General features: G+C 39.9%; 1 protein-coding gene and 2 long non-coding RNA genes across 4 annotated transcripts; all 3 read left to right on the top strand.

The window, feature by feature from the left end:
* The first annotated feature begins 2,220 nt into the window (after positions 1 to 2,220).
* Positions 2,221 to 3,244, top strand: LOC116376463 (uncharacterized). The gene is made up of 4 exons (XR_004211819.1): positions 2,221 to 2,280; positions 2,364 to 2,432; positions 2,634 to 2,678; positions 2,931 to 3,244. It is a non-coding gene; the product is annotated as an uncharacterized LOC116376463 (long non-coding RNA).
* Positions 3,245 to 13,274: 10,030 nt separating this feature from the next.
* Positions 13,275 to 15,073, top strand: LOC116376461 (skin secretory protein xP2-like). Of its 2 annotated transcripts, XM_031836657.1 has the most exons (5): positions 13,277 to 13,338; positions 13,463 to 13,536; positions 13,708 to 13,776; positions 13,947 to 14,271; positions 14,522 to 14,681. In XM_031836657.1, exons 2-4 carry the CDS (start codon positions 13,477 to 13,479, stop codon positions 14,265 to 14,267), a joined length of 450 nt encoding a protein of 149 aa, XP_031692517.1. In that variant the 5' UTR covers positions 13,277 to 13,338; positions 13,463 to 13,476; the 3' UTR covers positions 14,268 to 14,271; positions 14,522 to 14,681. The 2 variants fall into 2 exon arrangements, with proteins under 2 accessions (XP_031692518.1, XP_031692517.1); XM_031836658.1 differs by having other exon boundaries at positions 13,275 to 13,338; positions 13,947 to 15,073.
* Positions 15,074 to 46,857: 31,784 nt separating this feature from the next.
* On the top strand, positions 46,858 to 48,255 carry LOC116376460 (uncharacterized). The gene is made up of 4 exons (XR_004211818.1): positions 46,858 to 47,154; positions 47,479 to 47,550; positions 47,732 to 47,776; positions 47,913 to 48,255. It is a non-coding gene; the product is annotated as an uncharacterized LOC116376460 (long non-coding RNA).
* The last annotated feature ends 23,834 nt before the right edge of the window (positions 48,256 to 72,089 follow it).

Genomic DNA, 72,089 nt, shown 5'->3' with positions numbered 1-72,089 from the left:
ATCATTGTTTGTGTGTTATTAGTTTAACAGACTGTGTTTGTCTATTGTTGCGACCTAGATGAAGATCAGATCACATTTTAAAATATTTTTTTTCTGATCCTTCTTATGTCTCTCAGTTATTGGATAGACTCTTCAGAACAAACTTCCTTTTGACTTTTATGGGGGGACTATCTGTCGTTCCATGTAGTATAACTGGTATTCATTGAGTTTTTATTGGCTTATAGCAATAAGACCATGTACATTTTTTTATTAATTTTTTTTAGTTTTTTTTCTTGATACTTCAATGGGCCTTAAAAATCAATATAAAATAGCAAAATGATCCTTCTTAAAACATTCCCAAATTCATAGGTAGCACCTCCGTCACTCGGTCTCGTCATGCCACTGTTATGAACGTTCTCAAGCCGCCCTCTATCGGCAGCGCCATAGTGGTGCCCTAAGTTCTGATAAAACCAGTCATTCTGGACAGAGGCTAACTAATGTTAAGTCTACATTTCAATTAGGTGCCTGAATATTTGATGACATTGCCAAAGTAGCTAGCTACTACCCTCAATCTTAGCTAGCTAGCTAACATTTTACCGCATTTAAAGTCAAACTGGTGACATTAAAAATGTCCTACTAAATATTTGCCTCCTTTTGAATGTCATTGTATTTCCATACCACCGTAATGCACTTTTGATGAAATCTTCATCAGCGCTCATAGTTGATACATTTAGTAGAATGCTCAGTCCAAAACAAATGTTCAAAAGACAATATTGTGACGAAACATGCCACACATGAATAGCTTAGAAGAGCCCTCCCGCCCCACACCACACTCCCAGCTTAGACAGGGCTTAGACTGTACTGGGTTAATTGACCTTGAGTTCCGTAATGCCAGTTTGTCAACAGAAAGAGCCCTACAATGGCAGTTTGACAGGAGTTCGGATGAGTGTACTAAAGATGGGAAATATATATTGTATAATGAATATTAGTTTCCTTCTCTAAAGTAACTGATGTCTTAAAAAATGTCTGAACTTAATAAAAAGGATCTGAAAAAAACATTTTTGCTTGGGGCAACATATACATTCAATAAGTTACAAAAGTTGGACATTTGTCGTGGCAAGGTGGGGATTGAGTTGCATATTATACTGTTTAAGCTGGTGACTCAGTTTAACTTGTAATCATAAGCCTACTTAATTCTACAATCAAGTACTTCCCATGATGATTTGGCAACGTTCATAGGTGGGGAGTGAAGTGGGTGTTTGTTTGCAAAACAATGGTACTGCATGTGTTTTCAGAACAAGGTGGACTCACAAAACACAAATGCTTAGTTTATAAAGATGTCTGAGTGTTGGAGTGTGCCCAAGGCTATCCGTAAAAAAAGAAAAAAAAGAAAGTGGTGCCGTCTGGTCTGCTTAATATAAGGAATTTGAAATGATTTATACTTTTCCTTTTGATACTTAAGTATATTTTAGCAATTACAATTATTTTAATACTTAAGTATTTTTAAAGCCAAATACTTTTAGACTTTTACTCAAGCAGTATTTTACTGAGTGACTTTCACTTAAAATTGAGCCATTTTCTATTCAAGTATCTTTACTTTTACTCAAGTACGACAATTGGGCACTTTTCCCAACACTGGATTCCCCAAACATCATAAGTACAATGTATATCCTATAAATTCATTAATTTGCTTTTCTGTCTATCAGGTATTTCATGGAACTCCCAGATATTGACTATGAAGTGTGATTCCTTTATGCATTTCTGCTTAAAAAAAACATTTATATTTCAAGCTGAATTGTATGTCTATCCAGTCCTCTGATGAATGCTCATTAAGTTTATGGAAATTGTGAGAAATCTATACAAAGTGTGGTATATTACATTGCATGATAGGAGAAATCAAAATAAAGTCTGGTACTTGAGCTATGCTGTATAAGTTGAGAAATTAAAAATGTACATTACAATTAAATGTGATCATTTATCCTCCGCAATGCCCAAAAAACAAGGGTATAAATCATCAACAGTTTCAAAACCTGTCAACTTAGCATAAGTTTCCTAATACTGATGAGCCATTGTTCTTTGAGGGCACTATGGATATACAGATTTGTAGAATGACACACCAAATGTCTAATTTCATCACATTTCACATCTCCAGGACACACCATTGATCATGGGACTGAAAGCTCATTGGTTGACAGTGGAATGAAATGGTCTATAAAAAGCATATGTTTGCTGTTAAGTTACAATACAGCATTAGTCTCAAGTTGAATACTTTTAAAGCATTTTACATCTTCAATTGAACAGGTAAGAGTTTCAAAGAATACTGTTGTGGAGTTTAGTCATGCGTGTCTAGCTTTGAATTCACTGCATGTCTTTTTCATTTCAAGAACTCCGTGGTGACCATGAAACTACTAGTCCTAGTGATGTGCCTGATTGGACTTTGTTCTTCCATTCCTGTAAGAATTCTTGAAATACAACATCAAGCCTTCAATTTACACATCAATACACCAAGAGATTGCTGTTTCCACAGATTGCATTGCATTGGAATATGACAATATCTGAATTATTACAATATGATGGACTTAAGTTCACACTTTGAGTGTTGATTACTTTATACCATAATATCATTCATCCTGGGATTTTGTTTGTGTGTGCAGGTGTCTGAGGAACATGATCGAGAGGAGCGCTCAGCTAGCAATGAGGTGCATTAATATTTAGTACTATCTATTAGGTATTCTGTCTATTAGAGTACTATAGTACGGTCTACTATTTGAATATGATTACTAGTTTGTTTGAGCTCAGAACAATTTATCCAGCTCTCTCTCTCTCTCTCTCTCTCTCTCTCTCTCTCTCTCTCTCTCTCTCTCGCTCTCTCTCTCTCTCTCTCTCTCTCTCTCTCTCTCTCTCTCTCTCTCTCTCTCTCTCTCTCTCTCTCTCTCTCTCTCTCTCTACAGAGGTACAGGGGTTATGGCCGTGGTTTGGGAGGGTTTTACCCCTATCAGCAGCCTCAGTACCCATCCTACTTCCCTTATGCGCAGCCTTCTCAAGGTCACTCTGCCTTGATGGCCCTCCTGCCCTTCCTATTGGCCAGCCTTGCCTCTGCTCCTGCCGCAGCTCCAGCTCCAGCTCCAGCTCCAGCAGCGGGTGGAAAATGAGACGGACGTCGATAGGGGAAGGAGAAAAAACTTGTTTAAATCAAATATGTTGACATTATCTCCTGTTCAGAGCTGATTATTCCATCATTAATAAATGAAATAAGTTAAGATCCGTCATTGTGTATGTCTTTGTCTGTTGTGTTCTGTTTGTTTGACAAACTATTTGAGATCCTTTCAAAACAAGTGTGAAACCTCTCTGATATAAGGTGGAAGGCTCTACAAGTCCTAAAACAATTGTAAACAAGTATGAAATCAACAAAACTTCTGAATTCATAATAAGTTCCAGAGAATTTCTTGTTTCCAAAAAGGGGTCAAGACCCACTATCAGTTCTTCTTGGGTTGCAGATAACCAAATACACTCTTTTCCCAAAATACACCTGCTCATCGAACATCTCATTCCAATATCATGGGCATTAATATGGATTGGTCCCCCCTTTGCCGTTATAATAGCCCCCATCTTTCCTCTAGATGTTGGAACATTGCTGCGGGGACTGGCTTCCATTCAGTCACAAGATCATTATTGAGGTTGGGCACTGACTTTGCGCGATTAGGCCTGGCTCGCAGTTGGTGTGGAAAACAGCAAAGACCATTTTTCCTCAACCACCAAACTTTACAGTTGGCATTATGCATTGGGGCAGGTAGTGTTCTTCTGGCATCTGCCAAATCCATATTAATCCATCGGACTGCCAGATGATGAAGCGTGATTCATCACTGTAGAGAACGTGTTTCCTCTTCTCCAGAGTCCAATAGCCGTGATCTTTACACCACTCAAGCCCCCACTTGGCAATGCTCAAGGCGATCTTAGAATTGTGTGCGGCTGTTTGGCCATGGAACCCCATTTAATTTACCTCCTGACTAACAGTTCTTGTGCTGACATTGCTACCAGAGGCAGTTTGGAATTAGTTTGTGAGTGTTGCAACCGAGGAGAGACGATTTTTACACGCTACGCACTTCAGAAATCTTACCGTCCCATTCTGTGAGCTTCCCTGGCCTACCACTTCGGGGCTGAGCCGGTGTTGCTCCTAGATGTTTCCACATCACAAAAACAGCACTTACAGTTGCCCATGGCAGCTCTAGCAGGGCATACATTTGACTAACTGACTCGTTGAAAAGGTAGCACCTTACGTTGGTGCCACTTTGAAAGTCACTGAGCTCTTCAGTACAGGCCAATGTTTGTCTTTGTAGATTGCATGGCTGTGTGCTCAATTGTATACACTTGTCTGCAACTTGTGTGGCTTAAATTGCCAAATTCACTTATTTGAAGTGGTGTCCACATAGTGCATGTTTTTTTATTGGTGGCTAAAAACTTGACCATTTTGAAAGACACTTTGAAAATGGGTTGCAACATTAAACATTTCTGAACTTCAACTCTTTAACTTCAGTTGGAACTCAGGCACTCTATATATATTTCCATAGCTCCGAGTCAGTATCAAGACTTAATAGTATACAATTATCCAGCTTAATTGTTCTACCAATTTATCAAACTTGTTTGCATACTTTCAGACAGTTGCATTACACATTTGGACCACATTTTGAGGGAGACACTTATTTGCTGGTCAGTCTGTCTCTACCCAGTCAGAGGTAAAATGGAAACTCACACAGAGAATCACACAGAGAATGTTCTCTCCATAAATAAATATTCTTCTGGAATTAACAGCAGATGGGAAACAATGATACAGTAGGCCTATACTGACATTTTCAGTTAGCACATTTGATTAATAGCAGTGGCAAGAGGCTAATTTGTTTGCCTGTTTTGCAATGCCCAACATGGATGCATGGAACACCCAGACATCATACAACATCCTTCATTGCAACACATTTAGGCTTCATTAGGGCTTTGTGATTGGCTGAGAAACACTATATATTGTTTGTGTATTGATATGTGCTTTCCTTGAGCATGATATGCCGGCATAGAGGTGGAGGTGCAAGACCATGCAGAATCTTAAAGACAAGGCTTGCATCTACTTACTGCTTAAAGCTATCCAGACTAAATTAACTGTGTTTGTAAATTATGTGACAATGGTGGTAACTGTTTGGTTTATTATCAAAAATCTTAAGTGTTTGTTTGTAGAGTGATTCAATTGGTTTCAATTGAGTGTGACCAGCATGTGAGATAATATCTCAGATGTGAAGAAGATGTTTCAGCTTTAATTTCTTTCCTCACATTCCCAGTGGGTCAGAAGTTTACATACACTCAATTAGTATTTGGTAGCGTTGCCTTTAAATTGTTTCACTTGGGTCAAACGTTTTGGGTAGCCTTCCACAAGCTTCCCACAATAAGCGGGTGAATTTCCTCTGGACAGAGCTGGTGTAACTGAGTCAGGTTTGTGGTCCTCGTTGCTCACACTCGCTTTTTAAGTTCTGCGCACAAATGTTCTATGGGATTGAGGTCAGGGCATTGTGATGGCCACTCCAATACCTTGACTTTGTTGTCCTTAAGCCATTTTGCCACAACTTTGGAAGTATGCTTGAGGTCATTTTCCATTTGGAAGACCCATTTGAAACCAAGCTTTAACTTCCTGACTGATGTCTTGAGATGGAGATGTTGCTTCAATATATCCACATAAAGTTCCCCCTTCATGATGCCATCTATTTTGTGAAGTGCACCGGTCCCTCCCTCAGCAAAGCACCCCCACAACATGATGCTGCCACCCCCATGCTCCTCGGTTGGGATGGTATTCTTCGGCTTGCAAGTCTCCCCCTTTTTCCTCCAAATATAAAGATGGTCATTATGGCCAAACAGTTCTATTTTTGTTTCATCAGACCAGAAGACATTTCTCCAATAAGTACGATCTTTGTCCCCATGTGCAGTTGCAAACCTTAGTCTGGCTATTTTTTGCGGTTACGGAGCAGTAGCATCTTCCCTGCTGAGCGATGTCGTGGAAATTTCCTCTATTTACCAAATCATGGGAGCAAACCACACACACAAGTCAGAGTTAGTTATCAAAGTCCATCTTTAATTATATAAGCTCTATAGCATTTTGACTTTCAACAGTTCAGTATCTCTAATGAAAAGTTGAGAGTCCCACCACAACGGCAAAATGGGATCCTTTATAGCAAAGATACACAGGATAAAACAGCATCGGCATAAGGAGCTTTGTCTCCTCTCTGAAACTCAGAACCATAAACCAATCCTCCATATCAACAGGCATATATCAAATTGTCATTTAGATACAACCAATTCTAAATACAATCAATCCTGGACAAACTCATGGAGACACACTGAACTGGCACACAGACATTGTGGAGTCAAGAGATATGTTTACACATGATGATACTTTGACCTCTCCCCTCTCTGCGGCCCCTGCAACTTAGTCTTGACATAGAACAGATAACTGCAACCTCGCCACAGTATTATACAAAAATACCATTCTGATGAGAAGTAACTTACACACATTTGATGAATATAAAACATCTTACATATGTTACCAACAAATTCTGAATCTTCCACGACAGCGACCTTTCATCGATATAGGACTCGTTTGACTGTGGATATAGATACTTTGTACCTGTTTCCCTCCAGCATCTTCACAAGGTCCGTTGCTGTTGTTCTGGGATTGATTTGCACTTTTTGCAACAAAGTATGTTAATCTCTAGGAGACAGAACGTGTCTCCTTCTTGAGCGGTATGACGGGTGCATGGTCCCATGGTGTTTATACTTGGATACTATTGTTTGTGCAGATGAACGTGGTACCTTCAGGTGTTTGGAAATTTCTCCCAAAGATGAAGCAGACTTGTGGAGGTCTTGGCTGATTTCTTTTTATTTTTCCATTATGTCAAGCAAAGAGGCACTGAGTTTGAAGGTTGGCCTTGAAATACATCCACAGGTACACCTCCAATTGACTCAAATGAAGTCAATTAGCCTATCAGAAGCTTCTAAAGCCATAACTTAATTTTCTGCAATTTTCCAAGCTGTTTAAAGGCACAGTCAACTTAGTGTATGTAAACTGTAATCTGAGACACTGGAATTGTGATACAGTGAATTATAAGTTAAATAATCTGTTTGTAAACAATTGTTGTAAAGATTACTTATGTCATGCACAAAGTAGCTGTCCTAACCGACTTGCCAAAACTATAGTTTGTTAACAAGAAATTTGTGGAGTGGTTGAAAATGAGTTATAATTACTCCAACCTGGGTGTATGTAAACTTTGGACTTCAACTATATGTTCAGTTTAGATTTAATTCACTCCAGAAAATAGCAATTGGCTGTTTCAGTAAAACGGTTAGTTCTGAATCCAATTGCATTTTATGTTTGGAGAATGAGGTGATCAGTCAGATGATCAGACACCCATCATTCAGCTAATTTTGATAGCACTGCAAGAATGCTAAAAGGTCGGTAATTTTTCACCAGTGTTGGGCCACCAGATTTTAAGATAGGTATTCCTGCAGCAGACTTCCCACCATTGGGAGAGAACCCATACTTGATGGACAGATTAACTAGGTTAACTTGTGTCTCTTCAGAAATACAACGTCTAGACAAAATACATATTTTGTTCTAGAGCTCCTGAAGAAGCTAATAATACTCTCCACTGCTGACACTGAGATTTCAGGAATTCTGAATATTGGTTTATTATTATCTATGGGAGTGAGAACTGTGGCCTTGGTTGAACATCTCTGAGCCAGTTCCCTGACAGAGTCAACAAATAAATTGTTAAAGGATATGAAATTGAAGTCTTGAATTAGAGTCCCATTAACCTTGAATTCAGGATGTTTTTTGTACTTTTCAGCTCCTCTCCCTGTTAGTTTGTTGAGCTTTTCCCAAATCACATTGCCATTTAAATTTGCATCATTGATCACTCTAAGAAAGATCTCTGCTTTTGCTTTTTTATATTCCTAACCACCTTACTTCTCAGTGATGCAAATATACGTCTGTCATCATTCTTCCTAGACCTCAGTGCTTTTTTCAAGGAAAAATCCTGTTCTCTCGTCTGCCTCCAGACATCCTCGTTGAGGATTGGTAGAGAGGTTTACCGTCTTGGCTTACGTTGAAATGTCCTAGTAAAAGAGGTATCCACTTTAATAGCTGACAGAAATGTGCTGTATCCAGACTCTGGGTCTTCATTGCTTAACAGATCAGACCAGTCAAATTGACTTATAGCTGCATCGTAGTTACTCTGCTCACTTTTCTGCATTTTGTTATCGGACTGTTGAACATTAATATGGTTCTTAAATCTCTTTCTAGTGAGCTTTCTAACCACCGATGTAACATTGTGGTCACATATGCCAGTAGGTAAGTTACTGGACATAATTATTTGATCAGGTCTGTTAGTAAACACCAGATCAATTTGAGTCTGAGATGACTGTGTTACTCTGGTTGGATCTTGTATTATTTGAGTCAGGTTGAAATAATCTGTGATCTCTGAGATTTTTCCTGCAAGTTTTGTTTTCCCAGTTTATATTGAAATCACCCACATAATCTCCTTCTTCTGATCACATTCTTTAAGCATGGCATTTAGATGGTAATAAAGCGAGATATCCGATGTTGGTGGTCGATATAATCCAATAACAATGAAAGACATATGAGGGGAGAGTAAGACATTCAGCCCCATAGTTTCAATGTCATTGGCATGTTTCCATATGATTTGATATGATATGACAATTACATTTAAAGTATTTCATGGACATACGCAATCCACCCCCTCTGCCCTCTCCCCTGTCCCTCCTGAATATGGAATATCCAGGGACAATAAAAGATTTCTTCAGGCATGTCTCAGAGAAACAGAAAAAAATCAATAGATGTGCTACCTGTTCACTCTTATAAATAATACTATGAATATTCAGATGACCTCCCAATATTCTTCTAGGCTTGGAATGAGGGTCCCAGAGTATTTTAGCCTGATTGACAGATTGAAAAAGTTTCATGGTACAATGTTTTCTAATACCTGGGTTAAGGAAACTGAGTTTCTGTCTCGAAAGCGGGTTTTGTTTGGGACACGTATCAAGAGTTGGCATTGAAATGTAATTATTAGCAGATTGCTCATTCTCTTGAAAAGTCATGTTAGCTCCAGAGGTTATGCTCACATACACAGAATGTCCTTCTCTGAACCAGATAGTATAGGTTACTCAAATATACATGATTTCAATCCTTCATTAATGATTTCAGTCTGGATGGCTAATAAGGGGGACTCCACTCTCCATTTCTCCCAGAATTACATCCTACATATCAGCCTTTTTTCTGCAGGTGACCTAACTCCAGACTCTGATGGGGAGCTTGGTAACCTGGGACGCTTGGATGTATGTTGATTCCGGATTGTTTGAATGAAGGCCAGCATTGATGTCTGTCTGCCTTCTTTTGTATTCCCCAGAGTTGCACCGCCTTCGGGTTCTCTTATGAACCTCAAGGTTTTCTATTGGGTTATGATTGTCACTAGTCTCAGTAACCACTTGCCCAGCTTCATTTGAGTATTTTTCTTCTTATTCTTCTTCTTTTTCTTGGAATGAGAAGTCACTGTTGCAGACTCCGACTCACCAGGTACCAACTCCAATGTTTCATTCACTCCGTCTTTGTCCTTGGGAGGCAAGGAATTATCCTCTTCAACCTCAGTCTCACGTTCAGTCATTTCATCTGAGATATGTGATACGTCCGCCTTACTCAGGGGGACAGGATCGTTGTCCTGCACATAGTGTGAAAAAGTTTCCTCTATGCACCTTATGTTATCCAGTGTAGTAGGACTGTACTCTACCATCTCCTGACCCCCTCTAGTGTGGGATTGTGTCAGCTAGTCCTGACTACGCTCAGGACCATGTCCATCATACAATACTTTGATCCAGTGAGGGCCCATCTTTACAGACCGTGTTATAGGAATGAAGGGTGCTTCAATTTGTAAGTTGACCCTTGTATCTTATCATGCGCCTCATCACTCATCTCACCACCATACATCCAGCTTTAGCCAGAAACTCAGCCACAACACTATCATCTGCTTATTCAGGTCTTTCTTTAATTGTAACTTGAATGGAGTTCTGGTCAGCCATGCTAGTCTTCAAACTGAACAGATTATTCTCTTTGATTACAACATGTTTTCCTCTGATCAGAAGCTTTGCTCTTTGTTCCTCACTGAGAATATATATATGCCAGAGCGCACATACTCTCTGTACTGACCTCAAGTGATTTGGATGAATTTCTGGTATAAGACTGTGGTAGAGCTCCTACTCCTTAATCGGATTGGTTATGGCCTCCTCCTCTGTTAGGATTTCTCTTTCCATGATAAAAAAGGTAAAACATTCTCAATTTCAACCCACAACCTTGCTCCAGGTCTCATTTTCCTTGACATCAGTTTTTGCATCGCTGGAAATAGCCACAACTACAGCAGACATTTTAATTGTAGTGTTAATGATTAAAGTAATTTGTTTAACATTGAAATAAAGCAACAATAATATTCAGCATTCTACAGTGAGGATACTTCTTACTTCAGAATTGATGGATGGTTGATCCTCAAATAGATACAGTGGCAAGAAAAAGTATGTGAACCTTTTGGAATTACCTCAATTCCTGCATAAATTGGTCATACAATTGGATCTGATCTTCATCTTAGTCACAACAATATACAAACACAGTGTACTTATACTAATAACACACAAATTGGTGGATTTTTCTTGTCTATATTGAATACATCATTTAAACATTCACAATGCAGGTTGAAAAAAGTATGTGAATCCCTAGGCTAAGTCAGGAGTCAGCTAACCTGGAGTCCAATCACTGAGACGAGATTGGAGATGTTGGTTAGAACTGCCCTGCCCTATAAAAACACTCAGACAATTTGAGTTTGCTATTCACAAGAACCATTGCCTGATGTGAACCATGCCTTGAACAATAGAGGCTCAGAAGACCTAAGATTAAGAATTGTTGACTTGCAAAAAGCTGGAAAGGGTTACAAAAGTATCTCTAAATGCCTTGATGTTCATCAGTCCATGGTAAGACAAATTGTCTATAAATGGAGAAAGTTCAGAACTGTTGCTACTCTCCCTAGGAGTGGCCGTCCTGCAAAGATGACTGCAAGAGCACAGAGAAGAATGCTCAATGTGGTTAAGAAGAATCCTAGAGTGTCAGCTAAAGACTTACAGAAATCTCTGGAACATGCCAAAATCTCTGTTGACGAGTCTACGATACGTATAACACTAAACAAGAATAGTGTTCATGGGAGGACACCATGGAAGAAGCCACTGTTGTCCAAAACAAACATTGAGGGACGTCTGAAGTTTGCAAAAGAGAACCTGGATGTTCCACAGCGCATCTGGCAAAATATTCTGTGGACAGATGGACAGACATCCTAAGAATATTGCTGAGCTGTAACAGTTTTGTAAAGAGGAATGGTCCAAAATTCATCCTGACCGTTGTGCAGGTCTGGTTCACAACTACAGAAAAAGTTTGGTTGAGTTTATTGCTACCAAAGGAGGGTCAACCAGTTATTAAATCCAAGGGATCACATTCTTTTTCCACCCTGCACTGGGAATGTTTACACAGTGTGTTCAATAAAGACACAAAAAAGTTTAATTGTTGGTGTGATATTAGTTTAAGCAGACTGTGTCTATTGTTGTGACTTAGATGAAGATCTGATTGAATTTTATGGCCACATTATGCAGAAATCCAGGTAATTCTAAAGGGTTCACAAACTTTTTCTTGCCACTGTATTTGCTGGACTCAATCAAAGCTTCCCAGCCGAGTGTCAAAACACAACAAAACAAAATATTGATATATCCTTCCAGACCAGGTCGATATCCCAAAACTAATCAAACAAACAAGCAAACAAGCCATCTGGTGAGTAGCGCACTACCACAAACTGATGCTGGCACTAAGACCAGACAGCATCAGATAGATGGCCTACAGAGAGAACTGTAGAACATTAAGATGGGCAATGTTTCGCTCGTTCGGATGCGTTCTCCTGTCAAAACTTTGAAGAAGCATATTTTGTTTAACACTTTAATTTGTTACTACAAATTATGGAAGTACTGTTTATTGCTAAAAAATAATGGTTTAAACACATGTAAAAAAATTAATTAAAAAAAAGCGGTTCCTTTAGGACAGGCACTTTAGAACACACTTCTTTTAGATTTTTGGGGGAGGACTGTCTGTAGTGAATCTGGACATTTGTCATGGCAAGGTGGGGATTGAATTGCATATTATACTGTTTAAGCTGGTGACTCAGTTTATCTAGTAATCACAAGTCTACTTAATTCTACAATCAAGTCCTTCCCATGACGATTTGGCAACGTTCAAAGGTGGGGAGCGAAATGGGTGTTTGTTTGCAAAACACTGGTACTGCATGTGTTAAACATTTTTTTTAGATCCATTTATATCACACAATCCCCAAAGAATTCTGCTATTAGCTGGATGTAGTTGATATTTTGTCTTTATAGTAACGTTTATGATGAAGCTATTACAAATTCTAATAAATATTCTGAAATGCTTAAAAAGCTTTTATATATTATAATAAAGATTTTAAAGGATTATACATTGTATGCTTATAATACTGTTGTAAATAACTAATAATAAACACTCTTTATAAAAAGTTAATTAATACAAATTATTGTGAAGAGTTACCAGTTTTTTTAATGCATACAGTACCAGTCAAAAGTTTGGAGCCACCTACTCATTCAAGATTATTTTTACATTTTTACTATTTTCTACATTGTAGAATAATAGTGAAGACATCAAAACTATGAAGTAACACGTATGGAATCATATAGTATTTTTTTTTAAGTGTTCAGATTCTTCAATGTAACCACCTTTTGCCTTGATGACAGCTTCACACACACTTGGCAATCTCTTTGACAAATCTCAAATGTAAAATATATTTTGATTTGATTAACACTTTTTTGGTTACTAGATGATTCTATATGTGTTATTTCATAGTTCTGATGTCTTCACTATTATTATACAGTGTAGAAAATAAAACATGTTTTAAAAAACTTGAATGAGTAGGTGTGTCTTAACCTTTGACTGGGACTGTATATCATACATTTCATGTGTGACTCATCTGTACTGTTATAATGCTAATCCCTTAGTATTACCCACACCTATCCTTCAACAGAGAGATTAAATATTTCAGAATAGTAAACATCATGATTATTTTCACAATATTACCACTTAGTAATAGGGGTTGTGACATCAGTGCTCTTCACTCTATTTAAAGAGAACCCACTGGGTATAACTCATTGTCTTCGCATCATTACACCTGATCAACTGCTGAAATTAACTGTGACTCAAAGGTAAGGGAATTGGTCGTAAAGCAGGGCTTTTGAATAGTGATAAATGTTCACATTCTACTTCAACATAAACATCGGAACATAAAAAGGTCATCTAAACTGTTTTAGTTTCTTTTTATGTTTTTAGAACTGACCACCAAGATGATGATGAAGACTGTAATCTTTTTGGGCTGCCTCCTGGGTCTGTCATTGGCTCTTCCTGTGAGTTGAACAAAAACATACAATAATACATACAACAATATAACATACAACATATATGCCCCAAATAATGTAATATTCTTCTTTACACCACATTTGATTTATATTTATTTTAGTATATATATATAAATATATATATGCATATTTAAATATTTTAAATTTATTCTTTTTCAGGCTGATGTGGATCACTTGAGAGTTGCACGTTCCAGCTCTGACTCCAACTCTAACTCAAACTCCAGGGAGGTAAGTTCCATAGCTCCACAGATTATGATCAGAAATGATTTAACATATAGTAGTGAAGATCAATGTGTATGAAACATATGTGAATATTCTGAGATATGATTATATGTGTGGTGTGTATATCAAAATGACATTGAATGAGAAAAAAACAGCTGTTTTCTTTTCCTATTTAGGCTGGTTCCTTTCTGCCCTCCCTGCCACAGTTGAATTCAAATCAGCTACTTCAACTTCTACTTAAACTGTTTGCTGCCTCTGTCCCAGCACCAGCCCCTGCCCCAGCTCCTGCACCTTCCCCAGCCCCTGCCCCTTCACCTGCCCCTGCCCCAGCCCCTACTCCTGCTCCTGCCCCTGCCCCAGCACCTTCCCCAGCCCCTGCTCCTGCTCCAGCTCCAGCCCCATCCCCTGCTCCTGCCCCAGCCCCTGCTCCTGCCCCAGCCCCTGCTCCAGCCCCAGCCCCTGGTCCTACCCCAGCCCCTGCCCCAGGTGGACGTTAAACAGGTGAAGTCATGTTACAGTAACCCAGCCATTAATCATTTCATATCTCAACATGTATATTAGTTTCCCCCAGTGGTGTAAAGTACTTAAGTAAAAAATACTTTAAAGTACTACTTAAATAGTTTTCTGTACTTTACTTTACTATATATATTTCGGACAACTTTTACTTCACAAAATTCCTAAAGAAAAAAATGCACATTTTACCCCATACATATTCCTTGACCTCCAAAAATACTTTTTGAATGCTTTGCAGGACAGGAACAAATGCATACGCTTATCAAGAGAACATCCCTGGTCATCCCTACTGCCTCTGATCTGGTGGACTCACAAAACACAAATGCTTAGTTTATAAAGATGTCTGAGTGTTGGAGTGTACCCCTGGCTATCTGTAAATAAAGTAAACAAGAAAATGGTGCCGTCTGGTTTGTTTAATATAAGGTTTTTGAAATGATTTATACTTTCACTTTTACATTTGATACTTAAGTATATTTGAGCAATTACATATACTTTTGATACTTAAGTATATTTAAAACCAAATAGTTTTAGACTTTTACTCAAGTTGTATTTCATTAACTTTCATTAACTTTCATTTCTATTAAGGTATTTTTACTTTCACTCAAGTATGACAATTGTGCACTTTTCCCAACACTGGATTCCCCAAACATCATAAGTACAATGTATATCCTATAAATTCATTAATTTGCTTTTCTGTCTATCAGGTATTTCATGGAACTCCCAGATATTGACTATGAAGTGTGATTCCTTTATGCATTTCTGTTTAATAAACACATTTATATTTTAAGCTGAATTGTATGTCTATCCAGTCCTCTGATGAATGCTCATTAAGTTTATGGAAATTGTGAGAAATCTATACAAAGTGTGTTACATTACATTGCGTTATTTAATAGATAAATAAAAGTGTTGTACATGATAGGAGAAATCTAAATAAAGTCTGGTAATTGAGTTATATTGTGTAAGTTAAGAAATTAAAGTTAAACATTACAATTAAATGTGTTCATTTAGCCTCTGCAATACCCCAAAAAACAGGTGGATGAATCATCGACAGTTTCAAAACCTTTCAATTTAGCTAAAGTTTCCTAATACTGATGAGACATTGTTCTTTGTGGGCACTGTGGGATATATAGATTTTGTAGGATTACCCACCAAATGCCTAATTTCATCACATTTTACATCTCCAGGACACAGGACACACATTTGATCATGGGACTAAAGCTCATTGGTGCACTGAAAGCTAATTGACTGTGGAATGAAATAAAATAAAAAGCATATTTTTGCAGTTAAGTTACAATACTGCAACAGTGTTAACAGTTTAGTACCAACATTTCAAGCATTTTACATCTTCACTTGAACAGGTAAGAGTTTCAAAGAATACTGTAGAGGAATTTAGGCATGTGTGTCAAGCTTTGAATTCACTGTACATCTTTTTCATTTCAAGAACTCCGTGGTGACCATGAAACTACTATTCCTAGTAGTTTGACTTTGTTCTTCCATTCCTGTAAGAATTCTTGAAATTCAACATCAACACTGCAATTTACGCATCAATACACCAAGAGATTGCTGTTTCCACAGATTGCATTGCATTGGAATATGACAATATCTGAATTATTACAATATGATGGACTTAAGTTCACACTTTGAGTGTTGATTACTTTATAACATAATATCATTCATCCTGGGATTTTGTTTGTGTGTGCAGGTGTCTGAGGAACATGATCGAGAGGAGCGCTCAGCTAGCGATGAGGTGCAGTAATATTTAGTGCAATCTATTGGTATCTATTAGGTATTCTGTCTATTAGAGTACTATAGTATGGGAAACTATTTGAATAAGATTACTAGTTTGTTTGAGTTCAGAACAATTTATCCATCTCTCTTTCTCTCTCTCCACAGATGTTCAGGGGTTATGGCCGTGGTTTGGGAGGGTTTTACCCCTATCAGCAGCCTCAGTACCCATCCTACTTCCCTGATGCACAGCCATCTCAAAGTAACTCTGCTCTGATGGCCCTTCTGCCCTTCCAATTGGTCAGTCTCGCCTCTGCTCCTGCTGCAACTCCTGCTGCAGCTCCAGGCCCAGCCCCAGCAGCGGCAGCGGGTGGAAAATGAGATTGGCGTCGATAGAGAAAGGAGATTTTTTTTTTTTACATCAAATATGTTGACATTAGCTGCTGTTCAGAGCTGATTATTCCATCATTAATAAATTAAATAAGTTAAGATCCGTCATTGTGTATGTCTTTCTCTGTTGTGTTCTGTTTAACCATGTAGTAGATTTATACATTACATATCAAATAATATGTCATTTGTTGGGAACAGATGGATTGATAAAGTGATGAAGTTTATGTTTATACTGTACTCTATATAGATGATTTGTGATGCTTCTCTCTATTGGTTTGGTAATTCATGCATATAGTATGTACATGAAATGCTGGTGAAAATGTCATGTTAGACTTAGAATAATCTTAAAGTTAGTATATTGAGAAGCGCTCTTCAAGTGAAGAGGTGAGTAGTATGAATTTTTAAAGGGTGTGGGCTGCGATCAAACCAAAACTGACACTTTATTACAGTGCCGAAAGTATTCACACCCCTTGACTTTTTCCACATATTGTTGTGTTACAAGGTGGGATTAAAATTGATTACATTTACATTTTCTGTCATTTTTTTTCACTATTCTTTGTCACGATCGAAACACAATACTCTTTATTGTCAAAGTGGAAGAAAAATTCTAACATTTGATAAGAAAATATGAAAAAGAAAACAAATATATCTTGATTACATAAGTTTTCAAATTGACAGCTGTGAGTCTTTCCCGGTAAGTCAGTAAGCACTTTGCACAACTGGTTTGCACAATATTAGCACATTATTCTTAAAAAATATTCAAGCTCTGTCAAGTTGGTAGTTGATCATTGCTAGACATCCATTTTCTTGTCTTGTCATGGATTTTCAAGCAGATTTATGTCAAAACTGTAACTAGGCCACTCTGGAACATTCAATGTAGTCTTTGTAAGTGACTCCAATGTATATGTGGCTTTGTGTTTTAGATTGTCCTGTTGAAAGGTGAATTTATCTCCCAGACTGAACCAGATTTTCCTCTAGGACTTTGCCTGTGCTTTTCCATTTCCAGCTCCATTTCTTTTAATCCTAAAAAATGTATTATTCATTGCCGATGACAAGCATACCCATAACATGTTGCAGCCACCACCATGCTTGAAAATATGAAGAGTGGTATGCAATGATGTGTTGTGTTGGTCTTGCCCCGAACATAACTCTTTCTATTCAGGGAATTTCTGTTCTGTACAGGTTTACTTCTTTTCACTCATTTCACTCAGTCATTTAGGTTAGTATTGTGGAGTAACTACAATGTTGCTGATACATAACTGTTTTTAAGTCACCATTTGTCACGCCCTGACCTTAGAGAGCAGTTTTATTTCTCTATTTGGTTAGGTCAGGGTGTGATTTGGGGTGGGCATTCTATGTTTTCTATTTCTTTGTTTTTGGCCGAGTGTGGTTTCCAATCAGAGTCTATCGTTGTCTCTGATTGGGAATCATACTTAGGTAGCTTTTTTTTCCACCTGTGTTTGTGGGTAGTTATTTTCTGTTTAGTCTCTGTTACCTGACAGAACTGTTTGCTTTTGTTTTGTTACTTTGTTCGGGTGTTTTTTTAATCAATAAAATCATGAACACTTTTCACGCTGCGCTTTGGTCCACTCATTCCGAAGACAGGCATAACATCATTGGACTTGTGGAAAAATCGCTGAGTGGTCTCCTTCCTCTCTGGTTTGAAATTGACTGCTCAACCGAGGGACCTTACAGAAAATTGTATGTGTTGGGTACAGAGATGAGGTAATCATTAAAAAATCATATTAAACACTATTTTTGCAGTCCATGCAACTCATGATGTTAAGCATATTTTTACTCCTGAACTTATTTAAGCTTGCCATAACAAAGGGGTTGAATAGTTATTGACTCAAGACATTTCAGATTTTCATTTTTTTTACAAACATAATTCCACTTTGACATTATGGCATACTGTGTGTAGGCCAGTGACACAAAATCTCAATTTAACCCATTTTAAATTCAGGGTCCGCAGCAATGCTCCACCATCTTGGCACCGCCATGGACCGTTTTGTCCGGACTATGGACCGCTGGAACAGGGAGTTCTTCCAGCGCCTCCACCAGCACAACCAGGGTCTCCTCTGAGCACCCCTTATCCTCCTGGTCTCAGTGGGATTCGTCTCTCTCCCTGCCCCAGGAAGACGACGGAAAGGCTACGTTCTGCCAGGGGTTCCTTCTTCAACTGGACCTATAACTGAGAGGGTTCCGCCCTTGTCTCGTGCCTCACCGGGAAAGCTCTGGAGTGGGCCAACGCCGTGTGGGGAGAGGGAGATGCGTCGTTGGACCAGTTTGAGGAGTTCACTGTTTCCGGGCAGTCTTTGACCACCCGCCCGAGGGTAGATGACAGGTGAGCGCCTCTTCCATTTGAGGCAGGAGACGAGGAGCGCCCAGGAGTTGGCCCTGGAGTTTCGGACCCTGGCTGCCGGATGTAGCGGCAGGGCCCTGATCGACCATTACCGCTGCAGCCTGAGTGAGGACATCCGTCGGGAGTTGGCCTGCTGAAACACCACCCTCACGTTCGACCAGCTGGTGGACTTGTCCATCCAGCTGGACAACCTGCTGGCTACCCGCGGACGTTCTGATCGGGGTCTGGTGGTTCCATCTTCCAGCACCCGCGGTGCGCAGGGAGACCGGAGGAGGTTCCAGGGGGGTTCCATGCACCATCTGTGGCTGCAGAGGTCACACTGCTGGTCGGTGCCGGGTTGGTTCCTCTGGGGATTGAGGCAGCAGGCAGGGCGTTCTGGCGTCACCCCAGATGAGCCGGCCCATTCTCACCCAGAGCCCTCTGTTGCACATACTGTATGTTTGTGTATGTCACTTTCCCTGAGTTTTCCCTGCATTCCCAGCATAAGGCGCTCGTCGATTCAGGCGCGGCTGGGTATTTTATTGATAGAGCGATAGCCTATAGTTTAGGGCTCCCCATAGTTCCCGTGGCTGTGCCTTTCCGCATTCACACCTTAGATAGTCGACCATTAGGGTCAGGGTTGATTAGGGAGGTCACTGCTCCTTTGGGCATGGTGATGCAGGGCTCACAAGGAGAGAATGAGTCTCTTCCTTATTGACTCTCCTGCGTTTCCCGTGCTGCTGCGCCTACCCTGGTTAGCTTGTCATAACCCCACTGTTTCTTGGCCACAGAGAGCTCTGGGGTGGTCGCGAGAGTGCTCAGGTAGGTGGTTAGGGGTTTCCGTTGGTGCTACTAGGGTGGAATTTGTAAGACTCTTATTTGTATAAAATGGACAGAGACCAGTCTTAAAAATCAACCAGTCTGGCTATAAGTTCATTCATTTCTACCAAGGAACAGACAGTCATTGTTCTACTTCTTGATTATATTTACACACATTATATTCAGTACTAGGGTTAAAAGGAAATTCATACACCTATACAGTAACATAATAGTATTCTGATTAGTCCGTCCTGATTGAAATGTATACATAATTAGTCATTATTGATAAAAAAAATCCCTTAACATATAGGAGCTGTACGCCACCGAAGCTCCGCCCCTGTGCCTTCTTCTCGAAGAAGCTCAGTCCGGCGGAGTGAAACTATGATGTGGGGGACCGAGAGCTGTTGGCTGTAGTCAAGGCCTTGAAGGCGTGGAGACATTGGCTTGAGGGGGCTAGACACCCCTTTCTCATCTGGACTGACCACCACAATCTGGAGTACATCCAGGCAGCGAGGAGACTGAACCCTCGCCAGGCAAGGTGGGCCATGTTTTTCACCCGTTTTGTGTTTACCCTTTCCTACAGACCAGGCTCCCAGAATGTTAAGGCATTGTCCCAGCTGTATGACACAAAGGAGCAGCCCATGGATCTCACTCCCATACTCCTTGGCATCAGAGTCAGCCTGAGGCTCCTGTGGTGGACGACTGGGACCCCGCCCATGTCCACCTTCAGTTTGCCGTGCTGTGCCAGAAAGTGGGCGCAGACCATCACCACAGTGAGGCCCCGGTGTTTTTGGCTCTCAACCAGAAACCTCACCCTCAGCCTGCCCTGCCGGAAGCTGGGTCCGAGGTTTGTGGGGCCATTTAAAGTCCTGAGGCCTTTAACCCTCTGTTTCCCCCATGTTTCCCCCATGTCTTTGTGTGGTATTGTTGATCTGTTTCATGTATGCGCACGTTAGACTGGTGGCGCTGGGTTATGTCAACCCGTACTGTATTTCCCGTGTGCTTTTAGTTCACCTAAATAAAAGGCTCCATTTGCTACCCAATATCTGCTCTCTTGCGCGCTGACTCCCTTGCAGCCATTTACGCATACCTGACACATAACATGATGCAGCCACCACCATGCTTGAAAATAGGAAGATAGATACATTGTGATGTGTTGTGTTGGATTTGCCCCGAACATAACGCATTCTATTCAGAGATTTTCTATTCTGTACAGGCTTCCTTCTTTTCACTTTGTCATTTAAATTATTATTGTGGAGTAACTACAATGTTACTCATCCATCCTCAGTTTTCTCCTTATCACTGCCATTAAAATTCTGTAACTGTTTAGAAGTCACCATTGGCCTCATGTTAAAATCCTTGAGCGGTTTCCTTTCTCTCCAGTTTGAAATTCTCAGCTTGACTGAGGGAATTTACAGATAATTGTATGTGTGGGGTAGTCATAAAAAAATTGTGAGTGAGTCCATGCAACTCATGACGTGACTTGTTAAGGCCATATTTGCTACTGGACTTATTTAGGCTTGCCATAACAAAGGTGATGAAAACAAATGTTTCTATAAACATAAATTCACTTTGACATTATGGGGTATTATGTGTAGTCCAGTAACACAAAGTCTCAATGTAATCCATTTTAAATTCAGGCTGTAACAAAACAACATGTGGAAAAAGTCAAGGGGTGGATACTTTCTGAAGGGTGTGAATGTGAAAGGGTGTGCATACTTTCTGAAGGGTGTGAATGTGAAAGGGTGTGGATACTTTCTGAAGGGTGTGAATGTGAAAGGGTGTGGATACTTTCTGAAGGGTGTGAATGTGAAAGGGTGTGGATACTTTCTGAAGGGTGTGAATGTGAAAGGGTGTGGATACTTTCTGAAGGGTGTGGATGTGAAAGGGTGTGGATACTTTCTGAAGGGTGTGAATGTGAAAGGGTGTGGATACTTTCTGAAGGGTGTGAATGTGAAAGGGTGTGGATACTTTCTGAAGGCACTGTATGTGTACGTTAAATGCAGCTACCTTAACTACTAGACCACCCCAGGACACATGGTTTAATGATTTTTCCTTCAAACAACTTGACATAGAAAACAATTACGTTCACAGTAGTATCAGAATCTGTATGGACCTTGCTAGATACAGCTGTAAAAAAGTATGATTTTCTGCTAAAATAAACTATCTACAAATATTGTGTACAGTGAACACAACTGAGACTCCAGCGACTACATTCATTTTGATTATCCTTCAATATCCCTCCTTCATCTAGCGTGTCCGTGGCCCTGGCCCTGGCCGTGGCTTTCCAAACTTTCTCCAGCAGTACAACTACCTTCTGCTTCTGCAAAGACTTGTCCCAGCCCCAGCTCCAGCTCCAGCCCCAGCTCCAGCCCCAGCTCCAGCTCCAGCCCCAGCTCCAGCCCCAGCTCCAGCCCCAGCTCCAGCTCCATCCCCAGCCCCAGCTCCAGCTCCAGCCCCAGCTCCAGCCCCAGCTCCAGCCCCAGCTCCAGCCCCAGCCCCAGCTCCAGCCCCAGCTCCAGCCCCAGCCCCAGCTCCAGCCCCAGCCCCAGACCCAGCTCCAGCCCCAGCTCCAGCCCCAGCCCCAGCCCCAGCTCCAGCTCCAGCCCCAGCTCCAGCCCCAGCCCCAGCCCCAGCCCCAGCTCCAGCTCCAGCCCCAGCTCCAGCCCCAGCTCCAGCCCCAGCTCCAGCTCCAGCCCCAGCTCCAGCCCCAGCTCCAGCTCCAGCCCCAGCTCCAGCTCCAGCTCCATCCCCAGCCCCAGCTCCAGCTCCAGCCCCAGCCCCAGCCCCAGCCCCAGCCCCAGCTCCAGCTCCAGCCCCAGCTCCAGCCCCAGCTGGTCGCTGAGAAAGGACATGAATCAGAAACTTCAACTCAACAAGAGCAAGCTATGGTTGAAAAAATTACCAGAACATTAACTGTAATACCTGTTTTCCATATTTTGCTTGAGTTTCCCTTTAATGTATTTGCTGTATGTCTATCTGCAATGTAATAAAGAGGATTTGAATTGACATATGTCCCCTCATGCACACTTTCTTTTGCCTGAGAAATATGATTTTGAATTTAAAACATGTCAAACTGTTTGTCCATTTGTTAGTCAGAGATGGATGTGTGAAACAATGTTGTAACCTTTTGCAAATAAGATTAGTCTACGTTAATAAAATGACCTATTCATACAAATATATGCATCACTGGACATCTAGCTAAATGGAGGAGAAAAAAAGAGGGGTAGTGTGCATGAAAGGGAAAGGGGTGAAAATGATTAACACATGACTTAAATCTGAGGATTAGCATCTTGTTTTGTCCGTTGATATGTCTTAATAATATATTCAGTGAGGCTATATTGGTTTTGTGAACAATATTGTAGTTATGTTTTAAACATTTAAACATGTTTTAAAACGTATTCACATTATTGTCACGTTCTGACCTTAGTTCTGTTGTTGTGTCTTTGTTTTAGTGTATGGTCAGGGCGTGAGTTGAGTGGGTTGTCTATGTTCTTTTTTCTATGTTTTTGGATTTCTGTGTTTGGCCTGGTGTGGTTCTCAATCAGAGGCAGCTGTCAATCGTTGTCCCTGATTGAGAACCATACTTAGGTAGCCTGGTTTCACTTTTGAGTTGTGGGTGATTGTTTCCTGTGTCTGTATCATACGGGACTGTTTCGATTTTCGTTTGTTCATTCACGTTGTTATTTTGTATTTTTGTAGTGTTCAGTTTTATATATTAAAATGGACACTTACAATGCTGCACATTGGTCTGACATCTCTTACTCCTCGTCAGAAGAGGAGAGTCGTGACAATTATGATAAGTAAAGTATGATAAAGCAAAATTCCATGGTCAAGCATTTAAATAATTTGATGGTTGAACTCAATGAATGCCTTGACTTAATATAGTATAATGTTACATCAGTGGAGGCTCCTCAGAGGAGGAAGGGGAGGACCATTTGGTTAAAAAAATTGCAGAACATTGAAAAAGGCATCCTTTTTAGATAAAACTATACTAAATATTTTCACGTCACTAAATAAATGATTAAAACACACTGTTTTGCAATGAAGGTCTATAGTAGCCTCAACAGCACTCGGTAGGGTGACAACATTGTGTAGCCGGTGAACAGCTAGCTTCAGTCCTCCTCTTGGTACATTGATTTCAATACAAAACCTAGGAGGCTCTTTGTTCTCACCCCCTTCCATAAACTTGCACAGTAATTATGACAATTCCGGAGGACATCCTACAACCTATCAGTGCTCTTGCAGCATGAACTGACATGTTGTCCAACCAATCAAAGGATCAAATAATTAATCTAGTTCTGAAACCATAAGATACAGCTAGCTAGCACAGCAGTGCATCAAATGTGGTGAGTAGTTGACTCAAAGAGAGAAAGACAATAGTTGAACAGTTTCCAACAAATTCATTTCTTTAAAAAATAAGTAACTCTCAGTTTCACTTACTGAGCTAGCAAATGCAGCTGGCTAGTTTAGTTACTCAAACACCCGGCTCAAACAGAGGGATGCTGGCTATGACTATCCAACACAACACTGGAACTCTTCCAAGTCCAGGTAAGCTTTTGGTTTTATTAATTTACTGCCACTGGGGCCCCCGGTGTAACTGCTTACTAACTATACACTGTAACGTTACTGCATGATTGTAGCAGGTTTACTAACACATTAGTTATATTAGCTATGTTGACTAGGATGTTACTTTAGTTAATATGTGGACAATGATGTAAGGCTGTTTGTAGCACTTATGACATAGTTCGTTTTTTTCGCCTGGTCAAATACAGCTGATGTGTTGTTCATTGAAGTCCATAAACGAAGGAAAAACGTGAGAGGAGGAGAGTGCATAAAGGCAAGAAGGAATACAACGTGGCTGTTATGAAAGTGAACTGTGTTTATGCGTGATCAGCAGTGTATTCATTCTGCCGATTCTGTTCAAAAACATTTTTTAAACGGAAGCAAACGAAACAGGGATAAAAATACCAGAATTTGTCCAATAGAAACTCTCGTTTGCAACTGTTGGACTAATGATTACACCCTAGATAAGCTAGATACAGGCAAGAGTATGCAATGTGTCACTGTATTGAACGTGTCGCCGTCTGTCCATGTGTCACTGTCTGTCATCTCAAATTTTTCTCTCGACCTGTGTGTACCTAGTGATGAATCATTATGGAAGCTATTTCAATATCATGCCATGAGTGACATCATGTGGTTAAAGGTGATACCTCACCTGATGTGTGTGTGTGTGTTTTTCCCAGTGTGTGTGTGTGTGTGTGTGTGTGTGTGTTTTTCCGGTGTGTGTGTATGTGTGTGTGTGTGTGTGAAGACTTTTTGACAGAATTGTTTCATTGATTCATTATTTATTCATTCAGAGCGTTACGGTTTTCTAGGTGTGAAGGAGAGTCGGACCAAAATGCAGCGTGTAGATTGCGATCCATGTTTAATGAAAAAAACGTAAACACGAAGTAACAAACACTACAAAACAAAGAATGTAAATAACGAAACGAAAACCGAAACAGCCTATACTTGTGAAAACTAACAAAGATAGGAACAAGGACACATAGGACACTAAGGACAATCACCCACGACAAACTCAAAGAATATGGCTGCCTAAATATGGTTCCCAATCAGAGACAACGATATACACCTGCCTCTGATTGAGAACCACTCCAGACAGCCATAGACTTAGCTAGATACCCCACTAAGCTACAATCCCAATACCAACACCAAAACCCCAAGAAAAAACACACCCCAATACAAAAACACCATGCCACACCCTGGCCTGACCAAATACATAAAGATAAACACAAAATACTTTGACCAGGGCGTGACACAGAGCCTATTATAATGGAATCAGCATATCATGCCGGAATAATATTCAGTGATATTGGGGAACAATTTGTATGACAATCTAGACACAGTATTAACCCTCTCAGTCTCTGCTAGATTAACAAAAAGCTGATATTGATAAATGAGTCTAACAAGTAGATAATAAATGTGTTCATTGCTAATCAACATATTTATTTAGAGGTTGCTATGAGACAAATCACATTCGAAATTAGTCTCGCCAGTCTCTTACTTGGCCAGAATCTTTGTGCTCTAAGCCTCTTCCTAAAGACACTTATATTAGACATTAAGTGTTGTGCAATCTCTATACAGTTTGAGAAAGCACAGCCTCTGTGTGCAAGAGTGCAATTATCCCTCAGGCTTTGCTAATGGGTGTAACCCCTAGAGCCGAAGTCCGAGATCTCGAGGAAATCGAATTAGCATAATACAAAATTCCCTATAAAATATGTCAATTTAAGCTAGAGATTTCTGGTAAATTTTTTGGTTACTACTTGATTCCATATGTGTTATTTCATAGTTTTGATGTCTTCACTATTATTCTACAATGTAGATAATAGCAAAAATTAAGAAAAACCCTTGAGTAGGTTTGTCCAAACTTTTGTCTTGTACTGTACATGTTGAACTTCTATCCTCTTAGGCCAGGGGCACAATGTATGAATTTATGGTTGGATCAGAATCTTCGTTATAATCATTGGCCAGTCCGGAGAATTAAGTAAAACCCCAAGTCCAAATCCCTATCTCCATCGATGGCTAATTTAGGAAAACGACAACTTTAGCTAACTAACTAGCCACAGGAAGACAACAACAAAACGAGATGCAACAATTCAAGTTTTTTTTAAAATCTGAAGCCAAATCCTTTGACAGTTTTTTTTTGTTGGTGCGCCAGGACTATTCACAGCTAAATTCATTCAGTTTCAGTCAACACTGATTGGCAATTATTTGATTTTTTTATCAAGGGAGGCCAAATGCTCACTGGCTTCCCTTGCATTCAACGCTACGGGCGGCAACAATATCATACCCTTTCTGACCAGACAGCATCAGATAGATAGACAGAGCGGTGCTGTTGCGTTCACTCAGATGCTTTTTCCGGTGAGATACATTCCTCCTCCTGAGAATTGACGGAAATGTATGATCAATTATTTAGTTTGTTTTCTTCATTTCTTGGTAATATTTTGGGGAAGCCTGGCATTCCTTGGCATCCATGCATACACACCATTTGTACACTGATTGGTATGCTTTGTAATCTTTAAGGACTGGGGAGTTTTTCAGGGTAAAAAAGAAACAGAATGGAGCTAAGCACAGGCAAATCCTTGCGAAAACCTGGTTCGGTCTGCTTTGCACCAGAAACTGGGAGATGAATTCACCTTTCAGCAGGACAATAACCTAAAACGCAAGGCCAAATCTACACTGGAGTTGCTTACCAAGATAAGATTGAATGTTGTTGAGTGGCTGAGTTAAAGTTTTGACCTAAATCTACTTGAAAGACCTTGGCAAGAGCTGAAAATGGCTGTTTAGCAATGATCAACAACCAATTTTCCAGAGCTTGAATATTGGGCAAATAATGGGCAAATGTTGCACAATCCAGGTGTGGAAAGCGCTTAGAGACTTACCCAGAAAGACTCCTCGCTGTAATCGCTGCCGAATGTGCTTCCACAATGTTTTCACTCAGGGGTGTGAATACTTATGTAAAGGAGATATTTCTGTATTTCATTTTCAATAAATTTGCAAACATTTCTAAAAACATGTTTTTAACAGTGGTAGCTAGCCAGTTAGCCCAATTGACTTACTATGGGCTTGTGATCTACGCACACTACAGTGGGTATTGTAGGCAGGTAAACATGCCAAAATTAACACAGAATTAAAAGTATAATGAAAAAAAATGTAGTCAGGCAACATATGACATGTGAGTGGGCAGCTAGCTTAGTGGTTAGAGCGTTGGGCCAGTAAAGTTGGTAGATTGAATCCCCGAGCTGACAAGGTAAAAATCTGTCGTTCTGAACAAGGCAGTTAACCCACTGTTCCCTGGTAGACCGTCATTGAAAATAAGAATTTGTTCTTTACTGTCTTGCCTATTTAAATAAAAATATAATTCCAAAGTCAGGGTTTATTTTCTCTCGCTTCAACTCAAATAATGTCTGCCATTGATTTCTGCGCATACTTTCCATTGAAGCTTGCGTCGATGCATGCTACTACAATCTTTCTGTGCTGCCTCCTGGGCTTGTCCTTGGCTGTTCCTGTTTAACAAAAAATAACATACAACTGATATGCCCCAAAATATACATTTTATTTTACCATTTACTGTATATATAATATACTGTCATTTATGTATGCATGTTCACATGTGTAAAAAAAAAAAATGTTTAGGCTGATGTCACTTGTGAGTTTCACGCTCTAGCTCTGACTCCAACTCTAACTCAAACGAGGTACGTCCCAGACTGTAAGGAGAAATTATTCAACATTGTAGTGAACAGAGATCAATGTGTATGAAACATGTAGGTAACAGAACACTTGAGTAAATGAGGGATACAAAGTGTACTGAAAGCAAATGCTTCGAAACAGGAGTGGTTCCAGAGTTTAAGCAAATAACATCCCATCATGCTTAGGGTCATGTATAAAAATTCTGGGCAAGCCATTACTTCTGCCATTATTTAGTCTACCATGGCTATGCCCCGATAGTATGATAATGCCCTCATTCACATAGCGCTAGTGCATAGGCCTATTTATTCTGCAGCTACACACTCACTCATCACAAATTGTAAAAAAGCTAGTTACATTGCCACCTAGCTCCCAAAAACTCTAGGAGACATTCTGCCTTCTCCCTACAGTTTTCATCCATTAGCTTCACCCATGACTGGTTCACGTGAACAACAATCCCGATGCTGTGTTTTAACGTTTAGAATCGTCAATAACCATTTATTTTGATACGGCTTTCAAAACATATGGCCCTTATCTCTTATCAGCGAGAAATAATCTTTAGAGTAAAAAATATACACTTACTGTAGCAGTTTTGCCCAGATCCATAAAGCTACGGGGCCTCCATCTGACAAAACCACACTTCTGATACACTTCCGAGTTACAGTTACACAAAGTCGTTTGGCGCATGCTTGATATTAGCACAGGTGCTCGGTCGACTTTTGTCTTCCGTCTGTTTTCTGTAAACAAGCGCTGTAACATGAGGACACTAACTCTAACCCTATCTAGGTGTGTATAAAGCTAACCTTGTGTTAAAAAAAAGCATATCACTCCAGAATCCAAAATCATACAGCAAGCGACTCGTGTTAACGTTCAGATTGAGCGTTTGGGGCTCTCAACAAAACTCCCCCATACAGAAGACACCTTCGTCCAATGACTCTTATGTATAATGTAATGGGACTGAGTAATGATCAAGGGTAATTGCCCCCTTAAGACACGATTGACATCGGGAAAAGAGGGTGGGCTATCAGTTGAACATTGATGTTGATGATTGATGTAAATCTGCTAGTTAGCTAGCATGATTCTTTTTTACTGATTGTGATTGATCTTAAATGCTCTTAAATTATAACTTCCTAATATAATATGAATAAGGAAGGGATGCAGTTGGGTCAGAGCAAGGGTTATTGATGCAGTCACTTGATGCAGTCACTATCTGTCTTTCTGCTTTTCTCTACTGCACTTATTTTTTTAATTTTTTTTATTTATTTTACCTTTATTTAACCAGGTAGGCAAGTTGAGAACAAGTTCTCATTTACAATTGCGACCTGGCCAAGATAAAGCAAAGCAGTTCGACAGATAAAACGACACAGAGTTACACATGGAGTAAAAACAAACATACAGTCAATAATGCAGTATAAACAAGTCTATATACAATGTGAGCAAATGAGGTGAGAAGGGAGGTAAAGGCAAAAAAGGCCATGATGGCAAAGTAAATACAATATAGCAAGTAAAATACTGGAATGGTAGTTTTGCAATGGAAGAATGTGCAAAGTAGAAATAAAAAAATAATGGGGTGCAAAGGAGCAAAATAAATAAATAAATTCAAATTAAATACAGTTGGGAAAGAGGTAGTTGTTTGGGCTAAATTATAGGTGGGCTATGTACAGGTGCAGTAATCTGTGAGCTGCTCTGACAGTTGGTGCTTAAAGCTAGTGAGGGAGATAAGTGTTTCCAGTTTCAGAGATTTTTGTAGTTCGTTCCAGTCATTGGCAGCAGAGAACTGGAAGGAGAGGCGGCCAAAGAAAGAATTGGTTTTGGGGGTGACTAGAGAGATATACCTGCTGGAGCGTGTGCTACAGGTGGGAGATGCTATGGTGACCAGCGAGCTGAGATAAGGGGGGACTTTACCTAGCAGGGTCTTGTAGATGACATGGAGCCAGTGGGTTTGGCGATGAGTATGAAGCGAGGGCCAGCCAACGAGAGCGTACAGGTCGCAATGGTGGGTAGTATATGGGGCTTTGGTGATAAAACGGATTGCACTGTGATAGACTGCATCCAATTTGTTGAGTAGGGTATTGGAGGCTATTTTGTAAATGACATCGCCAAAGTCGAGGATTGGTAGGATGGTCAGTTTTACAAGGGTATGTTTGGCAGCATGAGTGAAGGATGCTTTGTTGCGAAATAGGAAGCCAATTCTAGATTTAACTTTGGATTGGAGATGTTTGATATGGGTCTGGAAGGAGAGTTTACAGTCTAACCAGACACCTAAGTATTTGTAGTTGTCCACGTATTCTAAGTCAGAGCCGTCCAGAGTAGTGATGTTGGACAGGCGGGTAGGTGCAGGTAGCGATCGGTTGAAGAGCATGCATTTAGTTTTACTTGTATTTAAGAGCAATTGGAGGCCACGGAAGGAGAGTTGTATGGCATTGAAGCTTGCCTGGAGGGTTGTTAACACAGTGTCCAAAGAAGGGCCGGAAGTATACAGAATGGTGTCGTCTGCGTAGAGGTGGATCAGGGACTCACCAGCAGCAAGAGCGACCTCATTGATGTATACAGAGAAGAGAGTCGGTCCAAGAATTGAACCCTGTGGCACCCCCATAGAGACTGCCAGAGGTCCGGACAGCAGACCCTCCGATTTGACACACTGAACTCTATCAGAGAAGTAGTTGGTGAACCAGGCGAGGCAATCATTTGAGAAACCAAGGCTGTCGAGTCTGCCGATGAGGATATGGTGATTGACAGAGTCGAAAGCCTTGGCCAGATCAATGAATACGGCTGCACAGTAATGTTTCTTATCGATGGCGGTTAAGATATCGTTTAGGACCTTGAGCGTGGCTGAGGTGCACCCATGACCAGCTCTGAAACTGGATTGCATAGCAGAGAAGGTATGGTGAGATTCGAAATGGTCGGTAATCTGTTTGTTGACTTGGCTTTCGAAGACCTTAGAAAGGCACGGTAGGATAGATATAGGTCTGTAGCAGTTTGGGTCAAGAGTGTCCCCCCCTTTGAAGAGGGGGATGACCGCAGCTGCTTTCCAATCTTTTGGAATCTCAGACGACACGAAAGAGAGGTTGAACAGGCTAGTAATAGGGGTGGCAACAATTTCGGCAGATAATTTTAGAAAGAAAGGGTCCAGATTGTCTAGCCCGGCTGATTTGTAGGGGTCCAGATTTTGCAGCTCTTTCAGAACATCAGCTGAATGGATTTGGGAGAAGGAGAAATGGGGAAGGCTTGGGCGAGTTGCTGTTGGGGGTGCAGTGCTGTTGTCCGGGGTAGGAGTAGCCAGGTGGAAAGCATGGCCAGCCGTAGAAAAATGCTTATTGAAATTCTCAATTATGGTGGATTTATCAGTGGTGACAGTGTTTCCTATCTTCAGTGCAGTGGGCAGCTGGGAGGAGGTGTTCTTATTCTCCATGGACTTTACAGTGTCCCAGAACTTTTTTGAGTTAGTGTTGCAGGAAGCAAATTTCTGCTTGAAAAAGCTAGCCTTGGCTTTTCTAACTGCCTGTGTATAATGATTTCTAGCTTCCCTGAACAGCTGCATATCACGGGGGCTGTTCGATGCTAATGCAGAACGCCATAGGATGTTTTTGTGTTGGTTAAGGGCAGTCAGGTCTGGGGAGAACCAAGGGCTATATCTGTTCCTGGTTCTAAATTTCTTAAATGGGGCATGTTTATTTAAGATGGTTAGGAAGGCATTTTTTTAAAATATCCAGGCATCCTCTACTGACGGGATGAGATCAATATCCTTCCAGGATACCCCGGCCAGGTCGATTAGAAAGGCCTGCTCGCAGAAGTGTTTCAGGGAGCGTTTTACAGTGATGAGTGGAGGTCGTTTGACCGCTGACCCATTACGGATGCAGGCAATGAGGCAGTGATCGCTGAGATCTTGGTTGAAGACAGCAGAGGTGTATTTAGAGGGGAAGTTGGTTAGGATGATATCTATGAGGGTGCCCGTGTTTAAGGTTTTGGGGAGGTACCTGGTAGGTTCATTGATTATTTGTGTGAGATTGAGGGCATCAAGTTTAGATTGTAGGATGGCTGGGGTGTTAAGCATGTTCCAGTTTAGGTCGCCTAGCAGCACGAACTCTGAAGATAGATGGGGGGCAATCAGTTCACATATGGTGTCCAGAGCACAGCTGGGGGCAGAGGGTGGTCTATAGCAGGCGGCAACGGTGAGAGACTTGTTTTTAGAGAGGTGGATTTTTAAAAGTAGAAGTTCAAATTGTTTGGGTACAGACCTGGATAGTAGGACAGAACTCTGCAGGCTATCTTTGCAGTAGATTGCAACACCGCCCCCTTTGGCAGTTCTATCTTGTCTGAAAATGTTGTAGTTTGGAATTAAAATGTCTGAGTTTTTGGTGGTCTTCCTAAGCCAGGATTCAGATACAGCTAGAACATCCGGGTTGGCAGAGTGTGCTAAAGCAGTGAATAGAACAAACTTAGGGAGGAGGCTTCTAATGTTAACATGCATGAAACCAAGGCTATTACGGTTACAGAAGTCGTCAAAAGAGAGCGCCTGGGGAATAGGAGTGGAGCTAGGCACTGCAGGGCCTGGATTCACCTCTACATCGCCAGAGGAACATAGGAGGAGTAGAATAAGGGTACGGCTAAAAGCTATGAGAATTGGTCGTCTAGAACGTCTGGAACATAGAGTAAAAGGAGGTTTCTGGGGGCGATAAAATAGCATCAAGGTATAATGTACAGACAAATGTATGGTAGGATGTGAATACAGTGGAGGTAAACCTAGGTATTGAGTGATGAAGAGAGAGATATTGTCTCTAGAAACATCGTTGAAACCAGGAGATGTCATTGCATGTGTGGGTGGTGGAACTAATAGGTTGGATAAGGTATAGTGAGCAGGACTAGAGGCTCTACAGTGAAATAAGCCAATAAACACTAACCAGAACAGAAATGGACAAGACATATTGACATTAAGGAGAGGCATGCTTAGTCGAGTGATCAAAAGGGTCCGGTGAGTGGAGAGGTTGGTTGGTGATTTAGACAGCTAGACAGGGCATCGGTAGCAAGCTAGCATAGGATGGAGGTCTGTTGTTAGCCACCTCCTGCGCTCCGTCAGTAGATTAGTGGGGTTCCGTGTGGTAGAGGGGATCAATCCAAATCACACAACAACAACAAAAATAAAAACAATAGATATAGTTATAGAGGCCCAAGAAGAAAACATAATAATAATAATAAATAAATAAATAAAAAAATTAAAAAATTGTCCGATTGTCTATTCAGATAGCAGCCGGTAAGACAGCTAACGGTTAGCAGGCCGCAGATGGGCGTTCAGGTAACGTCGCGACGGAGGAGCCAGCCGAATAACTTCTTCGGGTAGATAACGTCGGCAGTCCAGTTGTGAAGGCCCGGTGGGGCTCCGCGAAGGCAGCAAAACGGGTCCGGATAGGCGACTGCAGCCCAGGTGCGATTGATGGAACTCAGGAGTGATTGACGGAGCTTGCTAGCTCCGGAACAATTGATGTTTGCTCCGGAATCGACGAAGGCCGATAGTCACACGGATAGCAGCTAGCTAGCTGTGAGTTCCGGGCATGAATGTCCAGAGAGCAGTCGAAATCCAGGGACATGGAGAGAAAAATTGGTCCGGTATGCTCTGCTCCGAGCCGCGCTGCGCCGTACAGAACTGGCGATAGACTTTCGAGCCAAAGGATAGCCGATGACCACAAACCGTGGTTAGCTGAACACCAACGACTTGCCAGTAAAGGAGCCAACTAGCTTCTGAACTAGCTTCTGGATTAGCTTCTGGCTAGTTTCAGGCCAGCCTCCTGGAGTTTCTGGCTAGCTTCTTGGAGGATTACAGATCTGAGGTAAATAATACTTTTTTATAAATATACATTGGTGAGGCGGGTTGCAGGAGAGTGTTTTGAAGATGAGTTGATGGAAAATAAAAATAAAATGTATGTGAAAAAGTTGTAAATATATATATATACAGGACACGACAAGACGAGGACAAAAGACGTCTGAACTGCTATGCCACCTTGGAGAAAGCCAGGGGGGCCTGCTATTTGTAGGGCCTGCTCTAGCCTTTTGGGGCGAGATTTGGTTGAAGGGCCCCCCACCTCACTACAAAACATTTTTGAAAAATATAAGTTTTAAAAGTTCATTTACTGCAATTCTACACATTTTGCCACAAGGTGGATATTTTTTTTTTTGCACTTTTATAACAAATTTAACACAATTCTAATAATTTTACCACGGGGCAGAGATAAAAAAATATATATACATATATATATATAATAGTTTTACAGCAAATTTCCTGCAAGTCTACCCATTTTGCCATGGTGTGGAGAGACATTTTTGCAGTTTGGGAAATCTGAAGTGGTAACTTTGGATATTTTCTGTGTTAATACTTTTGACGTGCTAAAACTTTTCAGTCTACGTTTCACTCCCCGTCATGGCATTGTTTATTAAACAGAAACACCTGCAATGTTTTTCCTCTTCACGAGTCGCGACTGAGCTGAGCCATATAGGTCATCTTTGGCAAATTAAAATAGGGGGTGCAAATGTTTTTACACCTACACTTTTTTTTTACCAGCAAATGATCATAATAAACTGGCTCATTTGTTAAGTTTCACAAATAGTTTTGCTAGTTTGCATTAAAAAAAAATATATTTTTTCTAAATAGTAAAATAGGGTGTGATATGATTGAATTTTGGAAAACCGCTCCCCCAAGATGAACGGTTTTGACCACCCTCCACTGCTTTGATGGTGCAGCTATAATTCCCAAGTGTCTATCCTATAATGAAAAGGCACCTGCAGAATGAAAATTCCACAAACATGTTTATCTATTTTGTGCTTTTATTACATTTGTATTGGTGTTTAGTTTCGTGTCTGATGAGCTCAGGGTGTTGTTGCATAAGTTTGCGGCGGGCATCATAAGCAAAGTCATTGTATCCTTTTATTTCACTTCCCCTAGCTTGGAGAACCATGGCATGAGCACAGGGCTGACTTGGCATTGCTGTGGCACAGCTGTTCATCTGGCGGCAGCCTACTGTACCTGAAGTTGCACCGTGTCCATTATAATGTAGAGAAACACATCTGTAGTTCAAACCGTTCAATAGTTAGACTATCCATATTACCATTGCTTCATCTTATTCTTTCTATTTTTATGGTAATTTATGGAACATGACAAAACTTTAACAATAGATGGCAAGGTCAAATATACTGGTTTCCCCTATCCATCTGTGGTGAAGTTTTCCCTAAATGCTTATGACAAATTCAGCAATAGCCTAGCCAGCTGGCAAATTTTTAAATACGCTGTAGCAACAACAGATAACATTAGCTATGTATGCTTAACATGCTAGCGAGCTACACTGACAGCTGTCAGTATCCTACTTGTTGTTATTTCTCCACTCCATGTGGAAATCAACAGAATGTTCCCACCCCTAATTCGTGATTATGTATTAGCATCCGGTTTCATTCATGAGGTGGAACCTGGAAGAGAATTTCCGCCTTGGAGGTGGAACCTAAAAGACAATTTCCGCTATAGGACAGAAATCGCTTAGAAATAGGGGCGGCATTGCCCTCTGGTGGGGGCCTTTTAAGCAAAATTACATGTTAATATGATCTGAATAAAATTGACTAACAAAATCAATGGGGACCCCCTGGAAGTCAGGGCCCCTGGGCACGTGTCATATGTGCCCGGTCAGTATTCGGCCATGATTACTATTACTTATGTTTAGATTGCTGGCTAGACTAACTACCAGTCAAAACATGTACATGGCTAATTGTCAAGAGAAAAAGTGCTGATGCACAAAAAGTGCTGATGCACAATACCATTTTGAAATTGCACCTGATGTATTTTACCCAATATCAATGATGATGTAAAGCAAGTGTTGATCAAATGTTATGCTGCTGTGGCGCTACTGTTGATATTTAAATTACTGTAGGTAGCTACACACACTTGACCGGTGTCCGCATCTCACGCCATGCATGTTTGGATACCTGGCTGCGCAATCTCAGTTAAGGAAAGACTGGAAACAAGCGCAACCAGGCCCGCGCGAGTTCTGTACAGGGCAGACCAACAGGCGCAACCAAAGGACGGGGTTTGGAGTGGGGATATTGACAACGTCACAACAACTTGTGGGCAATGGTTCAGAACAACAATGGCAAAAATGATACCACCACCCAAAAGGGTACTTGGCAAGTGGGAGGTCAAAGGTGCATGTGCTGGGCACAGGTTGACTCCTACTGTTTCTGTGCACGAACCTGACTGAATGGTTTGATGAGCATGAAAATGGTGTAAACCATATGCATGGCTGCCTCAGTCACCAGATCTTAACCCAATTGAACACTTATGGGAGATTCTGAGCAGCACCTAAGACAGTGTTTTCCATCAACAAAATACCAAATGGTGTAATTTCTAGTGGAGGTGTTCCAGACACTAGAATCTATGCCAAGGTGCATTGAAGCTGTTCTGGCTCATGGTGGCCCAACACTCAATTATGACACTTTATGTTTCCTTTATTTTGGCAGTTACCTGTACAGTATGTGGATATTCTGAGATATGATTCTATGTGTGGTGTGTAAATCAAAATGACATTGAATGAGAAAGAAAAACGGCAGTTTTCTTTGCTATTTAGGCTGGTTCCATTCTGCCCTCCCTGCCACAGTTTAAATCAAATCAGCTCCGTCAACTACTACTTACCATGTTTGCTGCCCCTTCCCCAGCCCCTGCACCAACCGCAACTGGTGATGTTACAGTTTTTACAGATGTTACACCCAGCACTTATTCATTTCATGTCTCAACATTTACAGTGAATTCATACAATTTTCAGAACCCTTGACTTTTCCCACATTTTCTTACTGTACAACCTTATTTTAAAATTGATTTATTTTTAAATTCCCTCCTCATACTACACACAATACCACATAATGACAAAGCCAAAAACAGTTTTTTTTAAATGTTTGCAAAAAAAATTATATATATATATATATGTATATCACATTTACATAAGTATTCAGACCCTTTACTCAGTACTTTGTTGAAGCACCTTTGGCCGCGCTTACAGCCTGGAGTCTTCTTGAGTATGACGCTACAAGCACCTGCATTTGGGGAGTTTCTAACATTCTTCTCTGTATATCCTCTCAAGCTCTGTCAGGTTGGATGGGGAAGGTCGCTGCATAGAACGTTTTTGCTTTGTCATTATGGGGTAATGTGTGTAGACTGATGAGGGATAAACAAAAAAACATGTTTAGAATAAGGCTGTAACGTAAAAAAAAATGTGGAAAAAGTTAAGGGTCTGAGTACTTTTCGAATGTATTGCATATTAAACTCCCACTACATAAGATGAAATGGATCTTTATATTAATTAATGTACTTTTCTGTCTATCAGAAAAAGTACGTCGCTTGATATCCTGCATCACACAGAATGTTCACACACTCCACCATTCAGCACTCTGTGGAAATCTACACTTTTACACCATGATTTGTAATTCCTTTATGCATTTCTGTTCAATCATCAAATTATAATTTCAAGCTCAATTGTAGGTCCCTCCATTCCTCTGAAGAATGCTAATAATGTTTGTGGAAATTAAAATGAAGTGTTGTACATTGCATTGCATAACTGAGAAATATAAATGAAGTGTGGTACGTTAGCTATATTGCATAAAATCAAGTTGTACATTACAATTTGAAACAATATGTTATCAATAAATGTAACATTTGTTAAACCTAGTGAATACACAACGTACATTGCATGATGTGTTAATTTAGCCTCCGCAATCCACAAAAACCAGGTGAATTAATCATTTACAGTTTCAAAACTTTTGAACAGCCAAAGTTTCTTAATACTGATGAGACATTGTTGTTTGTGGGGACTGTGGATATATGTATTTTTAGGATTACCCACCAAATGCCTATTTTCATCACATTTGACATCTTTAGGACACGCATTGGATGACAGCAATATCCCTTAAAGCTCATTGGTTGACTGTGAACTAAAACGGTCTATAAAAAGCACATTCTAGCTGTTCAGTTGCAATACAGCATCAGTGTCTCATCTTTAATACCAACTTTCTAACCCTTTTACATCACTTGAACAGGTAAGAGCTTCAAAGAATACTGTTGTGGAGTTTAGTCATGCGTGTCTAGCTTTGAATTCACTATACGTCTTTTTCATTTCAAGAACTCCGCGGTGACAATGAAACTACTAGTCCTAGTGATGTGCCTGATTGGACTTTGTTCTTCCATTCCTGTAAGAATTCTTGAAATACAACATCAATCCTGCAATTTACACATCAATACATCAAGAGACTGCTCCTTCCACAGATTGTATTGCAATGGAATGAGTAAAAATCAGATTTTTTTTCCCAATACGATGAGCTTAAACTCACACTTTGAGTGTTGATCACTTTATACTGTAATATCCTTCATCCTGTGATTTTGTTTGTGTGTGTAGGTGTCTGAGGAACATGATCGAGAGGAGCGCTCAGCTAGTGATGAGGTGTAGTAATATTTAGCACCATATATTGGTATCTATTAGGTATTCTATCTATTAGAGTACTATAGTATGGGCTACTATTTGAATATGATTACTAGTATATTTGAATCCAGAACTTCCCTGTAACACTGACTCTCCATCCATCTCTCTCTCTCTCTCTCTCTCTCTCTCTCTCTCTCTCTCTCCCTCTCTCTCTCTCTCTCTCTCTCTCTCTCTCTCTCTCTCTCTCTCTCTACAGATGTTCAGGGGTAATGGGCGTGGTTTGGGAGGGTTTTACCACTATCAGCCACCACAGTACCCATCATACTTCCCTTATGCCCAGCCTCCCCAAAGTAACTCCGCCCTGATGGCCCTCCTGCCCTTCCTATTTGCCAGACTCGCTGCCACTCCTGTAGCAACTCCTGCTGCAGCTCCCGCCCCAGCTGCCTCTGCCACACCGGCTCCAGCAGCGGGTGGAAAATGAGATGGGCGTTGCCAGAGGAACCAGAGAGAAAACTCTGACTCCCATGTCTCCACCTTGTTTACTTAAATTATGTTGATATTAGCTGCTGTTCAAAGCTGATTATTCCATTATCAATAAATTAATTACGTTTTAAGATCTGTCATTATGTATATGTTTGTCTGTTGTGTTCTGTTTAATTTACAGAAAGGGGCAATTCTATATGTGATGCTTTCAAAACAGGAGTGAAACTTCTCTGACATTAGGTGGAAGGCTCTACAAGTCCAAATACAAGTATGAAATCCCCAAAACGCCTGAAGTCATTATCAATTGCAGGGTATTTGGTGTTTCCAAAAAGGGGTCAAAACCCACCACCAAATTCCACCTTGTTTACTTAAATTATGTTGATATTAGCTGCTGTTCAAAGCTGATTATTCCATTATCAATCAATTAATTACATTTTAAGATCTGTCATTATGTATATGTTTGTCTGTTGTGTTCTGTTTAATTTACAGAAAGGGGCAATTCTATATGTGATGCTTTCAAAACAGGAGTGAAACTTCTCTGACATTAGGTGGAAGGCTCTACAAGTCCAAATACAAGTATGAAATCCCCAAAAAGCCTGAAGTCATTATCAATTGCAGGGTATTTGGTGTTTCCAAAAAGGGGTCAAAACCCACCACCAAATTCTCTTGCATTGCAGATAACAAAATATGTTGTTGTCTATTTGGTAGCTAATAACAATACCATTTTGAAAGACACTTTGAAAATGGGTTACAACATAAAACATTTGTGAACCTCAACTCTTTAACTTCAGTATGAAGTCAGGTACTCTAGATATCTTTCTCTAGCACTGAGAAAGTAACAACATTTAATATTAGCCTAGTATACAATTTCCCCGCTTTTAACAAGCCTTTAACGTGTTGATTTTTGTATCGTTTCTGATTTGAATTCAATCAATATCCGACGTTCTACAGTAAATTCCTAAAATATTGTGATTTGATATAAAAACCCACTCAAATGTCTTGCAATGCTAGACTAAAATCTAACTTGGTTGCATGCTTTTTGACAGTTGCAATAAACACTTTTTATACCATTGGACTGTATATACAGAGCATTCGGAAAGTATTCAGAAGCCCTGAATTTTTCCACATTTTTTAAAAATTACAGCCTTAATCTAAAATTGGATTAAAAAATAAAATCCCTCACCAATCTACACACAACACCCCATATGACAAAGCAAAAAACAGTTTATAGATTTTTTTGCAAATTTATTAAAAAAAAAGAAGTGAAATATCACACTTACATAAGTATTCAGGCAATTTGTTCAGTACCTTGTTGAAGCACCTTTGGCAGTGATTACAGCCTTGAGTCTTCTTGGGTATGACGCTACAAGCTTGGCACACTTGTATTTGGGGGGTTTCTCCCATTCTTCTCTGCAGATCCGCTCAAGTTATGTCAGGTTGGATGGGGAGAGTCACTGCACAGCTATTTTCAGGTCTCTTCAGATTTGTTTGATCGGGTTCAAGTTCGGGCTCTGGCTGGGCCACTCACAGATATTCAGAGACATTCATTGTCCCGAGCCACTCCTGAGTTGTCTTGGCTGTGTGCTTAGGATCGTTGTCCTGCTGGAAGATGAACCTTCGCCCCCAGTCTGATGTCCTGACCGCTATGGAGCAGGTTTTCATCAAGGATCTCTCTGTACTGTACTCCGTTCATGTTTCCCTTGATCCTGACTAGTCTCCCAGTCCCTTCCGCTGAAAAACATACCCACAGCATGACGCTGCCACTACCATGCTTCACCTTAGAGATGCAAAGAGTACAATCTTGGTTTCATCAGACCAGAGGACGTTGTTTCTCATGGTCTGAGAGTCATTTAGGTGCTTTTTGGCAAACTCCAAGTGGGCTGTCATGTGCCTTTTACTGAGGAGTGGCTTCCGTCTGGCCACTACCATAACAGCCTGATTGGTGGAGTGCTGAAGAGATGGTTGTCCTTCTGGAAGGTTCTCCCATCTCCACAGAGGAACTCTGGAGCTGTGTCAGAGTGACCATCAGGTTCCTGGTCACCTCTTTGACCAAGGCCCTTCTCCACGATTGCCCAGTTTTGCCGGGCGGACAGCTTTTGGAAGAGTCTTGGTGGCTCCAAACTTCTTCCATTTAATAATGATAGAGTCCACTGTGTTCTTGAGGACCTTCAGTGCTGCAGCAATGTGTTGGTACCCTTCCCCCGATCTGTGCCTCTACACAATCCTGTCTCTGAACTCCACGGACAATTCCTTCAACCTCAAGGCTTGGTTTTTACTCTGGCATACACTGTCAACTGTAGGACCTTATATAGACAGGTGTGTGTCTTTCCAAATCATATCCAATCAATTTGATTTACCACAGGTGGACTCCAATCAAGTTGAAGAAACATCTCAAGGATAATCAATGGAAACAGTATGCACCTGAGCTCAATTTCGAGCCTCATAGCAAAGGGTCTGAATACTTATGTAAATAAGCTATTTCTGTTTTTTATTCGTAATAAGTTCGCAAAAATGTAAAAAAAACGGTTTTACTATGTTATAATGGGGTACTGTGTGTAGATTGATGATGAAGGGGTCTGAATACTTTCCTGATGCACTGTATAGTTTGGCTCAAAGGCCCCTTTGTGAGGGAGACCCCTATTTGCTGGTCTGTGACTCACTGACACTACCCGGTAAGAGGTAATAAGGTAATAAGGTTACACACAGAGATTGTTATTGCAATAAATATATATGTGGAATAATAGATATTGTTCTAGGATTAACAGCAGACAACCCAGAATTTACACATTTGATAAATACCAGTGGAAAGACGCTAATTTGTTTGCCCAACATTGCAAGGAACACCCAGACAACATATAACATCCTTCATTGTAACACATGTAGGCTTCATTAGGGCTTTGTGATTGGCTGAGAAACACTATATATTATCTGTGTATTGATGAGTGTGCTAGTACATACAGAGGCACTGAAAATTATTTTAACCCTGAGATACGTTAAGGTATGGACATTCTAATAACTCTAACACGTTCAGATTAAAATCATTCTTAAATGCTCATTAACTATGTAGTAGATTATACATGTAATATAATCTGCAACTTGTAGGGAATAGATGGATTAATAAAGTGATGATGTTTATGTTTATACTCTATTTAGATGAAGACTTTCAGCATGAAGATTGTTGTTCTACTTGGATTTGTGATGCTTCTCACTATTGCTTTGGTAAGCCATGCATATAGTACGTACATGAAATGCTGGTACAAATGTTGTTATTTTAGATGTAGAATATACTTAAAGTTAGTGTATTTCATCCATATGTACTTTATTTTCTTATTGTTTACTTTTGAAGGCTGAGCATGAGCATGGCCATCAGCATGTCATTGAGAAGCGCTCTTCAAGTGAGGAGATGAGGAGTATGTATGACACACATCTTTGAATATTGGTTTCTTTATTGGGGGATAGAGACATTGAGAAAACGACAGGAAAGGCAAAGTTTGTACAAGAAGAGCATGGGCTACATTCAAACCCACTCTGACACGGTATATGTGTGTGCTAAAGTTAGCAGCCTTAACCATTAGAGCACCTCAGCCCACTTTTACACATAAAAAGTTGCCAAAAGACAGTATCAACACGGACAGAAACTTCACTTTGAATGGTTTAATGATTTTTCCTTCAAATAACTTGACATACAAACCAATTACCTATAGTATCACTATCTGCATGGCCCTTGTTATATACAGTTATATACAGTGCCTTGCGAAAGTATTCGGCCCCCTTGAACTTTGCGACCTTTTGCCACATTTCAGGCTTCAAACATAAAGATATAAAACTGTATTTTTTTGTGAAGAATCAACAACAAGTGGGACACAATCATGAAGTGGAACGACATTTATTGGATATTTCAAACTTTTTTAACAAATCAAAAACTGAAAAATTGGGCATGCAAAATTATTCAGCCAATGTTGACCTAAATGACTAATGATGATAAATACAATCCACCTGTGTGTAATCAAGTCTCCGTATAAATGCACCTGCACTGTGATAGTCTCAGAGGTCCGTTAAAAGTGCAGAGAGCATCATGAAGAACAAGGAACACACCAGGCAGATCCGAGATACTGTTGTGAAGAAGTTTAAAGCCGGATTTGGATATAAAAAAGATTTCACAAGCTTTAAACATCCAAAGGAGCACTGTGCAAGCGATAATATTGAAATGGAAGGAGTATCAGACCACTGCAAATCTACCAAGACCCTCTAAACTTTCAGCTCATACAAGGAGAAGACTGATCAGAGATGCAGCCAAGAGGCCCATGATCACTCTGGATGAACTGCAGAGATCTACAGCTGAGGTGGGAGACTCTGTCCATAGGACAACAATCAGTCGTATATTGCACAAATCTGGCCTTTATGGAAGCGTGGCAAGAAGAAAGCCATTTCTTAAAGATATCCATAAAAAGTGTTGTTTAAAGTTTGCCACAAGCCACCTGGGAGACACACCAAACATGTGGAAGAAGGTGCTCTGGTCAGATGAAACCAAAATTGAACTTTTTGGCAACAATGCAAAACGTTATGTTTGGCGTAAAAGCAACACAGCTCATCACCCTGAACACACCATCCCCACTGTCAAACATGGTGGTGGCAGCATCATGGTTTGGGCCTGCTTTTCTTCAGCAGGGACAGGGAAGATGGTTAAAATTGATGGGAAGATGGATGGAGCCAAATACAGGACCATTCTGGAAGAAAACCTGATGGAGTCTGCAAAAGACCTGAGACTGGGACGGAGATTTGTCTTCCAACAAGACAATGATCCAAAACATAAAGCAAAATCTACAATGGAATGGTTCAAAAATAAACATATCCAGGTGTTAGAATGGCCAAGTCAAAGTCCAGACCTGAATCCAATCGAGAATCTGTGGAAAGAACTGAAAACTGCTATTCACAAATGCTCTCCATCCAACCTCACTGAGCTCGAGCTGTTTTGCAAGGAGGAATGGGAAAAAATGTCAGTCTCTCGATGTGCAAAACTGATAGAGACATACCCCAAGCGACTTACAGCTGTAATCGCAGCAAAAGGTGGCGCTACAAAGTATTAACTTAAGGGGGCTGAATAATTTTGCACGCCCAATTTTTCAGTTTTTTATTTGTTAAAAAAGTTTGAAATATCCAATAAATGTCGTTCCACTTCATGATTGTGTCCCACTTGTCGTTGATTCTTCACAAAAAAATACAGTTTTATATCTTTATGTTTGAAGCCTGAAATGTGGCAAAAGGTCGCAAAGTTCAAGGGGGCCGAATACTTTCGCAAGGCACTGTATGTACAGTTATAAACAATGTACAGTTGTGCAGGTGTACCTGCACCTTCTGCTTCTGCAAAGACTTGGTCGGAACCCAGCCCCTGCAGCACTGGCCCCTGTAGCACCGGTCCCTGCAGCTCCGGTCCCTGCAGCACCGGTACCTGCAGCACCAGTCCCTCCAGCACCGGCCCCTGTAGCACCAGTCCCTCCAGCACCGGCCCCTGTAGCACCGGTACCTGCAGCACTGGCCCCTGTATCACCGGTACCTGCAGCACTGGCCCCTGTAGCATCGGTACCTGCAGCACCAGTCCCAGCTCCAGCCCCAGCTCCAGCTCCAGCTGGTCGCTGAGAAAGGACATGAATCAAAAACTTCAACTCAACAAGAGAAAGCTATGGTTGATGAAATGACCAGAACATTAACTGACAATAAGTACTGTAATGCTGTCTTCAGCATTTTGCTTGAGTTTCCCTTTAATTTACCTGCTGTCTGTCTATCTGTAATGCAATAAAGAGGATTTGAAATGGCATATGTCCCCCCCTGCACACTTTCTTTTGCCTGAGAAATTTGATTTTGAATACAAACATAATGCAGTTAGGGAATTTGTTCAGTCAGAGCTGGCTGTTTGATCATATGTGGTATGTTTTTTACTTTTACAAACAAGAATCTGTTCTTAATTGACTTACCTTCATAAATAAAGGTTACAATAACAAAAACCTCTGCTTTGATTATGCTGCAGCAGCTCCAAAGCTGATATCTGCCCACTTGCCTTTTTAGTTGACGTTCTCCTTCACTCTCTCTCCTCATTAATAAGTTAATGATAAAAAAATGTCTGTCTCCTGACATTGTAATACATTTGGTGTCCAGTCTATGGGCTACAGAAAACCACATACGCTACTACTCTTTCTACTGTAGGCTACATCATTTATGTGAAATTAATTTGATGGAGTGTTGGTGGAGCGCAGCTGCACTGTGTCTCTCCAACAGCACCCTGGAGAGGCGTGCTGGGCATGGACAAGCCTTTGGCAAAGTTGACACTGCTTATCATGGGGCGGCATCGTCGCTACCTAAATATCCCTCATGCCCCCGAGTGAGAGAAGTTATCATTGTTTTGGAGCAAAATAATGTGGTGTTATGTATTGTTGGAGGTGCATCTTGGTCAGTTTAACTCGGAAAATGATGCTCTCATCAAACTACCGCTCTAGGCAGCTGGCTAATCCTGCTTAATTTGCGGGCCGGCTGTGGGGCCTAATCATAGAATTATATTTAGAATTCCTATTAATTCAATAGCATCTCTGTGGACCTAGTCATAAAGATTAGCCATTTTTCCTTTTTAAATGTATCACCTTTTATTGTGGCATAAACGCAAACGAACATGATGTTTTCATCTGACTGTCAAACACAGGAGGCTGCTGAGGGGAGAACGGCTTCAAATAATGTCTGGAACGGGGCAAACGGAATGGCATGTATTTACCGTTCCACAAATTCCACCCCAGTCATTACCATGAGCCCGTTCTCCCCAATTAAGCTGCCACCTGTGCTGTCAAACAGTATGGAGTACCCTCATGACTTATTTTGCCGGTAATTATTACTGGGCCGTACATCCTTACTTTCACCCCTGAATATATATGCATCACTGGACATCTAGCTAAATGGAGGAGATAAAAAGAGGGGCAGTGTGTGTGAGAGAGAAAGGGGTGGGGCTTGAGAGAAAAGGAGTAACAAATTATTTAAATCTGAGGATGAGCATCTTGTTTTGTCTGTTGATGTTTCTCAATATATTTGGTGACTGTGAACAATACTTGTGAACAATATTGGAGTTATGTTTTAAACATTTAAACATGTTTGAAATCACAGTCACATTGTGATGAGTAAAGTAGGATAAAGATCCAAAGGCCAAATTCAATGGTCAAACATTAAAATCATTCAATGGTTGAAATCAATAAAAGCTTTGACATAATATAGTATAATGTTACTCCACTGCTTATTTTACTGGGTAGCTTATTATGAGCAAGTAAATAAGTCACTGGGTTACAGTTACTGTACCTGGATACAGTACAGGACATATTCATACAAGGACAAGGCAAGGATTGCATCAAGGCAAGATTAAAAACATATTTCTGTTTCAGTCTGTACATGGATACTGAAGTGTTGCAAGTGGCCCACGTGAGTGTTGCCGTAATCTCTCAATGAAGACACAGACTCACAGTCAGTGTCTTCATCAAGTTAGCACTTGTTCTGCACTTGTTCTTGCAGGAGGTGCTTGGTTATACTGAAAGTAAGATTGTTCTTCTTCAGGAGATTTTACTCTCAAAGTTACCAGCACGTCGACGAAGAAAACATAGAGACAAATAAAAGATAGATTTAAAGAACAATATAAGAAAATCAAAGGGTCCAATATGTCTGTTCCACCACAGGTAAGTGGTAGTCTAACTATGCAGCTGATACTGTACTTGAGCACTAAATCAAGCCACTACTGTGTGATGAATAGGTATTGAATGAATTTCAATTTCAAGCCATGAGTGACACCATGTGGTTGAAGGTAATACCTCACCTGGTGTGTGTGTGTGTGTGTGTGTGTGTGTGTGTGTGTGTGTGTGTGTGTGTGTGTGTGTGTGTGTGTGTGTGTGTGTGTGTGTGTGTGTGTGTGTGTGTGTGTGTGTGTGTGTGTGTGTGTGTGTGTGTGTGTTTGTGTGTGTGTGTGTGTGTGTGTACATACGTGTGTGTGTGTGTGTGTGTACATACGTGTGTGTAAACTTTTTGACAGAGTATGACCCTGTGTGTCATCTATTCGTTCTTTCTTAATTCCATTACAATGGATTAAGCATATAATGCCAGAGTAATAATATTGAGACAGTGATATTGGGAAATCATTTGTATGACATCCAGACACAGTATTAACCCTCTCAGTCTCGTCAAGATCAACAAAAGGCTAATATTGATTAATGAGTCTAATAAGTAGATCATGATTGTTTTCATTGCTAATCTGCGTATTTATGTAGAGGTTGCCATGAGACAAACTACATCCGAAATGAGGCAAGAGTGAAGTTACAGGAACACAACAATTAATAATGAAGACATGCCTGTTCTATCGCTAATGGAATTTCCCTAAAGTACCTGTTTCGAGGAGTCAAGGTAAAGTCAATTCAATTGTAAAGGTGAATTCAATTCCATAACTGTTCATGGAAAGCTTATTTAGATTGACATTTGAGTAATTTAGCAGATGTTATCACAGTCATAGTGTGTACATTTTTCCTCAGTAAAGTAGCTATGAGCAAAGTCAGAGTTAGCAAGGGGGGGAAAAAGTTAAGTGCGAGTGTTGGTTCTTTATTTTATGACAAATTGAAATTATCATAGGAAAAAAAAAGAATACATTGTATAAAATTATACAAAAGTGTATGGTTATATGTTAACAATACACTAAGAAATAAGGACATTGATTAATTTATTCATTTGTAGTGCTGGAAGTCTGCTTTCATGATGACATTTGCTGTACTTGCCATAATGCTTTTGGTTACTGTGCCTGAAACTGTAAGTGCAAAATTAACTCATCATAATATCCAGTATATTTTTGTAATTTCAAAGTACACCAACATTTTGTTCAGAACCCTTTCAGTGGTATGATCAATTTAAGGAATTACAAATGTGAGTTTCAACCTGAATAATAAATTGATACATTGATATGTTTGATGAGTTTGAATCCTTTTTACAGCACTCTGGCCGTCACTATCATGGAAGCTTCTCTGACAGTGATGAGGTAAGGGTTTATTTACATTTCTTAAACATAGCTATTTTAGTATATCCTGCATGTTGTGTTTTTTTGTGTGATCAAATTTGTATATATTTTTTTTGTTATATGGTGATACAGTAACTCTGTCTTGTGTTTTTGTTAGAGGTTCTATCTTGCCCCGATCCCAACATTTCACTGGTATCAACCGAGGCCAGTGCCACCCCGACTTCAGTTCCCTCTCTGGCCCTTCTTCCCTGGGTTACTGCCCCAGCCGGCCCCTGCTCCTATCCCAGCACCAAGGCCTGGACCAAGTCCGGGCCAGACCACCACTGCCCCTGCCACAACTAGTAAAAGGGGAGATAACGGATAAACAGGACCCATCTCAGAACCGGACCAATACCAACCCAATGGATCTTATTTTGGACTATATGTTTTTATTCTAAAATCACAATGGTACATTCAATAACAACATATTATACTTTATTCATTAAATATTCTGGGTGAAATGGTGTATCTTTTTGTTTCATGTTTTGTTTATTGAATTTTATTCAGCTGTATTAATCATACTTTATTACTTGTGCATTTCTATATATTTGATATTTTGTTAACTGTTCACTGGAATATGATTTTCTGGTTCATCGTATTGTCTTTGTGTGGATTCATGTTGAAGATTTGCTTTTCTTAATATGTGTACATCTCAATGCATATAATGGTATCTTTTTATATACTGTATTATTTTTATATTTTCCTACGATCATTTAAATTTGACATCAACATTTTATTTTGTGACAGCCATAAAGGTGTGGACTATATGAGTCAAGGTAATCATAAGCTTAAAGGCTACTGGGTGGGTCTGGTGTTTTGTCTGATCTCACACAGGATTATACACCTGTGTGTTGGCAACACCCCTGGATTAGACCTACAGCATGGACACACACCAATATCATTGGATTAACAGAGATTAGGTCTAAACTCACTGTTGATGCTGTAATACCTTCTTGTCATGACTCAGATGTCTCGTTCTGCAATGGCTGATGGCAGAAGCAAGATAGCCTACACCTTAGTCAGCATTAAATGGGGCGGCAGGGTAGTCTAGTGGTTAGAGCATTGGACTAGTAACCGAAAGGTTGCAAGTTCAAATCCCCGAGCTGACAAAGTACAAATCTGTTCAGCCCCTCAACAGGCAGTTAATCCACTGTTCCTAGGCCATCATTGAACAAAGAATTTGTTTCTTAACTGACTTGCCTAGCTAAATGCTAATCATTCTTCTTACAGTAAAGCACACTCAAGCACACTGGTATTCTGGAATATCAACAACAATCTTAAAGGTGCAGTGGAAACTCAATTTTACTCTGTTTTATATTTCCACACTATGATTTTGGAATAACACTGTGAAATTGTGAAAATTATGACGATGCCCTTTTAGTTAAAGAGCTGTTTGAAAAGACCACCTGAAATGTCTGCCTGTTTTGGTGGGATAGAGGTTTGCCCTGCCCGGTGACATCAGCAGGTGGTAAATTACTGAATAGAAAATAAGAAAGAGAGTTCCATACGTCTCTGCCAATAACAGCTAGTTTTCAGGTTCTCCTCCCCACTCAGACCACTCCAAGACAGTCCTAGCTAAATTCTTTCTGGAGAAATTGCTCTTTGCGAGGAAGCAATTTTTATTGAAAGAAATCACAGTAAAGTCCTTAATTGTTACCCATAAATGATTTGATTATTGAGATAACAATGCCTGCATTGGATGTTTAAAATACTCCATAATCAATTTAGGCTAAAGGATCTTAAATAGACTCATAACTCTGCTTAACCCTGATGAACATCTTGACAGAAACGTGATAAGATTTAATTAATTGTTTTCAGAGAATTCTAGAAATATCAGTATCCCATATAGTAAATATAAAAATGTCAAAAACTTGATGAAATGTATATCTTCTTTAGTTTAATGTACTGCCGTCATCAACATTTTTATAATTTTTGCCACTTAATTTTTTTAACGTAAATAATTGGAATTAGATATAATTTCAAAGCCCATTTCATACAGAATGTTACAAACTGGACCAGTGTTTCCTCTGGAAAAATGTGTACTGTAGCGGTTGGAGAAAATGATTGGGTGGGAAAGGTAACATGGTAAAAAGGTCAACGGTAAATGTTTTATTACCATAGCATTATTGTATGTTCTCTATGTTCTCTGAAAATGTATAAATTGACACAACTTGTGGACAAAATCTAAATGACACCTACCTTATTGTATGGCCTTTCACTTGCATTTCAAAGACGATGGAACAAAAATAACAGAAAATGCCTGTTTCTTTTGTATGATCTTTTACCAGATCTAATGTGCTATATTCCCCTACATTAATTTCACATTTCCACAAATGTCAACGTGTTTCAATTCAAATGGTAGCAGGAATATGCATATCCTTGCTTCAGAGCCACAGCCACATATCCTTGCTTCCTGAGCCACAGGCAGACAGATTTGGGTGTGTAATTTTATTTATATATATTTCAATTTTAAAACACAATACAACCACATATATGGACACAGTACAATGCCACCAGAATCATATATATATATATATATATATATATATATATATATATATATATATATATATATATATATCATCAGTAAGGAGGAAATCATAAAAAATGAATAAAACATTGTAACATGTAACATTAATTAACATTAATTGAAAACAATTATACTTTCTCTAAGCTTATGCAGTTTTAAAGCATTTTGCCCATAAACCATTTCTTAAGGTTCATCTCTCTTGCGTAGCATGCAGATCACATGGGTTCAAACCCAGTCAGACACAAAGACATTTATCTGCTCTTCATGACTAGATCCTAGCATGGCCCTACCCTGTTTGTCTCAACTTCTGGGTCACAGACACACACAAACACACTTCCCCAGATTGTGGTCAGGATTTATTGTGGCAAATCTGTCTTCAAGCGGAATAATAACATTTAGATGATATCATACATGTACCCTGTAATCAAAGTTGTTTGTTGTGAGTAGCTTTGTGTGGTACACATTTTTAATTAAAATCTTATGGCTGCAGGGGCAGTATTGTCACGTCTGTCATAACGAGGAGACCAAAGCGCAGCGTGATAAGAATACATTCTTCTTTTAATTTAAATGAAGAAAACTTAACAAACTAACAGAATGCTACAATAACAAGTGCTGACAGGCCAGAAGTCTTCAATAAAGACTTAAAGGTTGAGACCGAGTCTGCGTCTCTCACATGGGTAGGCAGACCATTCCATAAAAATGTAGCTCTATAGGAGAAAGCCCTGCCTCCAGCTGTTTGATTAGAAATTCTAGGGACAATTAGGAGGCCTGCGTCTTGTGACCGTAGCGTACGTCTAGGTATGTACGGCAGGACCAAATCGGAAAGATAGGTAGGAGCAAGCCCATGTAATGCTTTATAGGTTAGAAGTAAAACCTTGAAATCAGCCCTTGCCTTAACAGGAAGCCGGTGTAGAGAGGCTAGCACTGGAGTAATATGATTAAATGTTTTGGTTTTAGTCAAGATTCTAGCAGCCGTGTTTAGCACTAACTGAAGTTTATTTAGTGCTTTATCCGGGTAGCCGGAAAGTAGAGCACTGCAGTAGTCTAACTTAGAAGTGACAAAAGCATGGATTAATTTTTCTGCCTCATTTTTGGACAGAAAGTTTCAGATTTTTTAAATGTTAATAAGTAGATGGAAGAAAGCTGTCCTTGAAACAGACTTGATATGTTAGTGAAAAGAGAGATCAGGGTCCAGAGTAACGCCGAGGTCCTTCACAGTTTTATTTGAGACCACTGTACAATCATCAAGATTAATTGTCAGATTCAACAGAAGATCTCTTTGTTTCTCGGGACCTAGAACAAGCATCTCTGTTTTGTCCGAGTTCAAAAGTTGATAAATGGCAGCAATCCACTTCCTTATGTCTGAAACACAGGCTTCCAGCGAGGGAAATTTTGGGGCTTCACCATGTTTCATCGAAATGTACAGCTGTGTGTCATCCGCAAAGTAGTGAAAGTTAAGATTATGTTTCCGAATGACATCACCAAGATATAGTGAAAGAGCTGTTGCGCAGCAACTCACTGCCTTCCTAAAACGGAACCTTGAGGAACACTGAAATTTACAGTTGATTTGTCAGAGGACAAACCATCCACAGAAACAAACTGATATCTTTCCGACAGATAAGATCTAAACCAGGCCAGAACTTGTCTGTGTAGACCAATTTGGGTTTCCAATCTCTCCAAAAGAATGTGGTGATCGATAGTATCAAAAGCAGCACTAAGGTCTAGTAGCATGAGGACAGATGCAGAGCCTCGGTCTGACGCCATTAAAAGGTCATTTACCACCTTCACATGTGCAGTCTCAGTGCTATGATGGGGTCTAAAACTGTATACGAAACTGAAGCGTTTCGTATACTTTGAGCAACAGCTCTTTGTAATATTTTTGAGTGGAATGGGAGATTCGATATAGGCCGATAGTTTTTTATATTTTCTGGGTCAAGGTTTGGCTTTTTCAAGAGAGGCTTTATTACTGACACATTTAGTGAGTTTGGTACACATCCGGTGGATAGAGAGCCATTGATTATGTTCAACATAGGAGGGCCAAGCACAGGAAGCAGCTCTTTCAGTTGTTTAGTTGGAATAGGGTCCAGTATGCAGCTTGAAGGTTTAGAGGCCATGATTATTTTCATCATTGTGTCAAGAGATATAGTCCTACAACACTTCCCCCCTTTTACCTCCAACAAAACACTTTTATCACTGCAGCTGGTTTGATACATTCACCTGTGAAGATAAATAATGTACTTAAAGTGTACTTAAAGTTTAAGTCTGAAGTTTACATACCAACCTGAGTCAGGTTTGTAGGCCTCCTTGCTCACACACACTTTTGTAGTTCTGCCCACAAATGTTCTATAGGATTGAGGTCAGGGCTTTGTCGTGGCCACTCCAATACCTTGACTTAAGCCATTTTGCCACAACTTTGGAAGCTAGCTTGGGGTCATTGTCCATTTGGAAGACCCATTTGCGACCAAGTCTTAACTTCCTGACTGATGTCCTGAGATGTTGCTTCAATATATCCACGTCATTCTCCTCCTCATGATGCCATCTATTTTGTGAAGTACACCAGTCCCTCCTGTAGCAAAGCACCCCCACTACATGATGCTGCCACCCCCATGCTTCACGATTGGAATGTTGTTCTTCAGCTTGCAAGCCTCCTCCTTTATCCTCCAAACATATCAATGGTCATTATGGCCAAACAGTTCTATTTTTGTTTCCTCAGACTAGAGGACATTTCTCTAGTAGTCTGGCTTTTTAATGGCAGTTTTGGAGCCATGGCTTCTTCCCTGCTGAGCGGCCATTCAGGTTATGTCGATATAGGACTCATTTTACTGTGGATATACATACTTTTGTAACTGTTTTCTTCAGCATCTTCACAAGATCCTTTGCTGTTGTTCTGGGATTGATTTGCACTTTTCGCACCAACGTACGTTCATCTCTAGGAGACAGAACTCATCTCCTTCCTGAGCGGTATGACGGCTGCGTTGTCCCATGGTGTTTATACTTGGATACTATTGTTTGTACAGATGAACGTGGTACCTTCAAGTGTCTGGAAATTGCTTCCAAATATGTTCTTGGATGATTTCTTTTGAATTTCCCATGATATCAAGCAAAGAGGCACTGAGTTTGAAGGTAGGCCTTGAAATACATCCACAGGTACACCTCCAATTGACTCAAATGGTGTCAATTAGCCTACCAGAAGCTTCTAAAGCCATGGCTTAATTTTCTGGAATTTTCCAAACTGTTTCAAGTCACAGTCAACTTAGTGTTTGTAAACTTCTGACCCACTGGAATTATGATATAATGAATTATAAGTGAAATTATCTGTCTGTAAACAATTGTTGGAAAAATGACTTGTGTCATGCACAAAGTGCCACACTATAGTTTGTTAACAAGAAATTTGTGGAGTGGTTGAAAAATGAGTTTTAGTAACTCCAACCTAAGTGTATGTGAACTTCCGACTTCAAATGTACATTCAGTAATCTTGCTCTGATTTGTGTAGATAAAATGTAGTGTAGTTTTGTTTGAAACAAATCTATTCAAATATAGGAACTGGGTTCTAAAGTTTGACCCCACTGCTGTCTCTGGCTCCACACCCACCCCACACTTCTAGATGTGCCTTTTCTGTAGGGAAGTTAATGATTCATGGGGGGCAGGTAGTCTTGTGGTTAGAGTTATGGACTAGTAACCGAAAGGCTTGCAAGATCAAATCCCTGAGCAGACAAGGTAAAAAGCTGTCATTCTGCCCCTGAACAAGGCCCACTGTTCTTAGGCTGTTATTGAAAATAAGAATTTCTTCTTAAAACATCTTGACGCACCCATTCCGTTAGCGGGATGATTTTCATCAACATCCGCTGAATTGCACAGCACCAAATTCTAAAAATATTTAATTTTCATGAAATCACAAGTGCAATATAGCAAAACACAGTTTAGCTTGTTTTTAATCCACCTGGCGTGTCAGATTTCAATAAAGCTTTTCGGCGATAACAAGCATTTATGTAAGAACATCTCTCTCAGTAGACAAAATATTACAAACAGCTAGCAGCCAAGTAGATTGGTCACGAAAGTCAGAAAACCAATAAATTAAATTGCTTACCTTTGATGATCTTCGGATTGTTTGCACTCACGAGATTCCCAGTTACACAATAAATGTTCCTACCATAAAAATTATTTTTATATCCAAAATACCTCCATTTGTTTGGCGCGTTATGTTCAGAAATCCACAGGCTCGAGCGGTCACGACATCGCAGACGAATATTCCAAATAGTATCCGTAAAGTGCGTAGAAAGATGTCAAATGTTTTTTATAATCAAACCTCAGGTTGTTTTTACAATATATAATCGATAATATGTCAACCGGAAGGTAGCTCCTTCCATAGGCTATAGAGAAAAATGGCTGGTGAGCATGAAAAACTCTGCTGGCACCCAGCCATCCACTGACGCGATGGGTTCTACCTCGCTCATTTTTCAAAATAAAAGCCTGAAACTATGTCTAAAGACTGTTCACAGCTTGAGGAAGCCATAGGAAAATGAATCTGGTTGATATCAGAATCAAAATTAGTTGGGTAACATAGATAATTAAGATGTTTTGTTTGCATAATATGCTTATGTGATATAGTTGTTATTTAGAATGTATCCCTTTGGACTCAAGTGTTGGCAGTTGCATTTTTCCCTCAGCTAGGGCTCAGTCACTTGGGGCCCAGAGAGGGGAGAGGTCAGGCTTGTCTTTCACATGTCCTTGGTGCTATGCAGAATATCAGAAAGGAAAGAGGACAGAATGGAACATTGTTTTCATATGTGAATGTGTCTTTACCTATTCTTAAACCATGTGAAGGGATGGCGTGATTAATCGGGAATCAATTACTTGTCTCCACAATGTCTGTGTGCAGAGCTCACTCACTCCTTTGGCATTGGGGGGAGTTGTATAGCAGTGTCTGGAACCATTGTATGTCCTCTCTGATGTTGCACTTATCCTGGGAGAGTGTATGACCCAGAGGCTCACTCCCCTCAGTGAGCTTGTCCAGGAGTGGGGTCAAGAGGGGTTTTACTTTATATGGGAGTATCTAGAGTTGAATATTGATTTATGCCATTGGATGAGTTGGTGTTTTTGTGCTATGAAGTTCCAGGAACGGGATTAGAACCTCTTCTTAGGGACCAAACTTTATAGTGAATGCTATCTGGCTATGGGATACTCCTCTCTCAAGTAAAAGTCTTTCTTTGTGAACTGTTCCTAATATCTGTGGTTTGTCATGTCGACTAGGGGGGTGGATCTTTGCTATAAAAGATCTCAGTAGCCATTATGTTGACACTCTCAACGGTTCATTAGAAATGGCGAATCGTTGAAAGTCAGTGCTAATTATTAAATTATCAAATGTAGTTTAAGTATAACTCTGACTGGTGTGTGAAGTTATACTCTCCTCATTTAGTAATACAGATATTAACCACCACAAGTGCAGGAGCATTCTCAGCGACAACAGGGTGATACAATTAAAATACTACACCTGTATTGGATGTGAGAGCTTATAAAGCATTTGACTATATTTCACCATATAAATCCTGACACAGCTCTACCACAAGCAGAGCTAAGAGGAGACCTAGTGCAGAGAGGCCCATCAGCGGAGGCCTCAGCTTCACACCCCAACCCAGTGTCCCTGAGCAGTGGGGCCCCAGGCTGGATCGCAGCCCCAGACCTGGACCCTGCAGGGGTCTGCTCCCCAGCCCAGACAACTGCCCTCTCATCCTCAGGTAAATTGAACAGACTGAATTTAGGCATATTAAAAGACAAACAACTGGTTCCTATATCAGGATATTTTGAACAAGCTTAAACTATTTGGCATTGTCTTAAAATGGTTGATCAAACAAACAGTGAGCAGAAATTAGGAATTATCAACACAAGTAGGGGTCATCAACATTTAACAATCAGTTATTATTTAGCATTACCATATGCAAGGCCATAATAGTTGTACAGATATTGAATTTTAACATACTGTAGAATGTGATGTTACCTCATCTTCACATTTGTTCCCCTCTCATGGATACTTCCCCATGTTCTCAGCACAACAAGGGAATCAACTGGCAAGATGACTATGATAATGATAATTAGACACTGTGTTGTCTAATACAATATACCATATAGATACAGTATGCGACAGTCAAACTCAAGAAAAATCTTGTATCACCTGGTTTTCGTCCAAAACAACATTTAATTAAGGTAAAATATGTAGCCAGCCCTTAAGGGGTTTGTCTTCAACTCAGATCTATAGGATGGGGATTTTTACACTTGAGTTCTACCATCAATATATTTAGCAAACCATCTGCGTTTGTCCTTGACTTGACTCATGGCAGACATTTGATTTGTTGGTGAAACTTAAATGCAATCTAATCTCTTCATGACTACACTGCAGACTGGTGGTAATAATAATAATTTATTGTAGATGTTTGACACACTATCAACAGAATATGGGATTTTGGTGCCTGCCTTTGTACAACATACAGTTCATGTAAGGACATGGAGTGTAGTTTAGATCTCTTTTAATCTGTCTCTCTAGAGGCTAAAGGAAACCAAAGCACTTACCTGGTAAATGAACACTAAAATGTTTACCTCTTTTGGCGCATGAACCGCTAACGGGACACCTACGACAACATCTTGTAAAATTGCAGAGTGCGAAATTCAAAATACAAAAATCATAATAATAAACATTCATGAAAATACCAGTGTCATACATAATTTAAAAGCTTAACTTCTTCTTAATCCAACCGCATTGTCAGATTTCAAAAAGGCTTTAAGTTGAAAGCATACCATGCGATTATCTGAGGACAGAGCCCCACACCAAAATACATTTTTAACCAGCACAGGCGTCACAAAATCCCAAATAGCGATTAAATAAATAACTTACCTTTGAAGATCTTCCTCTGTTTGCAATCCCAAGGGTCCCAGATACACATTGAATGGTCGTTTTGTTCGATGAAGTCCTTCTTTATATCCCAAAAAGTATTTTTAGTTGGCGCCAAAGATCTCAATAATCCACTCATTCAACATGCATACAAACAAATCCAAAAAGTTACCAGTAAAGTTTGTCAAAACAAATCAAACGATGTTTCTAATTAATCCTCGGGTACTCTAATATCTAAATAAACTATCATATTTAAATAACGAAGAGCGCGCACCTCATTCACGCGCCAACAAGACTACTTTTCTAATGAGAGATACCTTGTAGTTAGTTCTTCCAACTACTTGCTAATTTTTGGAAAAACAACCCTGAAACCCTTTCTAAAGACTGTTTACTTGTAGTGGAAGCCATAGGAACTGCAATCTGGGTCCTATCTATTTGTATTTCCCATAGGCTAGCAGTGAAATTACCTGTGACCTCAAAAACAATATTTCTAGATGGATTTTCCTTGGGTTTTTGCCTGCCATATCAGTTCTGTTATACTCACAGACATTTTTGTAACAGTTTCAGGAACATCAGAGTGTTTCCTATCCAATGCTACCAAGTATATGTGTATCCTAGCTTCTGGGCCTGAGTAACAGGCAGTTTACTTTGGGCACGTCAGTCATCTGAAATTCCGGGAAAAAAACAGTCTCCAAAACAGGTTTTAAGTATTGTGTAAATATGTAATCTCTTTACAGTTCTCCCAATATGAATACCCATGGTTTTTCCAAGCAGCAGTCCCACATGTTCCACATTTTCCACAATTACCGGCAAAGGCTTCCCCAGTAAACCCAGCGGCAGCAGTCACCCCACCATCACAACCAGTGCAACCAGAACAGGTACCACTGTCTGACCAACAGCAGCAGCAGCAACAGCAGGTAGATAACAAATAAATGACAATCATAAACCTATTTTATGCAAAATAGCAACATGCTTGTGTCTTTTTTTCTGAAAAGGTGTAGTATGGCTTCATTTTGTGTTTTGTTCAGAAATACCTTTTTTTTTAAATGTGTACTGACCCAATTCTTCTACATTTTTCAACAACCAATGGTAAACCTTCAGTAAGACAATTGTCATTATTTTTAAAGAAATCATGTATTGTACTTTCGGTAATTGTCTCATTATACAGTGTGCCAATTCTGTTCTGGAATGCTCCATTTGGTGGTCTGAGCTCTGAAGAGTTTGAGGTAATGTAAGAAAGATCCTTATCAATCTACATTGAAACTCATTGAACTCAGTGAAAAATATGTATTTGATACAGTATAAAGAATGCATTAATTTTGCACATTCCTCTTTCTTTCTCTCTCTCTCTCTCTTTCTCTCTCTCTTTGTCTGACAAATGGCAGGTAGAATCGGTCGCATTGGGGAAGTACTTGCCCGGTCTAGGGGGAAGCATGCCCGCAGCCAGTCTGCCCATCGGCACTGTGGTCCAAAATCCAGAGCTTCCCTCCTTCAGTCTGCCCTCACCTGGCCTCCTACCCACCATGGGGTCTCTCCTGGGGGTTTCCGCAGCAGACAGGCCATCTATCCTGGGTTGATGCAAAACGTAGGTAGAACTGGCAAGTAGGAGTTGTATTTATGTGTGTTGTATTTGTTCTATAATATTTCAGTGTTTTACTATGTATTTAGAATGAACAGGGTTGCAAGTTAATTCTTGACTGTGTTGTGAATTTCTGTGTATAAAAAGTAATTCATGAAATGCTAATAAAACCCCACACCAGCATTTTGACAACCTCTGGTGTCATCTTCAATCTTGATGCAACACTTGTCTATATCTGTTGCCCCAATTTCCTTTCTTGTCTCCACCAGTTTGTCTGTGGCATTGGCTACATCTAATTGGCTACATCTAATTAAACCCAAACACAACTGCTGCCAAGGTAGCTGAGAGCTTCACATCACAAACCTTCATGTTGCAGGCCGTTGACATATTCATTATTTCCCAAATATAAATACATATCATTCAGATAATCAGCACTAACTCCCTTCACCTCACCTATGTGCCTTAATTACCCACTCAGAGACGAAGACAGACAGAAAACATAGAGAAACCCCCACATTTTCCACTTGAACCTAGGTTGCAACACAAATGGCACACTGTAGTGGATTACTTTTGACCGGGGCCCATTAGGGTGACATTTTGTAAGGCAGCCAAGATGTATCTAAACACAGGAGGGCTCATTTGAAGCCTCTAGATAGGACTTGGATTAGAAATTATGGTCACACATTATTTGGATAGTCCAGATTGTACATCTGTAAATGCTCTACAGACGGTCATACTAGCAACAAACTACAGTACCTTTTGATAAGAAAATTCTTGCTCAGGTTAGGGTTAAGGTTAGGTTTGAATAAGGGTTAGGGCTACGGCTAGGGTTAGGGTTAGTAGATATTTTTTTGAAATGTTACTGATAGTCTGTAGACCATCTACAGATGGGCTATCCAATTTAAGTGTTACTGAAATGATAGACAGGTAGTGAGGCTCGAAACTATTCATCAGTTGTTTTTTGTCATGTTTACCCTCATGACAGGTCTAGATGATAGAGGTAAAATACATGTCTATTCACCAGGGAACAGAATCAAAGGTAAAAGCAACGCAGATACTAAAGCATAGGGGATGTAAGTAAATATGTATTCAAAAAAGCACACTGTACATCTGTAAACACCTAAAAAAAGAAAAATATTGCATTTCAAAAAGTGAGTGCCAATGTTGTTTGAGGGTAGTTTGAATCGTGTTAGGATTGATATCATAGTTATTCTCTGCAATTCACAAAGCAAACAGCAGTAGCAAGCTGACAACAGTGAAGCACGAGGCTAAACTTCTCCACAGTGGTTGTCTCGCAGCTATGTTGCTGCAGAGTGATGTGTACCAATGGACATGCACAGATTGATACTATGTACGTGCATCATCTTACATTAGACTTATCTGAAAAAAATGGGTTCAACATGCTGTGCATGTCAAAGTCTTAGTTTAAGTAGGCCTAGCTCTAGTAGACCTTTCTTTCAATAACATCACACATTTAACAAAATCCATATTTTCTTGAGGGCTTCATTTGAAAAGTTTGGTAATAATGTAAGTAGACAAAAACAAATCTTCCTCTATGCCAAATTTGGTGCTTTATCAAAATGCTTACTACTTTTAGATCTGTGTGTATTGATGTGAATTGTTAGATACTACTGCACTGTTGGAGCTTGGAACACAAGCATTTCACTACACCTGCAATAACATCTGCTAAATACAATATGATTTGATTTGAGTCTACATTTTCAGCTTAGCATCGCATCACTTGTATACAAAAGAGAGAACATTTTTCATTTAACCATATTAACACAGGTAGTCATAAATTATGTTTTTATGTTGGTAAATAGTTTCTTGACAAAGTCCTACAATTTCAAAAGGATAAAATTGACCCCTTTTGGTGCTTTTAGGGTTAAGACTGGCCTGCTGCTGGGAATACTGTTTTTACTATATGGATGGTCACAAGAAAATGTGAATTACTTGAAACAGGTCACAGACCAAAATGTTTTGATTAAATAACAATAGATTAAATAACAATAAATCTATTGGGTAGGTAACTAGACAATAGTTACCCAATAGATTTAAATCTTTTTGTTTAGTTTTATGGTATCCAACTGGTCTTCTCTCATTGCTGCAACTCCCATACAGACTCGGGAGAGGCAAAGGTCAAGAGCCATATGCGTCCTCCAAAACACTACACAACCAAGCCGCACTGCTTCTTGACATACTTCCTGCTTAACCCCGAAGCCAACCACACCAATGTGTCGGAGGAAACAATCATATACCTGGCAACCATGTCAGCATGCATGCACCCAGCCTGCCACAGGAGTTGCTAGAGCACAATGGGACAAGAACATCACTGCCAGCCAAACCCTCCACTAAATCAGACAATGCTGGGCCAATTATGTACCACCCCATGGGTCTCCCAGTCACAACTGGCTGCCACAGAGCCTGGACTCAAACCAGGATCTCTAGCGGAAGAGTTAGCAACTATAATACAGTGCCTTAGACCAATGTACCACTCGGGAGGTCTAGATTGAAATCTATAAACACTGAGGTGAAGCCAGGTGTGCAAAATGTCTTATGTCATATTCATATACATCATAGGATGATATCTTAATGTTTATCCTTAAAGGCTGCCAATCAAATACAGGATGGGGGTGGGCATCTGTAATTACAATCAAAGCAAAAAAGGATATTTGGAGATTGTTCATATAGATAAACAATAGCTGCCAAAGCATATTTTTGAATGATCAAAGAATGGCTTGGCTAGTCACCAAGCCATCATCAGAAGTTGGACCTCCTTTTGCTTTTGGGGAGAATAAAAAGGAGCAGATCTCTCCCTCAGACATCATATCCTTCTTCAGCAATCCTTTGATTCTCTTGTTGAGCTGCACTACTAAAGGTAATTTATTAGAAATCAACTCTGATTCAACCTTTAGCTTCAGTATTTGTCAACGCAAAAGGGAAAATAAACTAGAGGAAACTACTTCAGAAAGTGATGAAAGATTTTTCAAAATGTCAAATATTTTTCGTCAACAGAATCCTTCAAGATGAAAACCTTCATTCTGATCGCCTGCATCCTGGGGATTGCTCTCGGCCGCCCTGTGAGTTCAATTCTCCGTTGTATTATTTATAAGCGTACTGTGTTGTCTTTCCGATTTTATGTTTCTCTGTTATTCTGTACAAAATACCCATGGTGGCAGGTACCCTAGTGGTTAGAGCATTGGACTAGTAAAAGAAAGGTTTTAAGATCAAATCCCCAAGCTGACAAAGTAAAACTCTGTTGTTCTGCACCTGAACAAGGCAGTTGTCACCTGCTGTCATTGAAAATAAGACTTTGTTTTTAACTGACTTGCCTAGTTAAATAAAGTACATTCTAAAATTATATATATATTTTTCTTTAATTTACAAATAAATGGATTGGAAACATTTACAAACAGTATTCATATATTTAGTCATTATTTACTGTGATTACAGTGTCTTTATAAGTGCTGAACCTAACATTCATCTAACATTCATCTGTACTTCACAGCAAAGGCTGGTCATGGAGTTTGACTTCCAGGCTGCCAACGCTCAGGTAAGAAACACTGCTAGTCTACACCTGTTGTTTATGATGCATTTGATTTGATACATAGTTACGGTGTCCATATTAGGACATACATAACTCGAGGGTGTTCTTCCACGGACATGTGATGCTGTTCCAATATGGGCACCATAACTGATGTAATGTGATGAAAAAATAAGAATAATAGTTACAATATGAATAGTTTTAAAATCATAAAATGAGGAACAAAGTGCCTGAAAAGGGAATAGAACACTGAAGAACTGACTTTTCTATAATACAAATGTTTGTTTTCCAATTATTTGTAGGCTCTCCAAGCTGGACAAGCCAGACCTGATCTAGAGATTGTGGGTGTTTGACAAATTAATCACAATACATTTCCCATTCTAGATTGAAGTCAACCTTCTACGTTTACTATAGTAACCAGAGTGTTCCAATGTTACAGATCCTTCCTGTTGGTGGTGGAGTACCTGTAAGTAACCATAGCGACATAGTGAAATACACTGTGCTGTCGTGTTAGTGATGCTACACCATCTCACACTAATAGAGTGAATGTTCAATCCAGTCAATATCACAGGTGTTAACTTATCAGAATTCAGAAAGTCATGATGAAAGTGTGTGTGTGAATGTGTGTGTGTGTGTGTGTGTGTGTGTGTGTGTGTGTGTGTGTGTGTGTGTGTGTGTGTGTGTGTGTGTGTGTGTGTGTGTGTGTGTGTCAAAACATAGTCAGGTGGTTTCATCAAACAGGAGATCCCCCAGCCACTCGGCCAGGAGAGCGTTGAGATTGTGAGTGATCATGACCCCTATTAATATACAGTACATGTACACAGCATGCCACATGTATTGTGTGTATGCTTGATTGCATCTGGGGTGGCAGGTAGCCTAGTGGTTAGAGCGGTGGGCATATAACTGAATGGTTGCTGGATTGAATCCCCGAGCTGACAAGGTCAAAATGTGTTGTTCTGCCGCTGAACAAGGCAATTAACCCACTGTTCCCCAATACTCATGGTAAATCAGAATTTGTTCTTAACTGACTTGCCTAGTTAAATAAAGGTTCAAATAAATATATATATATGACTCTCTCCTCTCCTCTAGTACCACCCCTTCAGCATCCAGGTTGCCCCACCTCCGCCTGCTCCTGCCCATGTAAGACCTAATGCCTTTATGTCCGCAACATACATTAGGTGGCATTTTGAACATATTTGAAGGGAGTGCTGATGAGACTTAGGCTGTACTAACATGGACACCGTACCTACGTTCATATAGGAGCTACACTGTGAAAGAGCCTCACTCAATCATGTTTAATTTTTTTATTTATTCTATATATAGTGTAATACAGAGGTGGTTGTTGATCATGGACTTTCGCTAGTAAGTCCATGTCATTTTCATTTGAAAATGTACTGATTTCCAATATGTTATAGTGGGTTACTTTAAAGATACTGTCAAAAAAGCTGGGAACAGTGTCTTCAACCATTCCTTTCGCCATTGTGATGTGAAATGAAACAACTGTTCAAATAGGAGTGCTGATTGGTTAATTGGCAACCACTGTCATTGCAGACTCATACATCCGATGAGGAAGACGATTAGAGATGTGAGTAAGACCTTTGCTCTACCATATGACATAAACATGTATTGCCATATTTAAGCTCATGAATTTCTGAATTCCTTAACCGTTCTGTCACAGAGCAATGCAACAGGCTTGATAATGTTGTTTGGTGCTACAGTACCTATGTTTGATTGTGGACAGTTTTTTTGTATTATTGTGTCAAATGTACAGTACATTCTAAACTCATAAGACCTACATTTATCATACCTCCTGTGGTTAAATCTTAGAGACTCAGAGAAGTCTGCTTTGTAAGAAGACTGTTGACTTTGCACATACCTGTATATCTGTTTTTCATTCCCCCATTTTTTACTCTTTTCAGATTACCAATACTTGGAGATCTACAATACCCTTTGATGAACAACGATGTCCTTCAACTCCACAGCTGCTTTTAGTGTCCTAGATTGATTCAGTAAATGCAATGCTTAACCCAGCAATAAACACAGCGTAACATGGTGCTTAACCGATGGCTTGATGCATGAAAGCTGTGTGTAATTGTTTGTACTTGGCTGAAGAATGTACATTTTTTTTAAAAGAACGTTTTGCCAAACTTCTCCATACCATGCCTCAATTTTTCTTTCTTGTCTCTGCTTGTTAGTCTGTGGCATTGATGACATTCTGAATTCAAAATATTTAAGTTCTTCTCAATCGCGTACGCATTTTTGTAACAATGTCATTTTTCTAGACAGTACACAAGACACACAACTCTGTGTAGTAAATTTTCCAAATGTTGTTACCTTCTCAAAACAGCACACTATAAAAAAACTATATGATACTATAAAAACTTTAAGGCCACCCTCAAAAATGCAAATACATCTGTAAAAAAACAACACAGCCTGCAAAACATGAACACAACCATATATACACTATATATACAAAAGTCTGTGGACACCCCTTCAAATGAGAGGATTTGCTGACAGGTGTAAAATCAAGCACACAGCCATGTAATCTCCATAAACAAACATTGGCAGTAAAATGGCCTTACTGAAGGGCTCAGTGACTTTCAACGTGGCATCGTTGAAAGGATGCCACCTTTCAAACAAATCAGTTTCTCAAATATCTGCCCTGCTAGAGCTGCTCTGGTCAACTGTGAGTGCTGTTATTGTGAAGTGGAAACATCTGAGCAACAACGGCTCAGCCACGAAGCGGTAGGCCACACAAGCTTACAGAACAGGACATTAGATTCTGTGCTTTCGACCTTGTGGCAACAGTTTGGAGAAGGCCCTTTCCTGTTTTAGAATGACAATGACCCCGTACTCAAAGCGAGGTCCATACAGACATTGTTTGTTAAGATCAGTGTGGAAGATCTTGAATGGCCTGCATAGATCCCTGACCTCAACCCCCTGACTTCACCATCTAACACCTTTGGGATTAATTGGAACATGGACTGCAAGCCAGGCCTAGTGGCCCAACATCAGTGCCTGACCTCACTAACGGTCTTGTGGCTGAATTGAAGCAAGTTCACACAGAAATGTTCCAACATCAAGTCAAAATCCTTCCCAGAAGAGTGGAGGCTATTATAGCAGCAAAGGGGGGACCAACCCCATCTTAACGCCCATGATTTTGGAATGAGATGTTCGACGAGCAATATATATTGATTGATTGAGGTAGTATATACATTTAAATACCCTCAAAATTATATAACACTGATAATTGTAAACAAAAGTCCCAGTACCAAGTTCTCTCTCACTTTCCTAGTTTAGCCATAATTTAATAAATGTTTCTAACATATTACCTTGCAAAGCAAGCCCTTTAGGGTATCTAGTGGAGTGCTTCTAGCCTTCCCCAGGTACCAAACAAATTGATAGTCAATACAAAAATATGATCTATATATTGTCAGGCCTTGTCCAATGTACTACTAGCAAATTACTTTGGGATTGCCAGTGTGCAGGCTAGCTAGCCAGCCTAGCTAAGTAGCTACACATTCAGATTTTAAAACTGCAGTACAAAACAACCATTGACAATAATTAAGGGCCACATAAATGATGAGAATATGTTGCCTATATAATCTATCATCATAAAGTCATTTTGTGGCCAATAGACAGCAAACAATTCAACGTAGCTATATAGATGGATAGCGTTGCAAGCATGCTAAGCAAGAAAATAGCATTGCCAACTGAATAAGATTGCCAGTACAATGTAAAAATAAGCAGGCCGATCTTACTACCAACGATGAAATGAATCCACAAAAAGTTAGTCCTTGTCCTACAAAACACATTTAGCAATAGAGTTCATTTTCAAGTCATTGCTTTTTTTTTTAAACAATACCAACAAACAAATAAAATCCAACTAAAGTCAGTTTTCAAATGTTATCATATAGTGAGGTTAAGACTATCAGCTGGAACACTATGACTCTGTTGTTAGTTTTGCGAAGAAATAACATACATCCTTCAATTTAAAGGTAGACTCATCTATATACAAAGTAAACAACAGTATCGGAGCCACTTGCGCAACCAATCAAATCAGAGTTTATTTGTCTCGTGCGCCGAATACAACAAGTGTTGACCTTACAGTGAAATGCTTACTTACAGGCTCTAACCAACAGTGCAATTTCTAAAAATAAAAAAAGGTTTTTGGTGAGCTAGGTAAGTGAAGAAATAAAAACAACAGTAAAAAGATAGTGAAAATAACAGTAGCGAGGCTATATACAGTGGCGAGGCTATAACAGTGGCGAGGCTATAACAGTATCGAGGCTATATACAGGCACCGGTTAGTTGGGCTGATTGAGGTAGTATGTACATGTAGATATGGTTAAAGTGACTATGCATATATGATAAACAGAGAGCAGCAGTAGAGTAAAAGAGGGGTTGGCAGGTGGTGGTGGGTGGCGGGTGGCGGGACACAATGCAGATAGCCAATGTGCGGGGGCACTAGTTGGTCGGGCTAATTGAGGTAGTATGTACATGAATATATTGTTAAAGTGACTATGCATTTATTTTATTTTTTTATCCGTTATTTTACCAGGTAAATTGACTGAGAACACGTTCTCATTTGCAGCAACGACCTGGTGAATAGTTACAGGGGAGAAAAGCGGGGTGAATGATCCAATTGTAAACTGGGGATTATTAGGTGACCGTGATGGTTTGAGGACCAGCTTGGGAATTTAGCCAGGACACTGGGATTAACACCCCTACTCTTACGATAAGTGCCATGGGATCTTTAATGACCTCAGAGAGTCAGGACACCTGTTTAACGTCCCATCTGTAAGATGGAATATTTAATAAACAGATAATAGCAGCAGCGTAAAAGAGGGGTTGGTGGGGCAAACAATGCAAATAGTCTGGGTAGCCATTTGATTCCCTGTTCAAGAGTCTTATGGTTTTTCCAAGCAGCAGTCCCACATGTTCCACATTTTCCACAATTACCGGCAAAGGCTTCCCCAGTAAACCCAGCGGCAGCAGTCACCCCACCATCACAACCAGTGCAACCAGAACAGGTACCACTGTCTGACCAACAGCAGCAGCAGCAACAGCAGGTAGATAACAAATAAATGACAATCATAAACCTATTTTATGCAAAATAGCAACATGCTTGTGTCTTTTTTCTGAAAAGGTGTAGTATGGCTTCATTTTGTGTTTTGTTCAGAAATACCTTTTTTTTAAATGTGTACTGACCCAATTCTTCTACATTTTTCAACAACCAATGGTAAACCTTCAGTAAGACAATTGTCATTATTTTTAAAGAAATCATGTATTGTACTTTCGGTAATTGTCTCATTATACAGTGTGCCAATTCTGTTCTGGAATGCTCCATTTGGTGGTCTGAGCTCTGAAGAGTTTGAGGTAATGTAAGAAAGATCCTTATCAATCTACATTGAAACTCATTGAACTCAGTGAAAAATATGTATTTGATACAGTATAAAGAATGCATTAATTTTGCACATTCCTCTTTCTTTCTCTCTCTCTCTCTCTTTCTCTCTCTCTTTGTCTGACAAATGGCAGGTAGAATCGGTCGCATTGGGGAAGTACTTGCCCGGTCTAGGGGGAAGCATGCCCGCAGCCAGTCTGCCCATCGGCACTGTGGTCCAAAATCCAGAGCTTCCCTCCTTCAGTCTGCCCTCACCTGGCCTCCTACCCACCATGGGGTCTCTCCTGGGGGTTTCCGCAGCAGACAGGCCATCTATCCTGGGTTGATGCAAAACGTAGGTAGAACTGGCAAGTAGGAGTTGTATTTATGTGTGTTGTATTTGTTCTATAATATTTCAGTGTTTTACTATGTATTTAGAATGAACAGGGTTGCAAGTTAATTCTTGACTGTGTTGTGAATTTCTGTGTATAAAAAGTAATTCATGAAATGCTAATAAAACCCCACACCAGCATTTTGACAACCTCTGGTGTCATCTTCAATCTTGATGCAACACTTGTCTATATCTGTTGCCCCAATTTCCTTTCTTGTCTCCACCAGTTTGTCTGTGGCATTGGCTACATCTAATTGGCTACATCTAATTAAACCCAAACACAACTGCTGCCAAGGTAGCTGAGAGCTTCACATCACAAACCTTCATGTTGCAGGCCGTTGACATATTCATTATTTCCCAAATATAAATACATATCATTCAGATAATCAGCACTAACTCCCTTCACCTCACCTATGTGCCTTAATTACCCACTCAGAGACGAAGACAGACAGAAAACATAGAGAAACCCCCACATTTTCCACTTGAACCTAGGTTGCAACACAAATGGCACACTGTAGTGGATTACTTTTGACCGGGGCCCATTAGGGTGACATTTTGTAAGGCAGCCAAGATGTATCTAAACACAGGAGGGCTCATTTGAAGCCTCTAGATAGGACTTGGATTAGAAATTATGGTCACACATTATTTGGATAGTCCAGATTGTACATCTGTAAATGCTCTACAGACGGTCATACTAGCAACAAACTACAGTACCTTTTGATAAGAAAATTCTTGCTCAGGTTAGGGTTAAGGTTAGGTTTGAATAAGGGTTAGGGCTACGGCTAGGGTTAGGGTTAGTAGATATTTTTTTGAAATGTTACTGATAGTCTGTAGACCATCTACAGATGGGCTATCCAATTTAAGTGTTACTGAAATGATAGACAGGTAGTGAGGCTCGAAACTATTCATCAGTTGTTTTTTGTCATGTTTACCCTCATGACAGGTCTAGATGATAGAGGTAAAATACATGTCTATTCACCAGGGAACAGAATCAAAGGTAAAAGCAACGCAGATACTAAAGCATAGGGGATGTAAGTAAATATGTATTCAAAAAAGCACACTGTACATCTGTAAACACCTAAAAAAAGAAAAATATTGCATTTCAAAAAGTGAGTGCCAATGTTGTTTGAGGGTAGTTTGAATCGTGTTAGGATTGATATCATAGTTATTCTCTGCAATTCACAAAGCAAACAGCAGTAGCAAGCTGACAACAGTGAAGCACGAGGCTAAACTTCTCCACAGTGGTTGTCTCGCAGCTATGTTGCTGCAGAGTGATGTGTACCAATGGACATGCACAGATTGATACTATGTACGTGCATCATCTTACATTAGACTTATCTGAAAAAAATGGGTTCAACATGCTGTGCATGTCAAAGTCTTAGTTTAAGTAGGCCTAGCTCTAGTAGACCTTTCTTTCAATAACATCACACATTTAACAAAATCCATATTTTCTTGAGGGCTTCATTTGAAAAGTTTGGTAATAATGTAAGTAGACAAAAACAAATCTTCCTCTATGCCAAATTTGGTGCTTTATCAAAATGCTTACTACTTTTAGATCTGTGTGTATTGATGTGAATTGTTAGATACTACTGCACTGTTGGAGCTTGGAACACAAGCATTTCACTACACCTGCAATAACATCTGCTAAATACAATATGATTTGATTTGAGTCTACATTTTCAGCTTAGCATCGCATCACTTGTATACAAAAGAGAGAACATTTTTCATTTAACCATATTAACACAGGTAGTCATAAATTATGTTTTTATGTTGGTAAATAGTTTCTTGACAAAGTCCTACAATTTCAAAAGGATAAAATTGACCCCTTTTGGTGCTTTTAGGGTTAAGACTGGCCTGCTGCTGGGAATACTGTTTTTACTATATGGATGGTCACAAGAAAATGTGAATTACTTGAAACAGGTCACAGACCAAAATGTTTTGATTAAATAACAATAGATTAAATAACAATAAATCTATTGGGTAGGTAACTAGACAATAGTTACCCAATAGATTTAAATCTTTTTGTTTAGTTTTATGGTATCCAACTGGTCTTCTCTCATTGCTGCAACTCCCATACAGACTCGGGAGAGGCAAAGGTCAAGAGCCATATGCGTCCTCCAAAACACTACACAACCAAGCCGCACTGCTTCTTGACACACTTCCTGCTTAACCCCGAAGCCAACCACACCAATGTGTCGGAGGAAACAATCATATACCTGGCAACCATGTCAGCATGCATGCACCCAGCCTGCCACAGGAGTTGCTAGAGCACAATGGGACAAGAACATCACTGCCAGCCAAACCCTCCACTAAATCAGACAATGCTGGGCCAATTATGTACCACCCCATGGGTCTCCCAGTCACAACTGGCTGCCACAGAGCCTGGACTCAAACCAGGATCTCTAGCGGAAGAGTTAGCAACTATAATACAGTGCCTTAGACCAATGTACCACTCGGGAGGTCTAGATTGAAATCTATAAACACTGAGGTGAAGCCAGGTGTGCAAAATGTCTTATGTCATATTCATATACATCATAGGATGATATCTTAATGTTTATCCTTAAAGGCTGCCAATCAAATACAGGATGGGGGTGGGCATCTGTAATTACAATCAAAGCAAAAAAGGATATTTGGAGATTGTTCATATAGATAAACAATAGCTGCCAAAGCATATTTTTGAATGATCAAAGAATGGCTTGGCTAGTCACCAAGCCATCATCAGAAGTTGGACCTCCTTTTGCTTTTGGGGAGAATAAAAAGGAGCAGATCTCTCCCTCAGACATCATATCCTTCTTCAGCAATCCTTTGATTCTCTTGTTGAGCTGCACTACTAAAGGTAATTTATTAGAAATCAACTCTGATTCAACCTTTAGCTTCAGTATTTGTCAACGCAAAAGGGAAAATAAACTAGAGGAAACTACTTCAGAAAGTGATGAAAGATTTTTCAAAATGTCAAATATTTTTCGTCAACAGAATCCTTCAAGATGAAAACCTTCATTCTGATCGCCTGCATCCTGGGGATTGCTCTCGGCCGCCCTGTGAGTTCAATTCTCCGTTGTATTATTTATAAGCGTACTGTGTTGTCTTTCCGATTTTATGTTTCTCTGTTATTCTGTACAAAATACCCATGGTGGCAGGTACCCTAGTGGTTAGAGCATTGGACTAGTAAAAGAAAGGTTTTAAGATCAAATCCCCAAGCTAACAAAGTAAAACTCTGTTGTTCTGCACCTGAACAAGCCAGTTGTCACCTGCTGTCATTGAAAATAAGACTTTGTTTTTAACTGACTTGCCTAGTTAAATAAAGTACATTCTAAAATTATATATATATTTTTCTTTAATTTACAAATAAATGGATTGGAAACATTTACAAACAGTATTCATATATTTAGTCATTATTTACTGTGATTACAGTGTCTTTATAAGTGCTGAACCTAACATTCATCTAACATTCATCTGTACTTCACAGCAAAGGCTGGTCATGGAGTTTGACTTCCAGGCTGCCAACGCTCAGGTAAGAAACACTGCTAGTCTACACCTGTTGTTTACGATGCATTTGATTTGATACATAGTTACGGTGTCCATATTAGGACATACATAACTCGAGGGTGTTCTTCCACGGACATGTGATGCTGTTCCAATATGGGCACCATAACTGATGTAATGTGATGAAAAAATAAGAATAATAGTTACAATATGAATAGTTTTAAAATCATAAAATGAGGAACAAAGTGCCTGAAAAGGGAATAGAACACTGAAGAACTGACTTTTCTATAATACAAATGTTTGTTTTCCAATTATTTGTAGGCTCTCCAAGCTGGACAAGCCAGACCTGATCTAGAGATTGTGGGTGTTTGACAAATTAATCACAATACATTTCCCATTCTAGATTGAAGTCAACCTTCTACGTTTACTATAGTAACCAGAGTGTTCCAATGTTACAGATCCTTCCTGTTGGTGGTGGAGTACCTGTAAGTAACCATAGCGA

The sequence above is a fragment of the Oncorhynchus kisutch genome, linkage group LG12, assembly GCF_002021735.2.
Source record: "Oncorhynchus kisutch isolate 150728-3 linkage group LG12, Okis_V2, whole genome shotgun sequence".
NCBI lineage: Eukaryota > Metazoa > Chordata > Actinopteri > Salmoniformes > Salmonidae > Oncorhynchus > Oncorhynchus kisutch.
This window is presented reverse-complemented; position numbering and strand designations above follow the sequence as displayed.

What these genes read in the sequence shown, in the direction of transcription:
- LOC116376461 (XM_031836658.1), top strand. Translation starts at nt 13,477, where the DNA reads ATGATGATGAAGACTGTAATCTTTTTGGGCTGCCTCCTGGGTCTGTCA. An exon ending in GTCTGTCATTGGCTCTTCCT is followed by an intron (nt 13,537 to 13,707) that starts GTGAGTTGAACA and finishes ATTCTTTTTCAG; the next exon opens with GCTGATGTGGATCACTTGAG. An exon ending in CTAACTCAAACTCCAGGGAG is followed by an intron (nt 13,777 to 13,946) that starts GTAAGTTCCATA and finishes TTTCCTATTTAG; the next exon opens with GCTGGTTCCTTTCTGCCCTC.